Source organism: Lactuca saligna, chromosome 8 (genome assembly GCF_052625555.1).
Source record: "Lactuca saligna cultivar CGN05327 chromosome 8, ASM5262555v1, whole genome shotgun sequence".
Classification (NCBI taxonomy): domain Eukaryota; kingdom Viridiplantae; phylum Streptophyta; class Magnoliopsida; order Asterales; family Asteraceae; genus Lactuca; species Lactuca saligna.
Window position 1 is genome coordinate 141825417 of NC_136424.1, and position 72089 is coordinate 141897505.

Genomic DNA, 72089 nt, shown 5'->3' on the forward strand with positions numbered 1-72089 from the left:
GTCTCCAGTATCTCTTTAATCAGAAGGAGTTGAACATGAGGCAACGACGTTGGCTAGAACTTCTCAAGGACTACGACTGTGAGATACTTTACCACCCAGGTAAAGCAAATGTTGTTGCTGATGCTCTCAGTCGGAAAGTCAATCTTGAAAGAAAAAGGCCAAGAGCGTTAAGAATTGAAGTCGTCTCGACGATTGTGGAAAGTATCAGGAAAGCTCAAGAAGAAGCCTTAGAAAAGAATGACCGAAAGGAAGAACGTTTGGGAAAAACGTTAGTGTTCGGTACGAACAGTCGAGGACTGAAAGTATTCCAAGATCGAATTTGGGTACCTAAGACGGGAGGAATAAGAGATCTTCTAATGGAAGAAGCACACAAGACCATGTACTCGATTCATCCCGGTAGCACTAAAATGTATAGGGACCTAAAACCCTACTACTGGTGGCCGACGATGAAGCTCGATGTTGCGAAGTATGTGGCTGAGTGCGTAACATGTGCAAGGGTTAAGGCACAACATCAGAAACCGTATGGGAGTTTAGAACCTTTACCTGTACCCATGGGTAAATGGGAAGACATCACCATGGATTTTGTGACTAAACTGCCCAAAACGAAGAACGGACACGACATGATTTGGGTAGTCGTGGATCGTTTCACCAAGAGTGCACACTTCATAGCCGCCAACGAGAAGTGGTCTATGGATAAGCTCGCAAATGCTTACGTGAAGGAAATTGTAAGACTTCACGGTGTCCCTCTTACGATTGTGTCAGATCGTGATAGTCGTTTCACGTCGAGGTTTTGGAGGAGTCTACAAGAGGAGTTGGGTACAAAGTTGTGTTTGAGTACTGCTTACCATCCGCAAACCGATGGTCAGAGCGAAAGAACGATTCAGACGTTGGAAGATATGCTGAGAGCATGTACCCTCGAATTCCAAGGGAATTGGGACAAACACTTACCTCTAGTAGAATTTTCCTACAATAATAGCTTTCACTCGAGCATCAAGATGGCACCTTACCAAGCCTTGTATGGACAAAAGTGTCGTACGCCGTCTTGTTGGCTTGAAGCCGGAGAGAAGCAGTTTATGGGCCCCGAGATAGTCCATGAGACTGCTAAGAAATTGAAGGTGATTAGGGAAAGAATGTTAGCAGCTCAGGATCGTCAGAAGAGCTATGCTGACAAGAAAAGACGACCGATAACCTTCGAAGTTGGGGATTCCGTTTTACTTAAAGTCTCACCGTGGAAGGGACTTATACGATTTGGGAAATGAGGAAAGTTGAATCCAAGGTTTATTGGACCGTTCAAAGTTCTTCAGAGGATTGGGAACCAAGCTTACAAGCTGGAATTGCCCGAAGAACTCAATGGTATTCATAACACCTTCCATGTGTGTTATTTGAGGAAATTCGTGGGAGATATTCCCGACATAATTCCAATCTCAGAGTTAAGGATGGATGAAAATAAAAGGCTGATCGAAGAGCCCGAGGCAATTGTTGACCGTAAGACTAAGAAGTTACGACGCAAGATGGTCGACTTAGTGCTAGTCCAATGGAAACATTCAAATGGGCCAAATCTCACTTGGGAAACAGAGGATGACATGATGAGTCGTTATCCACATCTGTTTGTTGATGCATGATTCCGGGACGGAATCATCCTAAGGGGGAGAGAATTGTAACGCCCGGGTTTTCAGGGCTAAGCATTTTGTCAATATAACAGTCTAGGTCAACTATTGTAACTCTTTTTGAAGTAATAAATATGAAATATTTGAGTATTATGTGAATTCTGTGTATTTATGTGTTTATTATTAAATTATAAATGTATAATTAATAAAGAATAAAAATGAGCGTCAAAATTAAAGTGTGAGATAATCCCGATATCTCTACATAAAGTTGTAGAATATGTCTCAAGGTTTTCGTACATATAAAGAATGCCGAAATTCGAGCTATAACGAAGAAGTTATGACCCGCCGAAGTTTTACGGCAAAACCGGCACGGCACCGGGAGACGTAAATAGTGAATTTACAATAGAAGACTTTTTAGCCTTATCAATCTAAACAAAAGTCGTAGAATATGTTAAACTAAGAACATCGATAAAAAGAACGCCCAAATCTGACATCGTATGAAGAAGTTATGATTTTTCTAAGATTCGGCTTAGCAGTGCACGGCCCGAAACTCGAATTTTAGTTCGAGCGGTTTTTGGCTTACGTGACCTAAATGAGAGTTGAAGATCTCATTAATAGGAACTTAACGGTAAAAAGACAGACGAAAACGGAGTCCGTATGAAGGAGTTATGAACTCTTCGCGGTCATTTAACAGTCTAAACGCCTCCTACTGTTAAATTTGAGATCGGTAGAGAATTAGCCGACGGAGTCTAAACGAAAGTTGTAGATATTGATTTTACCTACACGTGGATATAAAGAACGTTGAAAACGGAGCTTGTATGCGAAAGTTATGATTTTTCTAAGTTTGAGGGCTGACACGCGATAGGGGTGACGTGGCACCACCAGAATTGGACACGTGGCACCACCAGAAGGCCACCACATGGACCAACTTGACGAGTCATGACTCAGACTCGACGAGTCCAGCAGAATCCTCCCCTATAAATAGAGGTGCTGGGTTCCCTCATTTCCTCACCCCTCACCCCTCTTCTTTCTCTCTCTAAACTCTCTCTCTAAGCTCCCTAACCCCCCTAAAAGCCTAGGTAAACCCCCTAGCACCCGAAGGAAGCCCCGAGGCTCTTGGAATCCCGAGAAAAGAGCCTTTCGTCTTGGAAACGCTGCTCCAGCGAAGCCCGGTTTTGTGAAAAACCCGCTGTAAGTGAGCTATGCCTACGCTATCTTTAGTATAGCTTATGTTTTAATATAGTAACATTATTAGGAACTTATAATGAGTATTTGGGCTGTTATTATGAGTTATATTGAGTGTTATTTAACGCTTATATAATAATAATAATAGTCAGACTATTAATTAGTCACAGTTATCGTTAGACTAAACCCTAGTGGTATCAATACTAGGTTTTATCGAAGGAATATCATTTTGAGAGTATCGAAGCGCTGTCCGAGTGCTGAGTCACCACCTAATCAAGTGAGTGCATAGTTACCTTCAACTTACACATAGATATGAAGTATTTTACGTGCTATGTGTGCATATTATCTGAATACTTGCTATCTATGCTAGATGAACGTTGTTATACATGTTTTCAATGATTTAAACTGTATATGTATTTTATATCTACGAAAATGTTGGGGTAAAACATGGGTAGATGTAATAGGTGATGTGAGATAAAATGATGAGAGGCCTCGATGTTGTTGTTGTTGATCCACTCATCTAGCGGAGTATAGATGACGACCACAGACTCTTCTAGACAGTCCAGTGGAACACTAGCAGGCTCGCAACCTGTAGGTGTTGTGAACGATGTGTTCACCGGTGTACTCCATCCCCCACATGGTTGCCTATTAGGATATTTATTGCTGAGGAATCCCCTTAGCAGTAGTGTCCGTCCCGATGATGATCCTTAGGCTAGGTCCCTTATGATAGGTGTTTAGGGACGTAAAGTGAGGATAACGGGAACGGGTAATCGGGTTATTGTTGATTGATGAAATTAATAAACTTATTTATTGTGGGTTGAAAACCCTATGTGCTCACCAGGCTCCCAAGCCTGACCCACTCAGTTTTATGTATTACAGGAAGTGGCGCATGAGCATAGGTGTGATGTTTTGGACGAGGGATTACGGATATAGGCCTGTAGATATGAAATAATGTAGTAAGGCTTATATTGTACTGTTTATACTTTTGATCTGTACGAACATGACATCCCGAGTCTTTTAATGAAATACATTTCTATGGAAATGCTTTTGATAAATCTTTATCATATTATTATTTTGGGACAAATTCCGCAATTCTTTTATTAAAAGATAACTCTGATTTTGAAATAAAGTATAAACAAAACCGGTCTTTTCTGGCCGTGATTTTGGGGATGTCACAAACACTTAACCCCGATTGTCAGTTCAAGTGAAAACCCTAATTACACTTGGACGTTGAGTTGGGCCTTCCTATTGGGCCTTGGTGATTGGACTATGGATGGGCTATCCAAGAACAAGTAAATGGACCAAAATAATTGGATGAACTTTAGGATAAGGCCCATGTGAAGGACTTGGCCCCAATTTTACATGGATGAGCCATAATTGGGCCTTTATGATTATGTGATATTGGGCCATGGGAATACTAAGAGTTTGGACTAGAGTAATTGAATGGGCCTTAAGGAAAGGCCATGTAGAGGTTTGGGCCGAATTTGCAAAATTGGGCCATATGTTGGGCTTTAGCCTATTACTTGACTTTTGGGCCTTTGGAGTGTGAGTTGGACCTTGGGCTTAGAACCCAATTATTAATTGGGTATTGTTTGATGTTGGCAGTTCGGGAATCTTTCAACTAGAAGCTGGAGTTTTATCGGTGGGACTTCAGCGGTGTGAGGTGAGTTATTCTCATTATACTCAAGGGTCTAAGGCACCAAGGCCGACCCTTTGGATTGTTATCTGGATATGCTATGCTACTATGATCTGTTAGATCGGTATCCTGGTAGATAGAATGGTATTGTGTGTTATGTGATATGATTCTTTAGATCGATTTGTTTTTCTATAGACTGTTACATAATTATCTATTATATGTGCACATGTCTGTTTGGCGGTTGAGGCTTATTTGCTTTGTGTGAAAGCCAATAGACCTGGGCATTCCAACCTATTGGTTGTGGGCCCTGAGTATTCCATCCCAAGGATGATTGGACTCATATTATGTGGGCATTCCAACCTATTGGTTGTGGGCCTGGGGTATTCCATCCTGAGGATGATTGGACCCGTAGTATGTTGGCATTCCAACCGAATCGTTGAGGACCTGGGGTATTCCAACCCGAGGGTTTAATGGAACCATAGTATGTTGTTTATGATTATATGTGTATTTTTGTGTGTATGGGCATTTTGGGGGAACTCACTAAGATTTGTGCTTACGGTTTCAGTTTATTGTTACAGGTGATTCAGATGTCTCGGCAAGGCGAAGTCGTAACCGTACACATCCTCATGTTTTGGACGTATGGTTTCTAGGATACTCTGATATTAAACTATTTTGAAAACATTTTGTACTAATTAATGGCTTTTGGATGTTTGAAAAAGTTTTAAATTGGCTTGATTTGATGGGTGTTACAAGATGGTATCAAAGCCTTGGTTTGAGTGAATTGGAGGAACACTCATGTGAATACAATATCAAATCAAGGAAAGGATTTTTAAAATGGTTTTTAAATGGTTTTCAAAATACTAAGGGAGGATGCAGAGTGTACAATCAGTCGTGGCCAGTAAGTAGACTCCAAAATACCATATAGTTATTTGATTTTGTGATATGTTAGAATAGCATGCAATTACTATGATAAAGGTTTTGAGTATATTGATTACGATATGAACGCGGGATATCAAGAACAATCAAGAATCAATCACCATAATATGAAAGTAATATGGTAAAGGTTTTGTGTATATTGATTATGATATGAACGTACAAAGAAACCCTAATCAGGAAAAAGCTTCCATCAAAAGCTAACCTAATGATTATTTATAGGGAACATAAAATATTTACTAAAAAGATAAAAAAAAATGCCTTAGAAGAGCTCGATGAAGAACTTCTACTGTAAAGGTGTCGTAGGAAATCACAAAACGATTAACCCTAAAAAGGTTTCCCTAAATAACCAAGCATGCCAAATTAGTTTCAATATCTCAAATACTCAATAGTATGCAACTGCTGCTTGATATGTAGAATCATATCCATGGTCTACAGAACCACCTCGGTCCGACCCATGACCCTATGACCAACCTCGCCCCAACAGACTAGGGTATGACACCTCCGCCCGTACAAAAACTCAAAAGGAGGCGCACCAATACTATAGTGAAAATTTTTGTTATAGGAGAACTCCGCAAGAGGTAAGTGGGAGTGCCAGCTCCTAAAAAAATCAATAACACAAGCACACAACATATCCTCGAGAGTCTGAATGGTCCGCTCACTCTGGCCGTCGGTCTGCGGATGATATGTTGTGCTAAAATAAAGCCTCGTGCCGAGTTCCTCATGGAACTTCTGCCATAAATGGGAGGTGAACCGAACATCACTCTCTAAAACAATATATATCGGAACCCCATGGCGAGCAACGATCTCGTGGATATACACATCGGCCAACTTCTCGGCCGACGAACTCTCCTGAATTACCAGAAAATGGGCACTCTTGTTAAATCGACCCACGATGACCCAAATAGCATTAAAACCCCTTGCTGTCTTTAGCAACTTGGTGATAAAATCCATGGAAATCTGCTCCCATTTCCACATGGGAACCTCTAGGGGCTGCAGCTTGCCATGCGGCGTCTGATGCTCGACCATGACCATCCTATTGGTCAACCACCTCTCAACATACCAAGCAATATCTCTCTTCATGCATAACCACCAATAACTCAATCTCAGATCCCGCTATACCTTGGTAGTTCCCAGATGGATAGAAAAGCAAGACATATGAGCCTCCTCAAACATGATCTGTCTGACCCCACTAGATATAGGAATGCATACCCGACGACAATAGGTTAATGATGCACGTCTGTCTGGCACAAATCTAGTGATCTCACCTCTGATCCTCTTAATCTTCCAGTTCTCCTCTCGGACACCCTCAGTCTAGCCTCCCTAATCAGACCCACAAGTGGATAATCCATGGATATCCTCATACACATCACCTCAATAGAATATCCAACCGACTTACGGCTCAGAGCATTCACCACCACGTTCGCTTTACTCAGATGGTAAAGGATATCGCAATCATAATCCTTGACTATGTCCAGCCACCTGCATTGTGTTATGTTCAGGGTCGACTGATCGATAATATGCCTTAAACTCTTGTGATTCGTCTAGATGGTGCAATGGACCCCTTAAAGGTAATGCCTCCAAATCTTGAGAGTGAAAACCACCTCTCCCAACTCAAGATCGTGAGTGCGATATCTCACCTCATGCTGCTTCAGCTTCTGCAAAGCAGAAGCTATCACTTGTCCCCTCTACATGAGGACTTCTCCCAAACCGGTGATGCATGCATCACAGAAAACCACAAAATCATCAATTCCCTCCGGGAGGGTCAAGACTGGGGCCTTGCAAAGTCTCTATCGAAGGGTCTCGAATGCTGACTGTTGCTCGGGGCCCCACCATAAATCCACCCCCTTCCTCGTCATACGAATGAGGGGTACTACAATCTTGGAGAAATCCTGAATGAATCTCCGGTAGTACCCTGCCAAACCCAGAAAACTCCTGATATCCAAGGGATACTTCAGAACCTCCCAATGCATCACCGCCTCGATTTTGGCCGGATCGATCAAAATCCCATCTTGGTTAATGAGGTGCCCAAGGAATTGAACCTCTCGTAACCAAAACTCGCACTTCGAGAACTTAGCATAAAGGCGTTCTCGGCTCAAAACCCCCAGGAGCTCGTGAAGATGCTCCTCATGCTACTCTCTCGTCTTGGAATACACCAAGATATCATCAATAAACACATTAACCAATTGATCGAGCATCGGCTTGCATACATGATTCATCAAATCCATAAATACTACAGGCATATTGGTGAGCCCGAATGACATCACCACAAACTCTTAATGCCCATAACGAGTCCAAAACATGGACTTCTCCATGTATTCCTCTCTCACCCTGACCTGATGGTACCTAGACCTCAGATCTATCTTGGAAAACCAAGATGCTCCTTGCAACTGATTAGAAAGATCATCAATCTGCTGTAGGCGATACCGGTTCTTCACCATCAACTTGTTCAGCTCCCTAGAATTGATGCACATCCAGTGTGAACCATCCTTATTTTTAATGAAGAGAATCGGCGCTCCCTATGGAGAATTGCTCGGATGGATGAACTGCTTGCCTAGAAGCTCATGTAGCTGAGATGATAACTCCTACATCTCAGGCGGTGCCAATCGGTACGACACCTTGGCAATAGGGGGTGCACCTCACACAAGGTCGATCCTGAACTCGACCTGCCTCTCAGGAGGCACACCGGATAACTACTCCGGGAATACCTCGGAGAACTCCCTGACAACCAGAACATCAGCCACTGACACCTGACCCCCAACTCTTATATCAACCACATAAGCCAAATAACCAGCACACCTGTGCTGAATATACTATCGAGCCCTGGCTGCCGAACAAAATCTTGAGCCCAACCTGGTGTTCTCTCCATAAATAACTAGTTATCCCCCACTCGGGGTTCGAACCACCACATACTGACCCTCGCAGTCGATCATGGCACCGAAATGGATCATGTTGTCGATACCTACGATCACACAAACATCCCCCCATAGGAATCAGAATCAAATGATCAGAAAGGACACCCCGAAAATCTCTAGAACACATCCTTGGTAAACCGATGAAGCAGAAACTTCGTGTTCGTTGGCGATGGAAACTCGCAACGAACACTCCAACTCTCCTATGGGTAAAACAAACTCTCTACTGAAGGATCGAGAAGCGAAATACTGACTCACACCTGAGTCAAACAACACTAGAGTAGGCAAAGAGTTCACTAGAAACATACCTAACATAGGTACAAACATATGAGTACAAAACAATCATAATCAGTAGATAAGAGATATAGACATACCGGTCACAACATCAGGTGCTACTCTGGCCTCCTCGACAGTGAGCTAGAAAGCGCGACCTCAAGCCCTTGGGGGTTCTGCCCTACCCTGACTCCCGTCGGTGATCCTCAAAGTAGTTGGCGTAGAAGCCTGCACTAGCTTAGCGGATAACAAGGGATATTGGGCCTTAATACGGTCCACCTGATCATAGTGATAACAAACTCTGATGCCAGAAGTCAGCGGCCCTAAACCGCTTCAGTGCAGGTTGCGACTGCACTGGGGCCGGTCTCGACTCTCGAGTATGTTACTCAATCTCAATATCCCGCCGCCTGGTGGCCTCATGCATCTCCAATAATGAACCATAGCGTTGTGCGGAAACAAACTTCCTGATCTCCGTCTTGAGCATGCTCAAGTAACGGGTCATCTGAGCCTGCTCAGATGCAACAAACTCAGGGCAAAACATAGCTCTCTCCGTGAACATCTTGGTGATCTCCGTCATCGTCTCAGAACCCTATCTCAAATCCAAATAATCCTGTGCTAACCACTCACACTCAAATAGCGGAACATATCGGGAGTGGAACATCTCAGAAAACTACTCCCATGATATTGTAGCTCTCTGCTCCACAGAAAGAGAAATAATAGCAAGCCGACACCAATCCTTCGCTCCAGATCTCAGAAGGTTCAGGGAGCACTTGACCTTCTAGTCACCAGGGCATGAACTGGTGAAGAAACATACTTCCACATCAGATAGCCACCTCATGGATACGATCAGGTCCTAAACTCCATCGAAAGTTAGGGGCTTCGTATTGTCGAAGTCTTGACACTAGGAAACCCGCCCTGTCCCAACAGTTGCAGCAGCTACGGCTATAGAAGCTGCACCAGCAGTCATCTCAGCTAGGGTTGCATAACGATCATCAAAGAACTCCATCATCGCGATCTTGATAGATCTGAACATCTCCAAAATCTAACCTCGAAAGATAGCAACCACCTCCTCACGGATGATCTCCCTCACATGGTCCCTTGACAAGGCTGGCTCATCTTGACTGCCAGCTCCCGATCCTGACCTGGATCCAATCTCGAATCATCTCGTAACCACCATAATGAAAATACACCAGAAAGATATCAGATAATCCATATAAATGATGGGGAACCAACTCTCCAATGAAGCCGAAGGGGTTGTGACTTCCATGATACGCATACAAGTCCTGTGCTTTTAGTAGTACGACCCCATACTACCTTCCACACCTATCTGTTTTGTCTCAAGGATCATCACAATGCCCTAACAACACCCAAGCATAAATGAACAAACAACCCTCACTCCTAGAAGAAAACTAGATATCTCACTACTTCGACTGACCCCTCACAACTCATCCATGAAACTTCCACTAACCCCGAAGCACTCGTATATGCTAGCCATACATCACACTGGACCCTATAAAAATTTGAATATCTGGTCCTACCCTAAGCCTTTCATCAAACAAGAACAGGAAATAAGGACAAACCAAACATTCTCATGCTATAAAATCTTAGTTATATATTACTATGGTGCTTATACTAAGTAACTACAGTAATGATGTCAATTCCATAAAAGAAAAGATCCTAGTCTATCAGGAATCATATAGTCAAGAAATTCTATCATGCAATTCCTGAAGACCCCTAGCCTATCACTAGCATGTTGTTTTAACTTATCACAATAACAAACAATAGTATGGTATTTCGGGGTCTACTTACTGGCTCTGACTGTTTGTACACATCGCATCCTCCTTTAGTATTTTGAAAATCGTTTGAAAAATTATTTTGAAAATATTTTCCATAGTTTGAGACTAGATTCGCACGAGTGTTCCTCCAATTCACTCAACACATGGCTCTGATACCAACTTGTAACACTCATAAAATTTTTGAAAATTTTTAACATTTAAAATAAACACAAAACCATTCCTCATTACAATTTATTTTCAAAATAAGTTCCACATCAGAGTTTTCCTAGGGATCATGACACAAAACATAACGAGGTGCACGATCAAGCCTTCACCTTCCCGCAATCATCTGAAGTACCTAAAACATAACAAAAAACTGTAAGCCAAATCTTAGTGAGTCTTCCTCAAAGTACCAATGCAAACAACAATATGAATATAATAACAACATACTATAGGCCCAATCAACCATCGGGTTGGAATACCAACATACTATGGGTCCAGTCAACCTTCAGGTTGTAATACCCCAGGCCCTAAACCATCGGGTCGGAATGCCACCATACTATAGATCCAATCATCCTCAGGATGGAATACCCTCGGCCCTCAACCATCAGGTTGGAATGCCCCGGCCTGTTGGCTTACGCACAAGGTAGAAAACCTCAGCCACGATTCAAATATGTGCACATATAACAGATAATCACATAATAGCCTACAGCTAGACAAACAGATCTAACATACCATTAAGAATTGCAACATACTATCTACTAGGGTACCAATCTAACAGATCATAACATCATAGCAACATCCATAACATAATATCAATTCACTGGGCCGACATTGGTGCCTTCGACCTGCAAGTTATACTGAGGAAAAGTCACCTCACATTGACGTATCAAACAGAACCTCTGGTCTCTAGCCTCTAGCTCACGAAAATCTAGAACTTTTGGAGCTTCTAAACGACAAGATGATCCCAAATCTACAAGCTTGCTTCACTCTCCAAACACCTTGATGCAAGTTCCTCTTCTTCAATCACACAAGAACACACTCTTAGCTCATACACACACAATAGACAAGCTAGGGTTTGCCAAAAACGTTCTCACGACTTGGAGGATGAAAGAATGGGTGTAAAACGACCATAATAGGGTTTAAATACCCTACAAACCATAAAAGTTAGGGTTGCACCGGCGTACGTATGCACTGCGTACATATGTGTACGCTTAGCATACTAAGGCACACCCTAGTACGCCTAGCGTACTCATATGTACACCTAGCGTACTCCCCCTCCATCTAAAATTACCAATGTACCCCTCAGGCCACTTAGGGTTAAATTCAACCAAATTCAAACACCAACATGACATATTAATTACCGAAGGAAGGATTTGAAAATACCTGGAATCATGGGATGTTACACATAAAACAAGAATCATAGTATCCCAAAAATCATAATATCATTAAAATCTTGGATGATATGCACGATCAAGCCGTCGCCTTGTCCATGTCCTCTAAAGTACTTGAAACCATAAAATTAACATATAATAACACGCAAACAGGAGTCTTCTTCCTGACGGGACAGCCTCATAAGGCCTACGACCTATTTGTATCACTCTTCGGGACTTTGGCCTAACTGGACCGCCTTGTAGGGTGTATAGCATATCTGGACCACCCTGGGTATCTTGGCCTTCAACACAATGTAAGACTGACTCAACCGAACAAACCATAACATGTCGACATATACAATAATAATCAATAACAAGCAAATACAGGTAATCATACAAATCTACCATTCTAACATATAACTAAGAAATACAAGAAATCATACATATCTACCAGTCTAACATATATCCAACATAACATCATCCTATATACTGGGATACATAACCTAGTGGGTCGACATTGGTGCCTTCGACCCACAATTACAATGAGGAAAACTCACCTCAATGTCAAGAAGCTAGTAGAACAAATCACTGCTCCGACACTGGCTCTACTGATCACCTAAACATTAAACATGGACCAAACCTTAATTCCCTACTCAAAATACCCTATATGACGTAAAGTCACACTTGGTCAATGTCAAAGTTAATGGTCAAAGGTCAAATGGTCAGTATTTCCCAACACAGACAGAGTACGCCCTGCGTACTAACACTATACGCCCCACGTAGAGGGTTGCTTGAATTTTATGTGACAAACATGAGATACGCGCTATGTACCCACCTGGACGCCCCACGTACTCGTCTGAATCCATATCTTTTTATTATGTCCTTAATGCAAAAAAGCCAAGTCATCAAACTTTATATCTAGACAAAAAAAAAAGGAACGTCTCAATGGATAAAGTCTTTGACTTTATCCATTTACATGCATACAAGGGGGTGTAAAGTCAAACTATAGGTCCAAAAGTTATCCAAGACTCCAAACCTCATTCATGGCTTAATAAGAGTGACCAGGATCTCATTTTTATGACTCTATAAGCTCAATACTATAGAAAACTACACCTCAAGCGCTGGAGTAGCTCATACTTTACTAGACCAAGACTATAGGACCAAAAATTTACAAAAACTACTAAACATAACAAAGTTTCTATTAAATTTGATGATTTTGGTTTTTCTGTGAAAGACTTTCTGACCAAACAGGTGCTCATCCGCTTTGATAGCACTGATGATCTCTAACCTGCATTTACGAAGTCACCTAATTTTGTTGCCCTCCTTTCCAGCAACCTCACTCTGGGGCACCCTTTGCTAGTTCTATCATGGCATAAGAGCTTTAGGTTAAAACCCTACAATTGACCCCAATTCGCAGCTGCCACCATCTACCTCCAACGGCCTTCTCTAATAGTCGTCAGAAGTTCCCTTTCTATCTAATTTCCCCCCCCCCCCCCCTTTTCAATCTAATTTGCTCTTACTCCCCCTACAAAACCATCTCTCACATAAATACCTATAACACTTAAAAATAACAATAATTTAAAATTTTCATAAATCAACCATTCATCATTGGTGTTTACAAAAATAGTCATTGTTTCAAAAGTACTATTTCAAATAAGAGTTTTTCCCCAGGATCTAGTGACAAAACAAGAAGCTGTGTACGATCACGCCTTCGCCTGTCCACGGTCCTCTGAATTACCTGAAGCCATAAACTAAAATTTGTAAGCTAAAGATTAGTGAGTTCCCCCAAAGTACCACCACATAAGCAAATAATCAAACAAATAAAGGGTCTACAACTAGTTGGTTGGATTACCCCCGACCCATAACCTTATGGTTGGAATGCCCCGGCCTACAACCTTACAGTTGGAATTCCTAATAGGTAACGAGTCCACAACGTCCTGGTTGGATACCCTCGACCAACACCCTTCCCGTTGGAATGCCCTGGCCGACAACTTGACAGTTGGAATGCCCCGATCTGTTGAATTACAACAAAAAGCAGTACAGTCTCAATCCTACCATACCATGTCGACATACACATAACATATAACATATATCTAACAACAGATAGTCATATAACTGGTTAACCGACTAGCAGGCAGATCCACATATCACTACTGTATAGCAACATCCTATACATAAGGATACATAACAAAAGCAGCCAACATTGGTCCCTTTGACCCACAAGAACAGTGAGGAAACTCACCTCATAGTCTGACGAATAGCTGAACAACACACTGCTCCAAATACTCGCTCTACACGTCACCTATTCAACAGATAGAGACCAAGGCTTAACTATAAATCAAAATACCCAAAATACCCATGATTCAAACTTAGTCAACCCTGGTCAAAGACAAAGTCAAAGTCAACGGGTCAATGAGTTAATTTGGTCCACTCAGCCGAGTATACATGGCGTACTCAACTCCTATGATGGGTATACCCGATCCTTAACCGGAGTCGAGAGTTTTACCACTTGGAGGTTGCTAGAAATGAGATAATCTCATATCCTAGTTGCATCCAAGCTCCAAGCTCTTTTCACCACCCTTTTCTTCTTCTTCTTCAAGAATACCACAAAACACAAAGATAAGCTCAATATGCACTCTTCTCAACTAGGGTTAGATAGAGGGTTGTTTTTCTCAGATGGAGGGTGATGAAGGAATGAGAAATGAGAGATAATGATATTTATATATGGACAAAACCCTAAAAATTAGAGTTTGAGGATTTACCACGTACGACGTACGTACGCGGTGTACGCCCAACGTAGAAGGGTCCGCCCCAGTACACCTAGCATACACAACGTACGCTCAACTTACTAATCTTCTAGCCATAATTACCAAAATGCCACAACGGGCCATTCTTGCAATCTTTCTCAAACCCAAGGTTCAAAATGGAACTCTTCCATACATAGGGTTAAAGTTGAAAATATCTCATCATCGGGATGTTACACTACAGTTATAGCCTCTGATGCCTTCTCTGACGTCTTTTAGCACCGACTTCATCGGACATTAGTTCGCTCCCGCTGCTGCACCTAGTCTTCTAAAGTTGCCACAATTGGCAATCTGTTACCCCGTAGTGACTTACGTTGGACTCTAGGTGAGCAGCTGAACATGATACCCACTTTTGGAACAATAACCTCATTAAAACCATAAGTGCATCTAATTCTTCTTAAGCGGTTCCGGTTCCTAAAATTATGGATCTGCATTAAGCACCTCCAGTTCCGATTTTTTATTTTTTTTGGAATTGTTTAAAACATATTCACATGTTAAATCTTCATAACATATAAAAAGTTACTGATTGATTGCACTGGAAATTTGGATATTTAATATCATGTACGTGTATATGTATATTCTTTGGTCGTAAATTAAATTACCTAATACTCTTGCTTATCTCTGATCATAAAATATATTTTCAATATTCGTGTCTATAATATTTAACAGTATGTTTATTTACGTCGTAATGATAAATTTATCTATCTTTCCATGAGGGAATTATAAAAAATAAAAAACCAACCGGGTACCCGGTACCGGAACAGGTCCCGGTGGTTCTGAGACGGGTTCCAAAATCAGAAGAACCGTTGTAACTAGTTTCGGATCCGGTTCCTACGTTCTGCCAATCACCTATATATGTGTTGTGGATTTATAGCTAAACACCTAATGGCAAGAAGATATGTCCGTCGTCCGCCTGACAAAGTCAAGTGATTCAAATACTCATTATAAGGCTAAACTTTAGTATTTGGAGGATATTCTTGACAAAGTCAAGTGATTCAAATACTCATTATAAGGCTAAACTTTAGTATTTGGAGGATATTCTTGAGGACCAACTCGCCATATGATACTAAATGGAAGCAAAACTTAGATTTATAAAAAAAATGTTTGACAAAGTCAAGTGATTCAAATGCTCATTATTAGGCTAAACTTTAGTATTGGGTGATTAATATTTCTTGTTAGATATACAATTTTCAAAAATGTTATAGAAGAAGCCTTTTAGGAAAAAAAATTAAAGCTTAGATTATTTTTAATTTGATTTTATTGTAACACTATGATAATTAATATATATATATATATATATATATATATATATATATATATATATATATATATATATATATATATATATATATATATATATAAATTAAGTTCTATGAAAAATAAAAAACTAAAGCATCATGTTTAGAACTAATGAACAATTGCTCGTATTACTTTATTCTTTAATGGATAGCTCCTCTAGATTAAAGTAATTTATGTGTATGGTCCCAAATTATTATATTTTAAATTATGGATAAATTGTAACCATCACACATTTTTGGATCATGTGTATTTTAAGATTTGCAAAATTCAATCTTAGTTAGAAACGATTAATAGTCATCTATTCAATTAACGAATTAATTTGCGAATTAAGAATACAAGAATATGACATAATCTTCTTTCTTGTTTGTGGAGCCTCGAATATTTTTCAGAATAATAGAAATATATGAATACTATATTTGATATTGTAACCGTTGTTAATATAAACAATTTTAGAATTTCTCCTTTAATGTTCAAGTATTTTTAATTTATTCATATAAAATGATTATTAAACCGAGATCCTCTTAAAAATTTTATTCTATTAACTATGTGATTTTTTTTGATGAATAAAGCCGCTAATATTTAAATGACCGCCTAATTTTTAATTTACACATCTTATAATTTATAACGGTTTTTAGAATGAAGGATAATATAACTTTCATTAATGCTTGATATTATTAATTAAGCAGTTTGAATTAAAACGGAAGTCATAAATTACAAATTCTTGAGATTTGTATTTATTCTTAAATATGACAATCGTTATATATATATATATATATATATATATATATATATATATATATATATATATATATATATATATATATATATATATATATATATATATATATATATAGAGGATTAGGTTCATTTGAGACCACCTATATTTTGTGAGACCGTAAGACGTATTTTTTTATTTTTTTTTTATTTTTTTTAGTTAATTCATATTCCGAAAATAATATTTAAAAAAAGAATTTTTTCATTTTTCCATTTATTTTGCATTTTAAAATTATTTTTATAATATATACAGTGTAATATTCTATTTAGAATATTTCACGTATTTTTCAAAAAAAATAGATTTTTTTTTAATTTTTATTTTTATTTTTTTTAGTTAATTCAAGTTCCGAAAATAATATTAAAAAAAATTTTTTTTAGATTTTTCCATTTATTTTGCATTTTAAAATTATTTTTTACAATATGTCAGTGTAATATTCTATTTAGAATATTTCACGTATTTTAAAAAAAACAAACGGATTTTTTTTATTTTTTTTATATTTTTTTTAGTTAATTCAAGTTCCGAAAATAATATTTAAAAAAAGAATTTTTGGATTTTTCTATTTATTTTGCATTTTAAAATTATTTTTAGATTTGATCTCACGGTCTCACAAAATTAGAATGGTCTCAAATGAACCTGAACACACACACACACATATATATATATATATATATATATATATATATATATATATATATATATATATATATATATATATATATATATATATATATATATATATATATATATATATATATATATATATATATATATATATATATGGAATAGTTATATGGAAAATAAGGCAACAACTACTTAACCATTGAAAACATGAATTACACAAATGGTTTGTATGGTTTTGTATAATTTGTGTAGATGATCCTTAACTTCTATTCTAAAGAATAAGGTTGTTTCAGTTGTAATTGTGTTTTAAACCGACGATCAAATAAATTACAGTTACCTTTGAAGATTAAAAACTAACGTCAAGAATATGTAATTTCCAACTTCCGTTCGCATGAATGTTACATAATTGTTAATTTAAAGAATTAATGGAAGTTAACATAGACTTTTGTTTAAACCCATGAATTATATAAGGGTGACATCGGTTGATACCAATCTGATACCAATCTGTCACACCCCCGAACCAGATGGCGGAAACGTCCGAGGGCTTGCGCGTGACTTCATCTTGAAATATCATTACAGTGAATATAATTGAAACACAACATCAGCATCATCACACATGTAATATTACAACATTCATTGTTTACATCGAGTAATGTATTTGAATATTACATGCCAAAATAGTAAGAGTAGGATGAAACAAAATATCACACAATATCCATTAGTTTGTTTCGTTCATCCTGCTTCAACAGTATCCTGAGAATACAAGTTATTTTGAAAACGGTCAACATAAAAATGTTGGTGAGTTCATAAGCATGTTTGTGAAAATGATTTGTATAACTTTGAAAACCACCAGAAAATCCGATATTTTTTGAAAAATTGTTTAGTGTGTTTGTGTTAGATCTTGTATTAATGCATGTATGTTATTGTTTATTTGACTAAAAAGGTAAAGAGAATGTAAAGAATGTAAGAGCACGTAAAGAGAATGTTTCCAGACAACCCGACGTTGCCAAAAAAAAAGATGTCTTCCGTAAACTTCATAACGTTAATTCCTCTAAGCGAGCCGTCATAACCATACTAAATAATGACAATTTCGCATGTCTTGGCGTCGTTGGACGCCGACGGATAAATAGAATAAGGTTTTTGTCACCCTAGACTGACCTAGTCTAACTGTAGCGAACAGCTCAGGTGTGGGGTGTCATCCCCGTATAGATCTATACACAAATCCCCGTTCTCCCTCCAGGAGACTTTGGTTATAACTACAGGCTACGATCGTACACTTAATAGGTGCCAACCGATAAAAACTCACTAGATCCTTAATCGAATTTACGCGAAGAAAAATTATAAACTCATTCTAGGACCAATGATCCACGTAAGTGAACCACGAAGGCGTCGCTAAACATGTAAATCATTTCAAGGCCCAAATGGAATGAGATTATATAACATGGGCCCGAAATATATATGGAACGACAACTAAGGATCAATTCACATATAAAGTATTTACAGGCCCAAATAGCACACAAATAGTATCCAAGGTCCGTCGCACATGTTAATGGGTCAATAAGGCCCAATAAACATGCAAATAGTATACAGGACCTATCACACATAGAAATGGGTCACTAAGGCCCAATAACCTAGAAAATGATCAAATTAAATCCATTTGTTGGTTTATCATTGATTTTAGTTCAAGTATTCACTAAAATAGCATAAAACGAAGAACGCGTATAAAATCCATTCTCAGGCCCAATAAACATGTAAGTGGGCCACTAAGACTCACTATACGTGTCTATTATTTCCAGGCCCAATAAGGATATGAATATCATTTTTAACCCGTTTATTATTGTTTTGTTTATTTTAGCTTGATTATTTACAAAGTTGATATAAAAAGCCCTCCTTTTTGTAAAAATGACATTCTTGTCCCGATAAGCATAAAATTTACAATTATGCCCAATTTTTGTAAGAATAACACTTTGATCTCCAAGTTTGTTAAAAACTTGTGTTGGTGACTACTTTGTGGTAAAAATAACATTTATAAACTCATTTTTGTCAAAAATATCATTTTTGCTTGATTTTTGTGAAAATGCACATTTTTCTGGTTTTTGGCTTTTCCGACCTAGTTTTTAGAAAATTTGTAGAAAATTCATCGTAAGTTGAAATTTGGATCCGTAAATTCTGGAAGTTTGGAAATCTTGTCTACTTTGTTAAAACAATTTTCTCATAATTTTTGATGGCCTCAAACTAGTGTGAAATTACTCATCTTCACAGGTTGGTCCGAAATTATTTCAAATATGATAGGCAGTTTTGTAAAATTCGCCAAAAATTGAAGAAAAATCGTATGAAAACGTGCGAGTAGTCATTTTAAAGGTATAAACCTGAAATTTATCCATGTAAAACAGTTTTGAAAAATACTTCCATTTGAATGGTCAAAAAAGCCCGAGATTGGACCAAAACTTTTCTGTCAAATGCTGTTTTGTGAGTTTAGTTTATAGATCTCTAACCACAACACTCATTTTTGCTATATCAAGTGTATAAATCCAGTATATACTAGTTTACATGTATTATGTTTGATAAAACATACTTCTCTCAAGATTCATATAAAGATCCAAGTGATACACTTCAAGTTTCTTAACATATTTGTAGATTAGTGAAGAAATCACACATAATCACCAAATGTTTCAAGGAAATCACACATAATCATGCATATACACATAGATCTACACAAATCAACTTGTATTCTCCCCCAAAAACAAGTAAAAACCAAAAACAAGGGGGTATGAACTCACCTTGGGGTTTGGAAGTCGGTTATGATGAAGAAGTGAAGAGATCTCGGCCCTAGATGTGTTATGGAGATGATTTTCGAGCTCTAGGGTGCTATAAGAGTATGATTCACGAACACATGGGTGTAAGAGGAGTAAATGAGCTTAAAGATGAAGTATGACACTTGGATTTGCAAGATCTTACCACAAAATGAAGCTTGGAGTGATTCTCTTGAAGATCTTCCTTATACTCACGGTTTTCTTGAGGAAGGTGGATGGAGGAGTGTTTGAAGAATGTGAAGATGGTGAGAGGAGTTGTGATTCTCGGCCATAATCAAAAGAGAGGGAAGAGAGAGGATCAAGAGGTTAATATATAATGGTTAAGGGTGTAGATGCTTGGTTATATGTGAGTTTCTTTGCCTATATTACCATTAGATAAAACTTAGGTGGCAAGCTTACAATAATCTTGTTTTCTTCATTTTTTTTTGTTTTAATTGATGTTGGACCGAGAATGGGCTAAGAGAAATGAAAATGAAATGGTTTTAAGCCCAACCTTGGCCTTGCTCGGTTTTATGAAGTCTAATTATAAATTTTCGGCCCATTGGGCCCTTGGAAGTACTTACGGCCCAACATAAGATAAAGGGATGGGTTTTAGGTCCATTAGGGTTAATTGGAGTTGCTTTGGTCCAATAAGGCCCATTATAAATAAGATGGATCATTCTAGGCCCATTAAAGCCCAAAATACTATATCTTAATGAATGTGAGTTCAAATAGGGCCCAACTTAAGACTCTTAGCTTAAAGAATTAAGTTAAGGGTTTATTGGCCCATTAGGTCCAATAAAGAACTCATAGTCCATAACAAACTTGAATCGGGATTTTTAGAGTTTCAAACTCTTTGTTGAACATGAGAGATGTATTTGAATGAGTATAAAGTATGATATTTACTTAGAGTACCAATCATTATACTGGTTGAATGATTGCATGAGAGTAGAATTTCCTAGCAAAAATACTAGTTGTGACATCATCCCCCCGTTAGAGGGAATTTCGTCCCGAAATTCTTTTGAAGGATAGGTTCATGAATGAGAGAATAGGGGAGGGAACTTCTGCTTCATCTGGTCTTCACATTCCCATGTGAATTTCGATCCACACTTGGCGTCACATCGAACCTTGACAATCGGAATGCGACTTTGTTTTGTACACTTTACTTCCTTATCCAATACATTGACTAGTTCTTTGACGAACAGGAGATTCTTGTTTATTTCGATCCCTTATAAAGGAATCATAAGAGTTTTGCCTGATAGGCACTTTTTCAGATTCGAGACGCAGAACACAGGGTGTACGTTGCTAAGCTCTACTAGTAGCTGCAGCCTATAAGTCTTTGGACCAATTCGAGAAAGGATCTCAAACAGTCCGATGGATCGTGGGTTTGGTTTTCTTGGCTCCTGAAGTGAATCATTCCTTTCCAAGGAGATTCCTTTAATAACACGCGATCCCCGACTCGACATCCTAATGGCTTACGCCGCTTGTCAGAATAGCTCTTATGTCGGTCTCGCGATGTTTGAAGCCAAGCTTTGATTTGGATTATTTTCTCTGTTGTTTCGCAAATGGTTTCTGGTCTCATAAGAACACTGGCGAGTGATCTGCATTTATGACTATAAAGAGTTTCGAAAGGAGCAATCTTGATGCTCGTGCGATAGTTGTTATTGTATGAGAATTCAATCAAGGGCAACTGGGTATCCCCTGACTTACTGAATTCAGACACCCAGACTTGTAGCATAACTTCGAATGGTTGAATGGTTCATTCACTTTGACTATTGGTTTGAGGGTGGTAAGCAACGCTAATACTTAGTTATGTTCCTATAGTCTTCTGAAATGACTATCAAAGTCTTGAAGTAATCCTGTTATCTCAAGCCAAGATTGTAGATACTGATACTTCATGGAGTCTCACGATCTGTATTAGCAGAAAATGGGCAGATTCGGTTAACCTATCGACGATCACCCGGGTAGCGCCCAACTCAACTCTTATAATAATAAGCTTTGTCTTTTGACTTCGGGGGTTTTATCCATCCATGTAGTGCTTTCTTCGCGATATTCTCCGGCTTGATGCTTTCAAGGCTGGTTGCAGATGTTGACAGTGTTTTGTTCTTGCTTCGTGAGCAGACGAGTATGTTATTGATGAAAATAATGAAAAGGCTGACTAGGAGTGGTTGAGAAAACTTGGTTCATAAGGTCCATGAATAGCATGGGAGCATTCGTTAGACCGAAGGGTGTCACAATGAATTTGAAATGGTCGGGACGAGTTCGGAAGGCAGTTTTTGGAATGTCGTATTTTCGGACTAGAAGTTGGTGATAACCGGTTCTTAGATCTATTTTAGAGAAGTAACTAGCTCCTTGGCGCTGGCCAAATAGATCGTCAGTCTGAGGGAGTGGGTATCGATTTTTGATAGTGAACTTATTCAATTTCCTAAAATTGATGCACATTTTGGAGGATTCGTCTTCTTGAAGAGCAAGACCGGAGCTTTCCATGGTGAGAAGCTCGGTCCGATGAATCCTTTGCACAACAATTCTTCTCAATTGACTGGATAACTCACGAATTTTGGCGGAAACTAACCTATAGGGTGAATTGGCAATTGATGTGGGTCCTAGTATTAGGTCGATTTGAAATTCGACCTGTCTTTCTGGAGGTATTCCCGGATGTTCTTCGGAAAATACATTCGGAAAATCGCATGCTACCGGAATACATTGTATGCTTACTTCTTCCTCGGTCTTGTCCACAATATGAGCAAGGAAAACGTAGTTCTTCTGGTGCAAGCACTTCTGTGCCTTGATGCACGAGATAGGATGAGGATTGATGTTAGGTTTATCACCATGGGTTTTTAGAGTTTTGTGATTGGGAAAGTGAAGGAAAACGGCCTTCTCGCGACACATAATATCATCACGATGGGGGCTTAACCCAACCATGCCGATTATCACATCAAAAAGTCCTAATATTTACTGGCATCAAATCTATTTAAAATGAATGGTTGTTTAGTGTTAAGGTGTTCCCTACATAATTTTCTTTGGTTGATGCGGTTTTCCCCTTAGTTATCTCCACCGTTAAGGCTTAGTTTAGCCTCCGGGGTTGTTGTTTTAGTAAGTGTTTGAATATGTTACTAACGAAGCTTCACTCAACTTTACTATTGAATAAGAGGGGTAAGTGAAAGAGTTGTTAAGTGGGAACGTACCAATAACAACCGCTGGGTCTTGGACTGCTTCGCCTTGTCCCCAGGTCAGGACCATTTCTGATCCTTCTGCTCCTTGATGGTTATCCTTAGGGCAATTGAGCCTGAAGTGTCCGGTTCCTCCACACCTATAGTAGGTGTAACTGGTCTCATCATTGGTGTTGTTGTTAGGGATGTTGCGATTGTTGTCGTTTTCATTTGGCTGACGATTATGACATGGATAAGTTCTAAAGAATTTGGCGGTGTGATTCTTTCGGTTGCATTTGTTACAATACATCTCTCGGCAGGCTCCATTATGATGGAGTTTGCACTGGTTGCATTTTGGAAGGCTTCCAGCATATGGTCTTGTTGGTGCTGGTATAATAGGGGTCATGGTCGCATGAACAGCATCAACATGTTTCTTCCTTGAGAACCCTTGAGTGTGTTGCCCCTTTCTCTTACTTCCAGACCTCAGCTTCCTGATCTTAAGCTTGGGGTTTGGAGTTCCTTGATAGGTTGTCACTTGTTGGTTTCCATGTTCGTTCCTTTGGCTGGAGTTGTCAATGTTGTTCCCGCCTCCATTGGGGTTGTTTGCATTGATTTGCGCCATCGCAACGGTTACTGCCACTGTTACAGCAGCTTGGAATGTAGCAGAGTCCATCTGCAGGAGCGGTGTCTCGCGGGTGCACTTGTTATTCTTGCGGGATGGCATTTTCCTGCTTCATGTTGATAATCCAGATCGTAAGTAATGATCATCATTCCTGGTTTTACTCTATAAATTTTGCATCATGTCGCATAATTCTCACTGCTTCCATCTACATCCCTATGATGTATTTGCAGTAGTAGGTAATCACGGATTTGGCACGATCGTCACGTCTATCCTTAGAGTATATAAGTTGTTTTGGTTTCGAGACCCTTATGTACCTAGTGGTTTTGAGGGTTCGCTTGTGCATATAATTGAGTCTATGTAGTAATATGAAATAAAGTTAGCACATAATTGTTCAAGTGGTAAGTACCATCTTAGTACACGAAAGAGATTCATGTCGGATAGTAGGGGGAAGTGGAAAAGGCTGATCCTAATTGTGGCGGAGAGTGTCTGGTGGTGGTGCTGATGAAGTGGATGCGCCTCGGAGACGAGCTACTTGTTGCTCGGTATCTCGTAGGTGTACCTCTCAGACTAACTGACTCGCTTGGGAGTCTCCGTTCACTTCCTTTGTTTGTATCTTGTCTCTATCAATAGCAAACCGCATATGTTTCGTTCGATTTGGGGTGTCCTGAGCTCGGTTATCAATACCTTGGGTGCGCCGGACCATGACTGGGAGGGCCCGGTCAGCTGGTCCTCTATGCCTAAGATCGAAGAGACCTCGGTTCCTACCATAGTGTGGTCGTATCCCCTGCTGGTGACTCTATTCCAAATACCGTGTGCCTAAGGGGGCATGGGGCCACCGGGGCCCACACGATATGTCGGTACTCCGGCTTTACATGGAGGATTGATGTCATCGGATTCTGTATCCGAGTCATCATCATCATTTCCCTATGGCTCTTCCTCTTCGAGGTCCACTATTGACTTGACGGGTTCACCTGCAAGTTCTACTTCGTATTCCTCCTCTGGTTCTTCCTCTGAGTCTAGCCACCCTGCTATTCCCTGACTATGGAGATAGGGCTATTCCCTGACTATGGAGATAGGGTTTTCCTGGCTAATGATACACGTCTATAGTGTATTGCACGAAGGGGGTATAAATACTAGAAACAAATAGCATACAAATTACTCCTATAGTAATTTAATTTTGTTTAGGTTTTGTTCTATAAGCTCTTTGGATAATTAAATGGTAAGTTTTTGATTCATTGTCCATCACAATTACTCCCGAACACATGTTGGTCGTATTTTGAATAAATGTAGTTGATCAGGTTACATTCACCCCCAATACGACTACATAACTGCTCGAGTTTAATAGTGATGTTCAAATCCTCCAAAGACTTTTACTATTCTTGTTGTGTTATTATTCTAAAATGCACACAAAGGTATGTATTTTAATTATTATGTTCAGAGTTGTTTAGTCCCATTGTATTTATAGTTGCATATCCTGTATGATTAGATATGCTAGTTCACTATAAACAATGCTCTGATACCAATCTGTCACACCCCCGAACCAGATGGCGGAAACGTCCGAGGGCTTGCGCGTGACTTCATCTTGAAATATCATTACAGTGAATATAATTGAAACACAACATCAGCATCATCACACATGTAATATTACAACATTCATTGTTTACATCGAGTAATGTATTTGAATATTACATGCCAAAATAGTAAGAGTAGGATGAAACAAAATATCACACAATATCCATTAGTTTGTTTCGTTCATCCTGCTTCAACAGTATCCTGAGAATACAAGTTATTTTGAAAACGGTCAACATAAAAATGTTGGTGAGTTCATAAGCATGTTTGTGAAAATGATTTGTATAACTTTGAAAACCACCAGAAAATCCGATATTTTTTGAAAAATTGTTTAGTGTGTTTGTGTTAGATCTTGTATTAATGCATGTATGTTATTGTTTATTTGACTAAAAAGGTAAAGAGAATGTAAAGAATGTAAGAGCACGTAAAGAGAATGTTTCCAGACAACCCGACGTTGCCAAAAAAAAAAGATGTCTTCCGTAAACTTCATAACGTTAATTCCTCTAAGCGAGCCGTCATAACCATACTAAATAATGACAATTTCGCATGTCTTGGCGTCGTTGGACGCCGACGGATAAATAGAATAAGGTTTTTGTCACCCTAGACTGACCTAGTCTAACTGTAGCGAACAGCTCAGGTGTGGGGTGTCATCCCCGTATAGATCTATACACAAATCCCCGTTCTCCCTCCAGGAGACTCTGGTTATAACTACAGGCTACGATCGTACACTTAATAGGTGCCAACCGATAAAAACTCACTAGATCCTTAATCGAATTTACGCGAAGAAAAATTATAAACTCATTCTAGGACCAATGATCCACGTAAGTGAACCACGAAGGCGTCGCTAAACATGTAAATCATTTCAAGGCCCAAATGGAATGAGATTATATAACATGGGCCCGAAATATATATGGAACGACAACTAAGGATCAATTCACATATAAAGTATTTACAGGCCCAAATAGCACACAAATAGTATCCAAGGTCCGTCGCACATGTTAATGGGTCAATAAGGCCCAATAAACATGCAAATAGTATACAGGACCTATCACACATAGAAATGGGTCACTAAGGCCCAATAACCTAGAAAATGATCAAATTAAATCCATTTGTTGGTTTATCATTGATTTTAGTTCAAGTATTCACTAAAATAGCATAAAACGAAGAACGCGTATAAAATCCATTCTCAGGCCCAATAAACATGTAAGTGGGCCACTAAGACTCACTATACGTGTCTATTATTTCCAGGCCCAATAAGGATATGAATATCATTTTTAACCCGTTTATTATTGTTTTGTTTATTTTAGCTTGATTATTTACAAAGTTGATATAAAAAGCCCTCCTTTTTGTAAAAATGACATTCTTGTCCCGATAAGCATAAAATTTACAATTATGCCCAATTTTTGTAAGAATAACACTTTGATCTCCAAGTTTGTTAAAAACTTGTGTTGGTGACTACTTTGTGGTAAAAATAACATTTATAAACTCATTTTTGTCAAAAATATCATTTTTGCTTGATTTTTGTGAAAATGCACATTTTTCTGGTTTTTGGCTTTTCCGACCTAGTTTTTAGAAAATTTGTAGAAAATTCATCGTAAGTTGAAATTTGGATCCGTAAATTCTGGAAGTTTGGAAATCTTGTCTACTTTGTTAAAACAATTTTCTCATAATTTTTGATGGCCTCAAACTAGTGTGAAATTACTCATCTTCACAGGTTGGTCCGAAATTATTTCAAATATGATAGGCAGTTTTGTAAAATTCGCCAAAAATTGAAGAAAAATCGTATGAAAACGTGCGAGTAGTCATTTTAAAGGTATAAACCTGAAATTTATCCATGTAAAACAGTTTTGAAAAATACTTCCATTTGAATGGTCAAAAAAGCCCGAGATTGGACCAAAACTTTTCTGTCAAATGCTGTTTTGTGAGTTTAGTTTATAGATCTCTAACCACAACACTCATTTTTGCTATATCAAGTGTATAAATCCAGTATATACTAGTTTACATGTATTATGTTTGATAAAACATACTTCTCTCAAGATTCATATAAAGATCCAAGTGATACACTTCAAGTTTCTTAACATATTTGTAGATTAGTGAAGAAATCACACATAATCACCAAATGTTTCAAGGAAATCACACATAATCATGCATATACACATAGATCTACACAAATCAACTTGTATTCTCCCCCAAAAACAAGTAAAAACCAAAAACAAGGGGGTATGAACTCACCTTGGGGTTTGGAAGTCGGTTATGATGAAGAAGTGAAGAGATCTCGGCCCTAGATGTGTTATGGAGATGATTTTCGAGCTCTAGGGTGCTATAAGAGTATGATTCACGAACACATGGGTGTAAGAGGAGTAAATGAGCTTAAAGATGAAGTATGACACTTGGATTTGCAAGATCTTACCACAAAATGAAGCTTGGAGTGATTCTCTTGAAGATCTTCCTTATACTCACGGTTTTCTTGAGGAAGGTGGATGGAGGAGTGTTTGAAGAATGTGAAGATGGTGAGAGGAGTTGTGATTCTCGGCCATAATCAAAAGAGAGGGAAGAGAGAGGATCAAGAGGTTAATATATAATGGTTAAGGGTGTAGATGCTTGGTTATATGTGAGTTTCTTTGCCTATATTACCATTAGATAAAACTTAGGTGGCAAGCTTACAATAATCTTGTTTTCTTCATTTTTTTTGTTTTAATTGATGTTGGACCGAGAATGGGCTAAGAGAAATGAAAATGAAATGGTTTTGAGCCCAACCTTGGCCTTGCTCGGTTTTATGAAGTCTAATTATAAATTTTCGGCCCATTGGGCCCTTGGAAGTACTTACGGCCCAACATAAGATAAAGGGATGGGTTTTAGGTCCATTAGGGTTAATTGGAGTTGCTTTGGTCCAATAAGGCCCATTATAAATAAGATGGATCATTCTAGGCCCATTAAAGCCCAAAATACTATATCTTAATGAATGTGAGTTCAAATAGGGCCCAACTTAAGACTCTTAGCTTAAAGAATTAAGTTAAGGGTTTATTGGCCCATTAGGTCCAATAAAGAACTCATAGTCCATAACAAACTTGAATCGGGATTTTTAGAGTTTCAAACTCTTTGTTGAACATGAGAGATGTATTTGAATGAGTATAAAGTATGATATTTACTTAGAGTACCAATCATTATACTGGTTGAATGATTGCATGAGAGTAGAATTTCCTAGCAAAAATACTAGTTGTGACACTATGTGATTCATATGTGAATCACATGTGATTTATATGTGAATCACATGTGATTCATATGTAAATTACGTGTGAATCACATATGAATTTATTTTTGATTTACATGTGAATTAGATGTGAATCACATGTAATTCATATGTGAATCAAGTGTGATCTACTTGTCAATTAAATGTGATTCATATGTAAATTACATGTGATTTACATATGAATCACATGTAATTCATATGTGATTTACATGTGATTCATATGTAAATTACATGTGAATCACATGTAATTCATATGTGATTTACATATGAATTACATGTAATTCATATGTGATTCACTTATAGTTGACATGTGAATTACGTATGATTCATATGTGTTTCGCTTGCGATTTACATGTTAATCACATGTTATTCATATGTGAATTACATATGATTAATATGTGAATTCAATTCATTGCCCATACATACCCTTTCTATAAGCCATTGGCCTAAATCAAACATCAATTGAGCTCTTTTCCTCGACTCTACTTGTTCTTTAGCAACCTATCAAGATAACAAGAAATTATGTGTTATTGGAACACAATAACCAATATATTAAGACAAAAACCAACTTATTTGAAAATCATTGGAAACCATTCAACTTTCTAACTTGGCTGCTAAATTGTCAATGTTTTAGATTACAATTAAATCCAAATATAAGCAGAATGTGCAAAGATCCATTTAGACCACCAAAGTTTTTTTCTTTCATATTATTGGTGATCCTATATATAGTAAAACTGTAAAAGTAATCAATAAAGCTCTATTATTTTGTTGAAACGTTTAAGCAAGTAAAAAGAACTAGGTTTTGATTTCTAAGCATGAATAAGTTGAATTTTTGCTCAAAAGGCAATTATGAATTTGTTAGATCGTCTCTAGCACTAGTCTATACCACATAAACACTAATTTTATAACTATGAACTTAGATTTCAAGGTTTGGGATCAGAAACAGGTCAAAATTTAAACATAATGAAATTCAATTTCTCTGCTTTTGAACAAATAAAGTTAAATCTGAAACAACAAAACACAAATAATGAACACAAACAAAACAAGAACAACTATTGGATGAAATATTATGATCATAGAGTAATAGACGTATAAAAATATAAAAAATGACAAAAGTTGGCATACAACTGTACATAATATTACCTGGTTAATTCATTTGATCCTCCATACACCATGAGTACACAATAAAGTAAGGAGCTTTTCAAACTGTATAAAGAAAGAACCAATATACAACGTAAACTAATATTTCAAAATCAACTTTATTAAGAAAATACCTAACCAAACCAAAATGCCAGAATGTCCTCGAATTTACTATCAGAATTAAAAATTTCCTAAATATTTTTCTATTAGAGTAATTAGACCACGTGGTGGAAGGACTATAAAGTATAAAAGGCTTCAAGGAAAAGTTAAATAGTCTGTAATCGGATGTAATTCCATAAATATCGAAAAATGTATCAACATAATAATAACCAGTTACCATGGAGATTAGTTACATAATTAAGGAGGATAAATTGTTGTGTTTGAAGGGATTACAAAGCAAATCTGTAGCAAAATCTGATTCTGTTACCTTCAATAGGCAAAGCAATGATCAAATCCAATCAAAACTTGCATTCATTTGAAGGATCAAAAGAAATTTTGTACTATTATGTATATTTGAAGCCGAGAAGAGCTAGAGTGTTGTATTGGTGATCATTGATGGAAAGAGTAGATCGAAGCAAAAGCGATTGATTAATTCCAAATCTGGATGGAATTGTGGAAATACGAAGATAGTAAACTCAAAATCGATTGGTGATGAGTGTTTGATTAAGACGATGTCGTTGGATTTCATCAAAATTCAGCGATGAAGAAGGCGATCAATCGATGTGAAAGAAAGAGGCGCTCGAAGGCTTAGAGAGAGAAAGTCTGAATATGGGGGAAGTATCAAGTCAATGATTTTTAGGATCAATTTTTTTATACCCAAATTATCCTCATGATTATTCTTAATAAAACCTAATATGCCACTAATTTTACTAATATTCACAAAGTATACCACTGATCATGTAAGTCATCCAAATAATTGATAAAACGTTCCACTTTTAGTTCTTAGGTTCTCTGGAATATATAAGTTCTCAAATGATCATTTATCTCTCTCTCTCTTTCTCTCTCTCTCTCTCTCTCTCTCTCTCTCTATATATATATATATATATATATATATATATATATATATATATATATGGTAATAAAACTAAATTCAACTGTAAATGTTTTGAATACCTGATGATTCCAACTTCAGCATGGCAATTGGCATTATGATATTATTTATTTATTTATTTTAAATAAGCATGTTTGGAATTTTATGGATATCATTGATTCATCATGAATTTATATTTGCAAAAACTATTGTTATAAAAATAAACACTTTAAGTTAACGTTTCTCATTGTGAAAATTATTTACACAAAAGGATAGATTAAATAAATTTATTAAATGCTACGGATGGTTATGGATGTTTTGCTCCACATATGTAAGCGTGTCGGGGTCTCCGCTAAGAAAGAGACTCATGTGAATTTCCTGACTGATCCGGTAGAAGGAAGGTCAGCCCTTAAACTGGTTGACATTTTTATTTTTGGATGAGTTGGAGGGAAAAACACATGTATGGACTTTATAGGGGTATTCCATCTCGTAAGCTTGAAGGTCGGGGGTTTCACGACGGGACAGACTGTATTAAAAGCTGATACATGCAAGGTTATCAAACATGAGAAACTATGCATGGAAAATCAACACACATTCATACCATTTGCATTTGATATGTTTTGTTTCTTTGCGTCGGATGCGGTGAAGCTTCTTAGTACAATACAACGGATCATGCATAAATATGTTATATCCTCTCGATCTACGGATGTAGTTTCAAAAGAATTGATTTTACCATACAAAATGGCTTAACGGTGCAATTTGTTGCCCGGTTGTCTTCTCATTGGTTGTACGATGATAACTAAAATATTTAGTTTTTATTAAATATACAAGCATTGAATAAATTTTAAAATAATTTAATGTAAAAACATTCATTTCATGACAAATATTACAATTAGGCTTACTTTTGTAAAACAAGTTTTAAGAAACATAAACGAGTTTATCGAAGATGATAATTCTTAAATATGTGAGTGAAGTTAAAATGTAGTTTCTTTCTTAAAACTTATTGTTAAAGGTAATCATATAAATATTCTATCAACAAACATAAAGATAAGCGAATCGAAAATGGTTAATAGTTTATCTTGAATAGTAAATGTAAAATACTCGTTTCAACGTTAATAAATTAAATGCAATATGTTTTTCTACTAAGAACGAAAATTTGATATTTACCTCTCTAAACTTCAATGATGAAAATAGAGACGACGAAAGTAGGAAGATGTTTTAATAAAAAAAAATAGTTATTCATTTATTTTGAATTTTAAACTTATTAAAACATGATTACAAAAATAATTTGCATAAATATTATAGTTTAAGATATAAATGGTATTTTATTATTAAATTGATAAGAAGGATATAATATTCGGATAATAAAAATAGAGATTTAAAACAATGATATAATAATTAAAAAAATTAAAAATAAAGATTTGAATAAATCAAAGATTTTGAAAGTTTACAAAAAAATAAATATAATTTTTAATAATGAAACTTAACAAGTGTTTATTGATTAAACAAACAAAAAAAAAAAAAAAAAAAAAAAAAAAAAAAAAAAAAAAAAAAAAAAGAAGATATATATGTATGCCAATTTTGCAAAACGTTGATATCAATGTAAGATATATGCGGAAAGTGACACACTAAATCGTAATAATGTCGTCATTTTCTGATTTACACTGGTTCTATATATATCAACTCCTCATGTCGTACATTTCCCCATACAACCCCTAAAACCCTACATAATCCTCTCCGTCTTCCCAACGTTAACACCAAATACAGTAATAAGCAATGAATTCTATATGGTTTCTTCTTCTCCTTCTCCTCCTCCCAATCTCCATATATGCAGACTGTTCTTGCGAAGATTCAGGCAACGTAGACGACAACAACAAAATCCAATCTCTCAAATTAAAATTGGTTGCTATCGCTTCAATTCTAGTGGCCGGTGCTTTTGGCGTTTGTGTCCCTTTGTTAGGCAAGAAGTTTGACTCATTACGACCGGAAAGCACGGTGTTCTTGGGTGTCAAATTCTTCGCCTCCGGTGTCATTTTAGCCACCGGTTTTGTTCATGTGTTAGCTGATGCTAATGAGAGTTTGGAAAACCCTTGTTTGGGCGACAAGGCTTGGGGAGATTTTCCGTTGGCTAATTTTGTGGCGATGGTGGCGTGTGTGGTGGTTATGATGGTGGAAACTGCTGCTACCAGTTTGTTTAATAGACATTCTAGTAAGAATGGGGCGGAGGAGCATATCGGAGATGAAGAGAAGCAGAGGGGTCACGTGCATGGCCATACTGGTCATACACATACATCCGATGGCCATGCACATGCCCATATTAAAGATTCTAATTCGTCGGAAGGTTTGCTCCGCCACCGGATTATTTCACAGGTACCACACTAATGCAATCTTTTTCTTTCCTTGGATTTGTCATGTTTTCGTGATATATAATATTTTACTAGTTTTGTAAATGGTTAACTAAAAACTAGTTTTTTTTTTTTTTTAGATTATATTTTTCCTAGCAGATTTTAAGAAACTCAAAAATTTGACTTAAAATTAAACATTGTTGCACGCAGGTGTTGGAAATGGGTATTCTGATACATTCAGTAATAATTGGAATATCATTAGGTGTTTCAGTGAGTCCCAAAACGATAAAACCACTTATTGTTGCCATAAGTTTTCATCAAATGTTCGAAGGCATGGGCCTTGGAAGTTGCATCACTGAGGTAACTGTGATTTTTATATATACACCATTAATTAATTACTCAAGCTCCATGACAAGATTTATTTATAAACTAAGTTCTATATATTTTTGCAGGCAAAGTTCAAGATTCGAACCATAGCAACAATGTCCATATTTTTTTCTGTCACAACTCCAATTGGGATTGCTCTCGGGTTCGGAATCTCTAACACTTATGACGAGAATAGCCACACAGCTCTCATTGTACAAGGTGTTCTCAATGCGGCTTCTGCTGGCATACTAATCTATATGGCACTTGTTGACCTTCTTGCTATGGATTTTCTGAAATTAAAAGTGCAAACAAGTCCAAAGCTGCAAATCTTAGCATTCATGTCTCTTCTATTTGGCTTAGGTTGCATGTCTCTTTTGGCTATTTGGGCATGACTTTCATCTTGAAGATTTTAGTATTAGGTTAGGTAGATTAGATTTTACATAAAGAGGACCTACAAACTACAAAGCATGATTGATATGAAAAAGAAGATACATTCGTACACAATAATTTTTTTTGTTCTACGTAGCAATGACATGTTTTATCTATTTATTTATTTATTTTTGTATATTGTACAACCATTTTGAAACATAAGTTATTATGTATGATGAGAAAGTGTTGTGTATGAATCATCTTAGCATTATTGATGATGATGAGTTTGTGTTTTTTCATTTATGTTGGTGCAAAATCATTAGATTGTGAAGAAAAACAATGTTTTTTGTAAGACAACACAAAGCCCCATATTGATGTTAACGACATCGAATTTCTTGAAGCGGCATCTCGAGATGGATTTGATATCCGTCTAAGTTTTCAACCCCCTAATAGTCCGGATTTGAATGTGTTAGACCTTGGATTCTTTCGAGCAATCCAATCACTTCAAGAGCAAAAGGTTTTGGGTACAATTGATGAGTTGGTTCATGCGGTTGAAACATCTTTTGAAAAAATGGAATCTCAACAACTTAACAATATATTTTTAACTCTACAAACATGTATGCAGGAAATCATAAATGTTCAAGGTGGCAACAATTACCAAATACCGCATATTGGTAAGAATAGGTTGGAACGAGAAGGCAACCTACCACTCCAAATTGAATTTGGCTGCGTAGTTAAAATTTTGATAGACGTTGGTCTTTTGTATTTTGTGTGTTTGTAAGAGTATTGTATTTTGTGATTTGGAAAGTTAAAAAAAAAAATCACAGCAGCCTTAGTCAAGTATCACAACAATTTAAAAAATTGTTTTGGTTTTCTAAAGGAGATACATAGATAATTTTATTGTTTAAAAGTAACTGAGAATTTGATTTTGATAAAAAAAAATTCTAACAAATGTTGCAATAAATTGAAAACGGCAAAAACCAATAACTTGAAAAAGATAATGAAAAGTTAAAAAAATAAATATATAAATAAATAAAAATAACTATTCAGATTGTTTGGAGAAAAACCAACGAATGACAAAAAAAATGTAAAAAGTAAAGAGATTATTTTTTATGCATTTAATATCATTAATAAATGTACTTTTATTAGAAGAGTATTTTGGTAAAGATATTATTTATTTATGGAAATGAACTATCATTTTGGGACATAATAAAAAGGAAAGATGGACTATGAATTTGGAACGAAGGGAGTAAGTAATCTGAAAATATCATTAATAAATGTACTTTTATTAAAAGATGGACTATCGTTTTTGGTCTCTGTCTGATGAACTCGACAAGTTCTAAGATGAACTCGACGATTTGGACCAACTCGACGCGTCCATTCCCTGACTCGACGAGTTCGTTTGTCTGTTGGCAGATTTTTCGGATTTCAACCCTAAATTAGATAAGGATCATTACCTTAAATTGTTCTACTTGTTTAAATTCAAATTTTCTGATGTGGTAATGAATATCCTCATCTAATTGAAAGATAATGGTCAAATTTTAAGATAATGTTCAAAATTATGTTATTAGTTTAATCATTTAAAATTTTATCAAGAAGTTGTGAAAAGTTTCAAATTTTGCCCTCAAGTTTTTGAATTTAAAATTTGATTAAAAGTTTTAATTTTGAAATATTAAATTCTAAAAACCTAGTGTTTTAAAAGTTTAAAATACAACCCTTATACTATTATAATATTAAAAGATTAATATATGTGTGTGTGTGTGTGTATATATATATATATATATATATATATATATATATATGTATGTATGTATAAGATAAATCAGTCTTACCGTTAGTAGGCCTCATTCATGAAGCCGATCAATAAGGGGGTATAAGGAAACTGCCTATAAAATGGCGGTTGAATGGGTGTCCACTCTCACCTACCACTTACTTGATTGGTGGAGGCTCGTTAGCCGAACGGGTAGGATAGAACATTAATTCCTTATTAATAAGTATAACGAATATGATAAAGTAATTAAATATTTTTATAAATTCCCAATCTTAGTTACTTTAGGAAAATGTGAAAATGATGCTAATCCATGAAATTGCACTATGCATAGTGTCAAGTTGTTAGTGGAGCATGTGTGGTTAACCGACACACTAACTTGGACTAACAAGGGTGGCAAAGGGTATCTCGAGAATTACCATAGATCAATGGAGCGTGTGTGGTTATCTGGCACATTGATTAGGTGGTAAACGACATCGAGAGTGCCAAGCTAATTTGAATGGTTATTCACACCGTGTTTGTGATCCTTGGCATCCCAGTCACATACTTGAAGGGCGTAATTGAGATTAAACATGTCATTGAAAAGTTCAATGAATCTCAAAAGAATCTAGGAATTTCATTTCATTTAAAACCTAATTCTTCATTTCTTTTTTCGCGGTGGAATTGGTAAATCATCATTTGCTTACCTTCAAATAATTTGCAATTGGATTACGGCATCCCTCTTCCAAATTGTAAATTATTGTGTTGGGTCCTAGCCTTAATATTTCATTTGGGTGTTATATTAAGGATTCTTTATCTAATCAAAACTTTTGTTCCTTTTTTTTTCAAATGTCTGGCTCCAACAGGGCTTCTAGCCCAAACTCCAACTCCTCAATCTCCTTTTCTCTTTTGAACATTTGTGGGAGGGTCACCTTCGACGGATCCAATTTCAATGATTGGATTCTCAACATTCGAATGGCCCTGCGATACGAGGAGAAATAATACGTCCTCGACAAAGAAATCAAAGAGATAGATGTAACCAAAGCTACTCGTGAACAAATAGCTGAGTATAGGGCTCATGAAAAACACGCGATAAAGGTGTCGTGTAATATGGTAGACACTATCACTCCTGAGTTGCAGTGGTTTTACGAAGACTATTAGCCTTACGACATGTGTCAAGATTTAATGGAAAAGTACCATCAAAGCATGCATCAAGAAAGGTACGAGATTGTCGCCTCACTAATAACAACCAAGATGAAATATGGAGAGTCCATCACAAGCTACTTGCAAAGGATGCAAAGGTATGTGGATCGATTGCTCAAGTTGAATGTCAAATTTGACGAAGAGTTGGTGATTGATATAACCCTACACTATTTACCTCCTTGTTATGATCAGTTCAAGATGACTTATCATATGAACAAGGAGGAAGTCACCTTGAGCAAGATTCAAGGTTCATTGAGAACTATTGAAATTGGACTTAAAGGCAAAGTTGTCGAGTCCACCCATATTGTTGCTGCCCCAGTCCTCACTATAGGACATGGTAAAGGGAAAAAGAGGAAATCTCCCTCTAAGAGTCACAAGGGAGAGTCCCATGATGGATCATATTCAAATGGATCTAAAGCCAAAGTCGGTTCTGCTACTCCCTCATCCGTTCCTAAAGAAGCAACGTGCTTCTAAAGTCACGAGAAGGGGCATTGGAAACGAAGCTACCCGGAATACTTGCAGGACATCAAGGATGGGAAGATAAAGCCCTCCTTCACAGGTATTTATAATATTCAATCTAATAACTCATCACATGCTAGTTCTTGGGTCCTTGATACAGTATGTGGTTTTCACATTTGCTCTGATTTGCAGGGGCTAAGAAGTAGGAATATGGAGCATGGAAGATGAACCTGATAATGGGGAATAGGAAATCGTTGCCTGTCACCAAGATCGAGATTTACTCTTTAGTGCTTAGTAATTGGTTAGGATTAGAGTTTAATGATTGTTGCTACTCGTCAGAAATGATGAGGAATATTATTTCTTCTTATGGTTTGTACAGACAAGGTTTTAGATTTTCATTTAACAATAAAGTTGGTTCTATTAATGATTTTTATAATGGTACTTTATATTTTGAAGCATTTCCTTGTAATGGTGTATATGAAACTGTGATAGTTGTAGATAACTTAGGAAATAATGTGTTGCATATCGATTCGTCTAATCGTTAGACAAGTCATGCTTATGGCATTGTCGTCTTAGACATATTAATAAGAAGCGCATAGCCCAACTCCAAAAGGATGAAGTCTTGGAGTTATTTGACCTAAAGTAAGATGTCACGTGCAAATCTTGTTTACTTAGAAAGATGACTAAATCACCTTTCACTAGTACTTGTGAAAGAGGTGAAGGATTGTTGGATCTCATAAACACAGATGTATATGGGCCCTTCAGATCCACCACAAGGGATGCTAAACGTTTCTATGTAAATTTTACCGACGATTATAGCAGATATAGGTATATCTATTTATCAAGCACAAGTCGGAGACCTTTGAAAAGTTTAAAGAGTTTAAGAAAGAAATGGAGAATCAATTGGGTAGGAAGATAAAGATGTTCAGATATGATAGGGGTGGTGAGTATCTTAGCATCGAGTTTCACGACTATTTTAAGGAATGTGGAATTGTTTCACAACTGATGCCACCTAGAACACCACAGTTCAATGGTGTAACTGAGAGGCGCAATCGAACCTTGTTAGACATGGTTTGTTCCATGATGAGTCCCAACTAAGAAGGTTTCCAAAAACACCTCACGAGATGTGAATATGGAAGGTTCCCTCGTTGGCACATATCAAGGTTTGGGGTTGAGAGGCTTTTGTAAGACGAGAGGCTCACGACAAGCTTGAACCTCGCAGTGAGCTATGTATTTTCATCAGCTACCGACATAAATCTTTTGGATGTCTTTTCTACAAACCTAGTGACAACGTGGTCTTCGTAGCAAGGAGAGGGGTTTTCCGCGAGAGAGAACTCATATGCCAACAAGATAGTGGGAGGCAAATTGATCTTGAAGAGCTTTAAGAGTCAAACGGTGAAGGAACCTCTAACACTAGCACTCAACCTAACGAAGAGATTTATGTTGAACTAGTTGACGATTCCTTACCTATGAGACGTTCTGGTAGAGTTAGTGTTCCACCTGTGTTGTATGGTTTCCATATAACTGCTGAAGGTGATACGTTTATCATTGATAATACATTGATAAATTTGGTTGAACCTAATAACTACAAGGAAGCCATGGCAGGCCCAGAGTCTGCAAAGTGGAAGGATACAATGGACAGCGAAATTTAGTCCATGTATGATAGTCAAGTTTGGAACTTGGTTGACAATGTACTAGGTTGTAAGTTGGTCAGGTATAAGTGGATCTTCAAGAAGAAGACCAACACGGATGGAAAAGTGCACACGTTCAAGGCACGACAGGTTGCGAAGGGATTTACTCAAACCCCAAGGGTTGACTATGATGAGACCTTCTCACTAGTGGCCAAGATCAAGTCTATAAAGGTTATGCTGGCGAAAGCTGCGTTTCATGATTATGAAATATAGCAGATGGATGTCAAAAGTGGTTTCCTTAATGGGAAGTTGGTTGAAGATGTTTACATGTGTCAGCTAGAGGGTTTTGTAGAAGCAAAGTACCCTAATAGAGTGTGCAAGCTTGAGAAATCCATTTATATTAAAGCAAGCATCTCGCAGATGGAATCTTTGTTTCGATGAGAAAGTCAAAGAGTTTGGATTTTTAAGAAGCAGAGATGACTCATGTGTGTATGTCAATGCTAGTGGGAGTATAGTTAGCTTTCTAGTTTTGTATGTTGACGACATATTGATCATAGGAAACGACATCCTAACCTTGCAGGAGGCTAAGTCTTGGCTTGGGAAGTGTTTCGCTTTGAAGGATCTTGGGCAAGCTGCTTACATTCTGGGGACAAGGATTTTGAGAAATAGAAGTAGGAGACTAATAAGACTTAGTCAAAGTACTTACTTGGACAAGGTGTTGAAACGTTTTAGCATGGAGAATTCCAAGAAAGGGGAACTGCCAATCCAAAGCAATACCAAACTGAGTAAGACTTAGAGTTCGAGTACCGATGTCGAGATAGCGGAAATGAGTCGAATGCCATATGCTTCTGCCACTGGCTCGATCATGTATGCTATGACATGTACTCGCCCTGATGTGGCTTTTGTGTTGAGCATGGTTAGATGATATCAAGGGAACTTGGGTAGAGCTCATTGGATAGCAGTTAAGAACATTCTTAAGTACCTACGAAGGACTAAGGATTGGGTTCGTACACTTGGTGGGAGTGATGACTTGAGAGTGATAGGGTATAGTGACACCAACTTTCAGACCGACATAGATAACTTCCGCTCTCAATCGGGCTAGGTATTTACCGTAAATAGAGGAGCAGTTACTTGTAAAAGTTCCAAGTAGGAGACCGTGGCTGATTCAACGTACAAGTTAGAGTACAAAGCAGCTAGCGAAGCGGAGAAGGAGGCAATATGGCTAAAGAACTTCATTGGAGACCTTGTAATTGTACCATCCATAAAGAAGCCTATGGAGATTTTCTGTGATAACGAAGGAGCGGTTGCCTTGACCAAGGAACCAAGGGATCATGGTAGATCTAGAGAGATCGACTGAAAATACCACTTCATCAGACATCGGGTAGAAGGGGGACTCCTCGTAGTCAAGAGGGTATCATTAGAGAAGAATCCAGCAGATCCCCTCACAAAGGGTCTGAGCAAGGTTAAGCACTTACAGTATGTGAGGAACATTGGTCTGAAGAACGATATTAGTTTTAGTGATTAGATAGATGTTTAGAAACTTGTAATAGATAAATGTAATTGACATTTGATGATTAAGTAATGGAGATTTATTTATGAGTAAAAGTTTACTATCTTGTGTCGATTGTTTACAATTGTTTCACTTTTGCATGTTTTACTTCTAGAATAATTGGATTGTTTAAATTATCCACACTCGATCATACTTTGAGAGTAAGTTAAGGTTAGACTGTCATGAATTGGTTTGTAGATTGTCTAAGTGTTTAGACATAGCAAAGTTTTGTTGCAACGTTCATGAGTGCTCTTGAAATAAGATTTGAGTATTGGATTAAACCCACGCTCATATGAATCGCTCATGGAATTTGTCATGAGTGATTGTGGGACGATAATAGCGTATAATCTTTAAACCGAGATATATGAGTTGTTGTTTACGAGTTGGTTGTACATTAATAATGCGTAAACGCATTAGTAACTTGATGTTATAAAACGTGTTGTTTTGTACGATTTGATGAGAAAATAGTACAAGCATATAAATCAAAGTTTATATGTTCCTTATATCCTAGGAGGGTAAAAACGATATCTTGGGCCCCTCGATGATTTTGTGTTGACTTATGTGTCGGGCCCGATCAGGGATGAATTGATGTGTTCAATTAAGTTCTATGTCAAACAAATCAGAAGTCGGGAAACAAACTGTTGGACATTAAGATTTGTCACACCCCCGAACCAGACGGCGGAAACGTCCGAGGGCTGTCCTGACTTAATTGAATACCATAACATTGAATATATATGGAACATAACAACATTCGTCACCATGCATTAATATAGTAAAACCGATAAAGTTTACACGAAGTACATTGTTTAAACATTACATTCCCAAAAATAAATTGTTCGACTCGTTAATAAGTACACTGCAAGCCATCACTGAGTACATTTTTCCTTTGAATCACTGGTTACCTGAGAATACAAGTATTTTGAAAAACGTCAACATGTGAAATGTTGGTGAGTTCATAAGCGGTATTTGAAAAGCAATGTTTTGTATCATTTTGAAAACCACCAGAAAATCTGATATTTTCTGAAAAGTGCTTTTGAAAATGTTTGTGAAGATCCATAGGTATGCTTGTTTGTTTCTATAGCTGTAAGAAAAATATTCATCAAAATTGTGTACATTTTGAAAAACGTGTGTATAGAAAAACCCTAGGATAACCCGATGTTTTCCTAATTCTTTGAATTCCATGAAGTTAAAGATAAAACCGTTGCAGCGCGTGAAGTCATTAATCCCAAGCGACATCGGATTATTTTTGCGCATGATTAATTGCTATAAACACGCGTTACACAAACGACCCGTTTATAACTATACTAACGATCCCGTAGGCGTCGTCCATACTAATCACGTTATCCGACTGCCCTGACTTCGAGTAATCCCACATCCGAAGAGTAAGAGGACACGAAGACCCCGATGACTCCATTAACCGGTTGGGGATAAAAAAAAGGTACGAGGGGCCCTTGACCCGCCTCGCATAAATACCGACTTTACTAGCAATACCATAGGACCCTTGGGGACCAATAGTATAAATGCCATTGAAAGTCCTTTTACGCTGTGTTAGATCATGTAAGACCCAACAACTCGTAAGGTAGAAGTCTTCGGGCCTTAAGATCAGGTCATTGGGCTAGCCAGGCGCAACAAACAAGATTTTACACTTTGGCGCCCAAAGATGGTGCGTAGACGTCTGTGCACTCTCACGTGTGTATTGAATTACCAAATGTTTTCGTGTATGAGTCGAGTTATCATTGTGTTAGTAGTTTCGGATTATTATTGATTCGAGACCGAATCAATTCGTTTAACAACGATTTTTGGTATTGTTGTGTATTGTGTCGGTAGTCGCGGTGCCAATATTTGATCAAGTTGCGTGTATTGAATTAGCCTTGAAAGTTTTCTGTTTTCAGCCCCTCATTGTTTGTAAAATTTACTTTTTCAACCCTCTGATTAAATAACTTTCCGGTTTGGTCCTTAAATCATTTTTCTTGACATTTTAACACCAAAAATTATTGAAATTAATATTTTTCAGCATATTTTTCATTGAAAACAGTTTAAGTTCCTGAAATTGCAGTTTTCTCGGTTATAACCCCTCTTTTTCGCAGTTTTTACAATTTTGGCCCCAATTGGAAATTTTTTGCAACTTTGGTCCTTTTTAAATTTGAAAAGCATTTTAAACCTTTGAAAAGTACTTGTAACACTAGTAGTCCACTGTTTTACAGAAAAACACAATTTTGGCCCTCCAAAATAGAAAATTTCGCATAATGGGCCCTATTGGGCCGAAATTGTCATTATTAGCCCATTAAGCTTGAAATTTATATTTTTAATCCTCCAAATGAGTATATTTCCAGAAAATATTTTATTGAAACTGTTTTGACACTCCTCATCCATCAGAATTCGTGATATGTCATTTTGGGCCCTTTAACCTTATATTTTTAACATGTTATGTCCAAAAATTGAGTTTTTAGCCCAAAGAAGATGTTATTAAGCCATTTAGCTATTTTTCTTGGAACACTTTGTATGTAGAATTATATTTGATGCTAGTATCATTTAACATAAAGTATATCTCGATTTTTAGAGGTTTATGGCTAGATCCAACATCATAAACACACAAAATCACACATATAAGCATAGAAATCATACAAGGCATACAAAACACATATAGATCTACACTTTCACTTGTATTCCCCCCCCCCCCCCCCCCCCCCACAAAACTCATAAAAACAGAAAATAGGGAGTATGAAGCTCACCTTAGGGTGTGATTTCGGTTTTTGAAGAAAAGATGGGAGAAAACTTGGTGGTTTTTGGCCTTAGCACCCTTTTCTTGAAGATCTCGAGTTTGATGTGCTTCTTAGATGAAGAATTTGTGGAAATATCCTCTTAAAAGCTTCCTAAATTTCGAGATTTTGGAGTGGAGAGGGAGGAAGTGTTCTTGAGCGTTCTTGAGAGAGTTGGAGAGATATTTGTGTATGTGTGTATGTGTTTCGGACGAGAGTGAGGGAGGGAAAAGAAGAGAAGTGATCCTTGATGAGATAGGTGCTTGGAAGTATGAGTTCCATGCATGGATATCCAATGAATAAAAATGAGGTGGCAATCCAAAGTCAACTCCTCCTTTATCCTTGGGCTTGGGCCGAAAATAGAGAGGGAAGGAAAGATTTTTGGGCTTTTTGCCTCTAGGCCCAATATTAGAGTTAGTTTGGGTGATCATTGGCCCTTTAAAATCAAATTGTGATTTTTATTTTTTTTATTAAGCTAGATTAGGTTAATTATGGATCAAGACTTTTAATTCATTTCATTCTAGGCCCACAATGGCCCAAAATGTTAAAATAATTGATTGTGGGTCCAATTAGAGCCCAATTAGGGTTCTAAGCCCATGATAGTCCAATTGGAAGCTTATTGGTCCATTTGGGCCCAATAAGGAAGTCCTAGTTCAAAGTGGACCTAAACAAGAACTTCTGGGGTTTCCAATTGTTTGATGACTATTTGTAGTACTTGTATGATGTATTTGATTGAAGTTTTGGATTCACATTAACTTGCATGTATAGATTACATGACACAAAATTTCCAGTGGTGACATCATCCCCCCGTTAGAGGGAATTTCGTCCCGAAATTCTGTTTGAAATCTAGATTTGAGAATGCTAGAATAGGTGAGGGTACTTTTGTTTCATTTGGTCTTCGCGTTCCCACGTGAATTCTGGCCCACGCTTTGCGTTCCACCGTACTTTCACGATCGGGATGCGACTTTGCTTAGTACACTTCACCTCCCTGTCCATGATTTCGATTGGTTCCTCAACGAACAGGAGATTCTCATTGATTTCGATTTCGTCAAGAGGAATGACAAGGGTTTCATCTGATAGGCACTTCTTCAGATTAGAGACATGAAACACGGGGTGTACACCGTTTAGCTCTGCGGGTAGTTGCAGTCTGTAGGCTACCGGACCTATTCGGGCGACGATTTCGAAAGGTCCAATGTATCGTGGGTTCAGTTTTCCCCGTTTTCCAAAACGGATAACTCCTTTCCAGGGTGAGACTTTCAACAGTACTCGATCGCCGACCTGAAATTCTAAGGGCTTTCGCCGTTTGTCGGCGTAGCTCTTTTGTCGGTCACGCGATGCTTGCAATTGAGCTCTGATTTGAATGATCTTTTCTGTGGTTTCACGAATGATCTCCGGTCCCGTTAGTGCCCTGTCCGACGTATGTGTTCTTGCTAGTTGGGTGTCACCTACTTCCGCCCAACATAACGGTGATCTACATTTACGCCCGTACAGTGCTTCGAAAGGAGCCACCTTGATGCTCGAATGATAACTATTGTTATATGAAAACTCGATCAAAGGTAGGTGGGTATCCCAAGACTTCCCAAAGTCTATCACACATGCACGAAGCATGTCTTCAAGCGTTTGAATGGTTCGCTCACTTTGACCGTCCGTTTGTGGGTGATACGCGGTGCTCATGTCGAGATGAGTTCCCATTTCCTTGTGGAGTGATTGCCAAAAGCGCGAAGTGAATCTACTGTCCCTATCTGAGATAATAGACACTGGTACTCCGTGGAGTCTCACGATCTCCCGAATGTACAAATGTGTCAGTCTTTCCATCTTGTAGGTTTCTTTTATAGGCAGGAAATGGGCAGACTTCGTCAGTCGGTCGACTATTACCCATATGGTGTCAAGTCCGTCCGACGTCTTGGGTAGCTTGGTAACGAAATCCATAGAAACCCCCTCCCATTTCTACTCAGGGATTGCCGGTTGCTGTAACAATCTTGAGGGTTTCTGGTATTCCACCTTTACTTTGGCGCACGTAAGGCACTTACTAACGTAGGTCACGATTTCCACCTTCATGTTAGGCTACCAATAGTGTTGTTTAATATCCAAATACATCTTGTTGGAACCGGGATGAATGGAGTATCGTGTCTTGTGGGCTTCCTTCATAACGGCCTCCCTAAATCCTCCGATTTTTGGGACCCAAATACGGTTCATGAAGTAGTATACCCCATTCTCCCTTGTTTCTAGGTTCTTCTCCATCCCGCACAATGCCTCGATAGCTCTATTTTCCGTTTTCATAGCCTCCGATTGGACTGATGCAATTTGAGTGGCCAGATGAGATTGAATGGTTATCGAGAGAGTTTTCGTACGGCGATTAGAGTACTCCTTCCGACTTAATTCATCAGCTACCACGTTGGCCTTGTCTGGGTGGTACTTGATCTCACATTCGTAGTCGTTTAGCAATTCAACCCATCTTCGTTGTCTCATGTTCAACTCCTTCTGGTTCAAGATGTGCTGGAGACTCTTGTGGTCCGTGAAGATGGTGCACTTCGTACCGTACAGGTAGTGCCTCCAAATTTTCAGAGCGAAGACCACGGCTCCCAATTCTAGGTCATGGGTCGTGTAATTTACTTCGTGCATCTTTAGTTGGCGGGACGCGTATGCTACCACTCTTCCACGTTACATGAGAACGCAACCTAAGCCCTGATTCGACGCATCACAGTAGACTACAAAATCTTCTGTTCCTTCAGGTAGAGATAGTACGGGAGCGCTACAGAGAGCTTGCTTCAAGGTTCGAAACGCAATCTCTTGTTTTTCTGTCCATTTGAATGGTACGCCCTTTTGCGTAAGCGAGGTAAGTGGCTTGGCGATCCTAGAGAAGTTTTGAATAAATCTCCTATAGTAGCCTGCTAAACCCAAGAATTGATGAATTTCAGTGGGCGTGGTCGGAGTTGCCCATCCTTCCACGGCTTTGACCTTAGAGGGATCCACATGAATTCCGTCTTGGCTAACGTGGCCTAGGAAGTTCACATTCCGGAGCCAGAACTCACACTTAGAGAGTTTGGCGTAAAGCTTTTCCAATCGCAGAGTTGCTAGGACTTGTCGGAGATGTTGGCCATGCTCTTCTTTTCTTCGAGAATAGACGAGTATGTCATCGATAAACACAATGATGAAGTTGTCAAGGAACGGTCGGCAGATTCGATTCATTAGGTCCATAAATGCGGCAGGTGCATTTGTTAGACCAAAGGGCATTACGAAGAATTCATAATGTCCGTAGCGGGTTCGGAAAGCGGTTTTAGGAATATCCTCTTCCCGGACTTTGAGTTGGTGGTATCCGGACCGTAGATCTATTTTAGAAAAATAACTAGCTCCTTGGAGCTGGTCGAATAGATCATCGATTCGTGGAAGTGGGTAGCGGTTTTTAACAGTGAGTTTATTTAACTCTCTGTAATCGATGCACATTCTAAAAGATCCGTCCTTCTTTTTGACAAAGAGCACTGGAGCTCCCCATGGCGAGTAGCTAGGTCGGATAAATCCCTTGTCCAGAAGCTCACTGAGTTGGCTGGACAATTCCTGCATTTCAACAGGAGCCAACCGATAGGGTGATTTAGCGAGAGGAGTTGCTCCTGGAACGAGGTCCATTCTGAACTCAACCTGTCTCTCTGGGGGTACTCCCGGAAGATCTTCAGGAAATACGTCTGGAAATTCACACGCTACCGGAATATCTTGGATGTTAGTCTCTTCCTTGGTCTTATCCACTATGTGAGCCAAGAATGCCAAGTTGTTCTTTCGTAGATGTTTTTGTGCCTTGATGCACGAGATGAGGCGAAGATTCATGTTGGATTTGTCTCCGTAAATTACCAGGGTTTCGTGATTTGGGAGACGAAGGCGAACGGCCTTCTCGTGGCACATAATCTCAGCATGGTGGGGGCTTAACCAATCCATGCCGATAATCACATCAAAACTCCTAATTGACACTGGCATTAGGTCTATTCGAAAGACGTGTTGGTTAAGGGTTAGGGTACATCCGATGTAGATTTCCCCAGTGGATTCGGTTTTCCCATTGGCCATTTCCACCGTATAGGTTTCATTTAGCTTCTGGGGTTGTTGTTTTATTAAATGTTTAAACTTCTCGCTTACGAAACTTCGCTCTGATCCGGTGTCAAATAAGATGCATGCATAAGTGTGGTTTAGGAGGAACGTACTGGTCACAACTGCGGGGTCCTGAACTGCCTCACCCTGACCCATAGTCAGCATCCTTCCTGCTCCTCTGTTTCCTGAATTGTTGTTGTTAGGGCAATCTCGGCGGAAATGCCCCGTCCTTCCACACCCGAAGCAGGTGTGGCTAGGCCTTGCATTATGGCCGCCGGCATTGGTGTTGTTGTTATTGCGGTGGTTGTTGTTGTTGTTGTTGTGGTTGTTTCCCTGATTTTGATTCTGGGGAGGATAATTCTTGCAGTATCTTGCAGTGTGTCCCCTTCGGTTGCAACTGGTGCAATGGAGTTCCCTGCATTCGCCGTGATGATGGAGACCACACTTATTACATTTGGGAAGATTACCGGAATAGGATCTTGAAGCATTTGAAGCAGCTGAGGCTGGAGCATGTGGTGTGGCTGGAACCGGTGCGGTGACAGTGTTAACTGCCACTATCTGCTGCTTTTTAGAGGTCTCGGGGCCCTAACATCCCTTCCTCTTGTTGGTCTTCCCTTTCTTGCCATCACCCTCCTTTTTCTTCTCAGCCTCCACTGGCTTCTCGCCCTTCTTGTTGTTATGATCATACAGCCTCTTCGCCTATCTCTTCGTGCTGTCAAATGTTTCAGGGTTCGCAGCTATCACATTCCCTTGAATGGGTGATGTTAGTCCCCAGATGAAGCGCTCAATCTTCTTTCCTTCCGATGTGATCATACCTGGGCACAGCAGGGATAGTTCACTAAATCTCGATATGTAGGCATCGATATTCGCATTCTGCACAGTGAGGTTCCATAGCTCTTGCTCTATCTTCTGTATTTCGCCTCGCGGGCAGTACTCAGCCATTAACACCTCTTTCATTTCTGCCCATGGTATAGAGTTGGCTACAGGGAGCGTCATGGCTTCCACGTGTCCGTTCCACCAAGTATGTGCTTGGTCCACAAAAGTGCAGGCTGCGAACTTCACCTTCATCTGTTCAAGGCAATCGCATATCTCGAATACCGATTCCACCTTTTCAATCCATCACTTCAGAGTGATCACCCCTCCAGTGCCGTTGAAAGTTCGTGGTTTAGCGTTTGTGAAGTCCTTGTAGGTACATGTCTTGGTGGGTCCTTGATTCATTCCGTTGTTCGAACTTCCGGCTCCTTGCCCATTGACTCCTCCATTGTTCCCTTGATGAATTTGCGCAATCGCTGCAGTGACTGCTGCAGATACAGCTGCCTGGAACGCGGCTGAGTCAACTTCAGGTGGGGTTGGTCCTGGGTTTCCGCGAGTAGGTCGGAGAGGCATCTTTTTGTCACAAAACGGAAAGATGTTGAGGGTATGTGGTTTCTGTGAGGTCGTGATCCTACTGACTAGGTGCATGGTACGAACTTAAACACTACTACCATTGACCATTCAATCATAATTTCTCAACACATAGCAATTTGTAATATCGTAACAAAACACGTAAAATTTTATTAATATTATCCGCATTTGATACATGAAAATTTTGCTCGTAAGAGCATACATGAGTGACACTAATTCGACAGCATAGCGGCTCTATGAGTAGTGTAGTCACTTAAACATAGAGTCGGAGTACATAGCATAGTTCCTAATGACCTACTATGATAAGTCTATCCCTAACCGTGACGAGCTGCATCCGGAGGTGGTGCCGAGGATGTGGATGCTCCCTGAAGACGAGCCACCAAGCGTTCTGCGTCATGAAGTCGAGACTCCCACCTTACCTGCCTCATGTGAAACTCCCGAAGGACGTCACGCCTCTCCTGTTCCGCACGCTCGACCCTAGTCCACAGCTGGCGTACCTGATCAGCAGTGCCCTGAGCAAGGTCGCCGGTGTCCCGTAATCGTCTCACCATGACCGGTAGGGCTCGGTCGGCCGGTCCTCCATCCCTCAGGTCAAAGAACTCACGTGACATGCCAAACGGGGGTAAGGATTGGGTTCGTACACTTGGTGGGAGTGATGACTTGAGAGTGATAGGGTATAGTGACACCAACTTTCAGACCAACATAGATAACTTCCGCTCTCAATCGGGCTAGGTATTTACCCTAAATAGAGGAGCAGTTACTTGGAAAAGTTCCAAGTAGGAGACCGTGGCTGATTCAACGTACAAGTTAGAGTACAAAGCAGCTAGCGAAGCGGAGAAGGAGGCAATATGGCTGAAGAACTTCATTGGAGACCTTGTAATTGTACCATCCATAAAGAAGCCTATGGAGATTTTCTGTGATAACGAAGGAGCGGTTGCCTTGACCAAGGAACCAAGGGATCATGGTAGATCCAGAGAGATCGACTGAAAATACCACTTCATCAGACATCGGGTAGAAGGGGGACTCCTCGTAGTCAAGAGGGTATCATTAGAGAAGAATCCAGCAGATCCCCTCACAAAGGGTCTGAGCAAGGTTAAGCACTTACAGTATGTGAGGAACATTGGTCTGAAGAACGATATTAGTTTTAATGATTAGATAGATGTTTAGAAACTTGTAATAGATAAATGTAATTGACGTTTGATGATTAAGTAATGGAGATTTATTTATGAGTAAAAGTTTACTATCTTGTGTCGATTGTTTATAATTGTTTCACTTTTGCATGTTTTACTTCCAGAATAATTGGATTGTTCAAATCATCCACACTCGATCATACTTTGAGAGTAAGTTAAGGTTAGACTGTCATGAATTGGTTTGTAGATTGTCTAAGTGTTTAGACATAGCAAAGTTTTGTTGCAACGTTCATGAGTGCTCTTGAAATAAGATTTGAGTATTGGATTAAACCCACGCTCATATGAATCGCTCATGGAATTTGTCACGAGTGATTGTGGGACGATAATAGCGTATAATCTTTAAACCGAGATATATGAGTTGTTGTTTACGAGTTGGTTGTATATTAATAATACGTAAACGCATTAGTAACTTGATGTTATAAAACGTGTTGTTTTGTACGATTTGATGAGAAAATAGTACAAGCATATAAATCAAAGTTTATATGTTTCTTATATCCTAGGAGGGTAAAAACGATATCTTGGGCCCCTCGATGATTTTGTGTTGACTTATGTGTCGGGCCCGATTAGGGATGAATTGATGTGTTCAATTAAGTTCTACGTCAAACAAATCAGAAGTCGGGAAACAAACTGTTGGACATTAAGATTGATTATGTTCCATGTCTTTATCCACACGATATATTGCAGAACGGTGGATTATGTGATCCCTTATCTAAAGGATGCTTCATTAACTAGGTCAAAGTTCGATAATGGCTTTTAAGAGCCACGATTGCTAATCAAATTTTGAAGTCATATTTTCAGTTATAGTTATTAGACTTATCCAAGTGGGAGACGGTTGGATTAGGTGTCTAAGTCCATAACTATAATTGGTATGTACTTGATTTGATAGTACCATGGTCCTTTTGGGTTGCCTTCACCATAGCAACTGGACATAATGAATTTTGGAATAAGAGGTTATTTAATGGTTTATTAATATATTATAATAATAATATATTAATTGAGAAATCATATTATTTAATTAGTATTGATCAGAAATTAATTTAGTGATCAAAAGAAACTAATTAAAAGAATGGGGACTGATTATGTAATCACTGATAGTTATAGTTTGGGTTAATGGATCCTATTGATAAGGAGTGGATGAAAATCTATGGGAAGCCCATAGAGTTTTCGTCCAAGGCCTATCATATGGGGGTCTGTGGATTACTTAGGGCCTAAGCAAGGGAATTAGGGTTTCCAGTTGAAAACCCTAATTCCCTTAACTATAAAAGGAACCCTAATGCTCATGAAATCGGCCACTAGATTCCTTAGAAGAAACCCTAGCCTATTTCATACTCCTTCTCCCTCATTCTTTACTTGTGGTGTTTGTAACTCCATTAGAGGTGGAACGCTTGGGGCACTAGGCTTTTGAAGCTCAAGGAATTGAAGTGAGTATTGCTTGTTACTACTAGCTAACAAGAAAGGTATTCATCTAAACCCTAATATGATTAGATTTCGTTCTATTGTATGCTAGATTAGGGTTTTGCTTTGGAAAGGTAATTTTCATGTATAACTTGAGAAAAACCTAGATCCAAAGCAAATAGGGTTGCATGTGCACCATAGGAATGTCGTATTGCTTAAAACCCATCAACAATGACATCACGCCATATTCCTCTATTATCATTTCTAAACCGCCCCACCACTTAGCAAGTAAAGCATAGTTGAACGCTCTGAGACTACTAGTGCCTAAGCCAGCATTGGCTCTCGAGTTAAGAACTTTCTTCTAGGCAGTCTAAGGAATTTTATTTTTATCTGAAGAACCACCCCAAAAAACATACACATGATACTCTTAAGGCGGTTAATAACACCACTTGGAGCGTTAAAAAGTGAGAACAAGTATGAACGCATGGCACTGAAAACCGCCTTGCAAAGAACAAGCCTACCCCCAAAGGAAAGATTTCGAGCTTTCCAATTTGAGGGCTTATTGTTAAATTTATCGTTTAAGGACACCCATTTTGATTTTTGGCTCATATATATTAGATCCAACGGTGTACCAAGGTATATGAAAGGAAACTCAACAACACTACAATTTAACCAATTCTCCATATCACCAATTTGAGTGTTACTAACACCAGTCCCATAAACCTTGCTTTTTGAAAGATTAACTTTGAGGTCAGAGGCAAGATAAAAACACCTCAGGATCCTCAAAAGATTAAAAGCATTCTCCTTTGACCACTCTCCCAAAAAATAACATCATCCACATATTGAAAAAGAGAGATGGTGAGTCCACTGTTCGCAAGAGTTTCCCCTTTATATATTCCTTTTTCCATGGCATTTGATAGAGCAATCTTTAAATCTTCGACAACAATGATAAATAAGAAAGAGGGGGGAGGATATCTTTGTCTAACTCCCCTTTGAAGCTTGAACTTCTTAGTGGGATTTCTATAAACAAGGACAAAAACTTTAGCCGGGTTTAAATAAGAAAATAACCATTTAATCCACTAATTATCAAACCCCATGAGATGAATAATGTTGTCTAAAAACTTCCAACTAATGCTGTCAGAAGACTTATCGAAATCAACTTTGAAGATGAACATTTGTTTTTTCCTCTTTCTAGCCCAAGTGATGACTTCATTAACGACAAGTGGTCCATCAAGAGTGTTCATATCATGAACGTAAGTCGATTGTTCTTAACTAATGACCGTGCTTATTACATTCTTAAGCCGATCAGCAAGAACTTTTGAAATAATTTTATAAATAGAACTGATGAAGTTTATCAGCCGATGATCCCCAATACTAAAGGGGTCTTTAACTTTCAGAACCAATGTGATGAATGAGGCGTTGCTTCCAGGATTGATAATCGCATACTCCTGAATATTTCATGGCTTCAAAAATGTGCGGACTATGTTTAATACTTAGTCTCTGAAATGGTTTGTGATAACCCTCTTAGAATTTTTGACAACTTATTTGATTGTTAAAAACTTTTGGATTCTTTCCACTTTGTTTAAAATGGTTTTGAAAACCTATTGAAGTCGTTCAGAATCACTATTTCAAACTAGTCAATATAAATAAGTACACGTAGTGTTTTAGCTTTCCATTCCATAATTGTTTACTTGTACAATTAGGATTCATATTATTATAAAGAGAAGTAAGATTATTGCTTTGATAACATTAGCTGATCATTAAACCAGTTTTAATGAATTACAGGTTAATTAATTACTTTTTTTTTTGGAACGGCATATACCAAGCGGAAACCCTTCCGCCTTTTACAACGGAAGTCCGGGTTCGAACTCCTTTACATTGCAAACTCTTACCCTTTTTAATGAGATTCCAAAGGAAAATTCCCCATTAGTGACCACCAATAGGAGTCGAACTCCCCACCTTGCCCTTCAATGGTTATAAACATAAAATATTTGTGTGTTTATATTTGTTGGGGCTATTTGAATTATGGATGAGTGAGTGACGGAGGGGGGAGAGTGAGAGACTTGGTTTAATAGGATAACTTAAAAGACACTTAAATTATTATGTTTTCTATTAATAAGTTCCCTCGAAGAGAAACATGATTACAAATACAAGTATATGTACATATATGACCTTTTTCTTATTTTTGAAATAAAAATTTAACCGACCTCCAATATAACAATGCAACATGAACTTCTAAAACACCAACAAAGAATTCTTGATATCATAACCCATCTTTTCTAAATTAGGATTGATTGCGAACTGAATCATGGGTGGTGGTCCACAAGCCAAAGCCAATGTATCTTCAGAAACCTCCGGAATATGTTCTCTCATGATATCCTCAGTGATGAACCCTTCACTATATTTCCACCCTTCTCTTATCGACTTAGCAACAACATACCACACCTTCACCCTATCTCCGTACTTATCTGCCCATGCATCAAGTTCTTCCCTCAACAATATATCATCTTCTGTACGATTTGCATACACCACATACATCTCTGTATCATCCTCCGGATCCTTCAAGATCGCTTGCATCACTTGATATATTGGTGTGATCCCCGTTCCTCCTGCAAACATGGCCAATTTCCTAGCAAACTTTTGTTTGCCATGAACTGAAAACGTCCCCCTTCCCATGTACTCAATGTGACCCAATGGACCTTTGATTTCCAATGAAGAACCTATTTCCATTGACTCTAGATATTGCGACATGATTCCTCCATTAGGAAACTTAGGTTCCACACCTTTGAAGTAGATTTTAACTAGCAACTCGAAGTAGCCAACTTCATCAATGGTGCTTGTTGGTGTGTATGCCCTCATACAAAGCTTATCATCAACGGTGGCGCATACAAAGATGTGTTTCCCTACCGGTAACCCAAGAACTTGTTCCGGTGATGGGAGAGCAAACCGGAATAGCCTCACGTCATGAGAAACAGATGTTTTTGAAACAAGTTTGCATGGGATCTTTTCACGAGGGACTAAGGCTACGTTTCTTGTGGGCGTAATTTCTTTGATTGTGGCTAAATGTGACGTGATGTAATTAGTGGCACCATGGACGGAGTTATTTGGTGATGATGCAGCAGAATCCGAACTGTAACCCATCGTTATGAGCTCACCGATTCTGTACTCTTCCAACAGTTTCTTGGCTTTGTCTGAATGGATTGCATCAAACTCTTCGGTGCAATCAGTTCCGGCATTGATGAGTATGCTGTCACTGCCACCTGGATGATCTTTAAGGAATGAAGTGCAGTCGTAGATGTGGCCATGGACGACGATCCATGCAGAGTCAGCGGAGTTGTGTTTCTTGACTTCGGACATGGTGAAGGTTAAAGATGTGGTGTTCATGAATGGAGATGATACACTCTTCTTGAGAGTTGGGTGTGCTAATTCTGTTGAAATTTCAAGGTGTTTCTCACGCGCCATCCATCCACCGGACTGGTTTCCTGGTTGCGTTGGGTGCTCGAAGACAATGCCGATCTCGCCTTTATGTGGTTTGCACATGTTGGTTTTCACTCGGAACCAACAGTTGTTCATCATACCCTGCATAAATTTAATGTAATTATTAGCTATTTTGCGTGATGAATGAAATATGTTGTTAACTTAATTTTGATATTTGTTTGGCTTCAAACATGGATTTAAGTATAAACCGACAAAATCCAGAATAATATGTATATTTCATTAATTTATGATATATATTTCATCATTTTTTATTTAAATATCTAAGTATTTTTTTTCTTGATTGAGCTATTAAGACTTGTTAATATTATAATAAAAATATATTGACAGTTTGGTTACGAAATTGACATAATAATGAAAATACCTTTATCTTCTGTATTTTACTTTTATGTAAACCTTATACAATGGAAAAATAATTTTAGCGTATTAAAAGAATCTAATGCTTTAATAAGTGTAGTAGAATACATTATGATTTTCTTGTTTTTCTTTTAATGATGAGATTGTAAGTGTGTTTATTTAATTGTTTGATGATTATTAAAAGATAATACCGTAGTTAATGCTCTACACGTATATATAATTCGGATTTGGCACAAAACAATTTATGGGGTGTACAATGAAGATGCTATTATGCTAAAGAACCAAGTCAAAAAGGAAACCTTTAAAAGAGGAAAACGAAAAGGTCATCCTAAGACCAACCACAAATATCTCGTGACGACATACAATTCCAATGATGTAATAATATAACGAATCCTATCTATTTATTTACTATTTTTAGTGTAAAAAAAGATAATGGTCGACAAGTACATCCTATGTCCTATGTATGCATATATAAACAACAAAAAAATATATATTAATCAAGATGTGAACTCCACATTTAAAAAACAATTAGAGAGCCTTAACTATAAAAAAATAGTAAAGTATCTTCATTATCTTGCTACTTTAATTTGTTTCAAACACAATATTATGTTTTGTAGTGTATAATCTTTAATATTTTTTATTCATTTTGTATATATTAATTAAACTCAAAAAGAAATATAAATATATGATGAAAAAGTAGAGTAAGTAGGTTACCATTAGATTCCAAATAAGCTTGTCTGGTTGGGTGTTGAGGGTCTCATCCCATGCTCGTACCGCTATCTCTTTGGCACCAAGAAGGTCCAAAACTTCAACTTCTAGCGACCAAAAACACCAACACCAATATTTGGCGTATCTTGTTGGCTTTTCTTTATGATCCAATGTACAAACGTTCCAAGTCTCTCCTCCATCCATTGTTACTTCGACACGTGTCACTTTCTTTCCACCTCCTGTGAAACAACCAATTTAATTTACTTACTTAATTAATTAAAGTCAATCCTATATATCCTAAACCCTTGGAGGCTGGAGACTAATATATTGTTTGACTTTTCAAATTAATATATTAAGTCATCTTGTCTACGATGTTTTAACTTAAAGCGTGTTTTGTTTTTGCTTATGAAAAAAAAGGGAAAAAATCTATATAGAGGTGCTACTTAATTTAGTAGTCTACCACTTGGTGCTCTTAAAAATAGAATTAGTTATTAGTGCTATAAGTACCCAAATTAGAATAATCAACTAGTTAATAGATTAACTAAGTCAAAATATTCCTTTTATCACGAAAAGTAGTATTTGAAACTTGCAAGTTGTCATCCCCATGTGAAGTGTGCTTTTTACTGTAGAAACAGTATTTATAAATTCAGTGTCCATTAAACAAAGTTTTATTATTTAATTATTTCTTAAAATATCTTTTAATTAATTTAAAAAACATAAAAATTAGAATAAACTAAAGTTAACAAACTAAAATCAAGATTACTAAATACAAAGTATATGGTGGCCCGAGGCTATAAAAAACAATTGATGTCTTATTATTTGTATAAAACGTAATATAAAACTAAAGTAGATGTGATTCTTTTGTGAACGTAACAAGTGGTAATTATTGAATAATTCAAACACGGAATCTCATTGAATATATTTTAATGCGACATTAGAAATTTCGTATATTTTACTTGAGTGTATTTTTAAAGGGAAAAGTAATATCGAAATGTCAAGTGAGAGATTAAAAAACAAAACAATAATTTAAATTTATTACCTGAATATGCATAGCCTCTCAAGGTGTAAGGTCTTTGAGTAGTCCATGAATTTATAGGCAAAATCTCTTCGTGACAAGGTGTTGTAATCACCGAGTTTATGTTGAGCTCGTTGATGATGTATTCTGGCTTATACCACCAACCTAATTCATATCAAAATCATAATCAAATTAATAATCAAAATCATAAAATAAATGATTTATTGATATTGATATGCATGAATTTATGACAAACTCATCAGAAACTGATTCTATATGGATCATTAATTTTAGAGCCAGAAATGTACGTCATCTTACTGACGTGACAGACTCATATGATATTCACATTCATATTCACAAACATCATCATCATCTTTTTCAAGATGTGATACAAAGATGGGTATTAAGATACGTATAAAAATACTGTATATATGAATTACCTTCGGAGTTGGCTAACTCCGCATCCACATGCGACGGCAGCACACGGTTGTCTTTGAAGTGGTAATAATTCTCCGACTCCGGCGTCGTTACTATGATCCGCTTCAACCACTTCACCATCCTTCCACCGATGCATCCCGGAATAATCATCCTCACCGGGAATCCATGATCAGGCAACAACTTTTCCCCGTTTTGCATGTAAGCCAATATGATATCCCTCGCCGGATCCATTGCAACCTCAATCTTTATGCTGGTCCCGTATTTAGAACCACCGCCGCCGGGGAGATCCTCCGCCCCCTCGAAGCACACATTGAGCGCGCCTTTCTTCCGACTGTAAATCCCACATCTTTTCAAGATGCTCACCAATGGCACCCCTTTCCAAACTGAAGTCGATATCCCGGCAGCACCCCAGTTGAACCCTATGGTTTGTTTTGTCAGATTCTGCTCTTTCCGGCGGTTTCCGGCGCAGACTAACGACACCGGAAACTCCCTGCTGGGAAACTCGTTTACAAGCTGAGCCATACTGAAACGCGCAGGTCGTTTAACCAAACCGCATATCTCCACCGTCCAATCCTCCCAAGTGGCGTTCGGAACCGGACCATGGTTGCGGACGTAATGAAGAGGAGCAGGGGTGATGAACCCATGTTGCATGAGCTTAGTCAAAGGTGGCTCGGAGTTGAACGGGTGTTTTCCGGTGAGTCGAACCATCGATGGGTTGCGCTCGATCCATTGATCCGCAGTGCCCTGATCTCTTGAATCAAAAACGGAGCTTTCCAACTCGGAGTTGGACTTTTTAATGGCATCACGATAGTGTCCTTCATCTTCCTCATCCTCACTAGAATCGTAAGTCTCAGGGGGGAGCTTCTTAGGCGTCATAAACTCTCTAGCAGCAGCGGGATAGTTGTATCCACGGATGGGTGAATCAGAACGCCGGTGGTTAGGACTGAAGGAACGAACAACACCAGCGGCAGAACCACCAAGTTCGTGGCGGAACTGGCGGTTTTCGACGGAGGCCGCCATAGTTTTTGTTGGGAAAAGCTTGGATTTAGTTGTTCAGCTTCCCAGTTGCTGGTGTATCCAATGTGCTGAGGAAAGTGAGACACAAGGTTGCCTTAATCAACACTCATACGTGTGTGTATATATATACAATGGAGGAAACCATGTACTAGTAATATAAAATCCGGGGGATTTATTTATTGTAAATAAATAGTGACGTAAAAATGAGAGACATTTATTTAAATGAAAAACAAATAATATTTACAGATCCACATCTTGTGAAAGAGGGAGACGTGTGGACGTTGGGAGTTTAAAGCAGCCTTTGGGAGAAAAAGGAGGTAAATAAATGAGCGAGCCACAGCTAGAATTGGGGATGCAACCACTTGAAGTTGAGAAAAACAAAAAACAAATATTAGGGGGGAAAAGATTGACGGAGACCACATATGGTGTAACAGTACTAGATTGCATTTCCAACCTTTCTGCCACCTTTTGACTCTAAATACAAAAGGGTTACACTGATTAAAACAATATTGAGAAAGTTACAAATATGTCAATTTTTTTTTTTTTTTTTTTGAAAAATTACTAATCTAATCAATTTTAATGACTTTTTATTTTGACAAAACTTTAAAAATGATTCCTATGGTTTCCAAAAATATCAAATTTAGTCCCTAAGTTCAAAAAACCACACAGATGGTATCTGTGGTTTCAAAACTTTTAACAAATGGTTCTTTTCGCTAACTCCGTTAGTTTTTAGCCGTTAAGTGAAGGATATTTTTATCATTTCACTACCACAGGAACCATTTATAAAGTTTTTGCCTTTTTAAAAAAAATATATTTAATATTAAAGTGTCCCACCCTCTCTCTCTCTCTCTCTCTCTCTCTCTCTCTCTCTCTCTCTCTCTCTCTCTCTCTCCTGATCGGTCTTCCTTCCTTGAAATCGCAACCCTCATTCCCGATTCTCAACCCTGAGAGAACACAAATCAATAATCAACAAACTAAAACCCAAATCTATCACCAATAAATCGCTTATCCCCCTGAAATCTACTCAGAAATCTGCAAGCATACGAAGACTTCTCCTTCTTATTGTAAAATTGGTTCTCAATCAAACTACCACATACTTGAGTTGGAAATTTGGTAAGCTTGATAGTCAGAACTCTTTGTATGGTTGTCTTTGCATCAGCTCAGCTAGCGTCAGTACCAATGAAGCCTCATACTCGTTTTATGTAACATGTTTATTCCTTAATCTGAATCCACCAATTGAAAAGGGTATTTTACCCGATTAGAAAAGAGGAAAGAAGAAGAAACCTTATAATGTTGCAGTAATATAATTGATTGCGGAATTAAAAATCAGGTTTTTCGTTTGCGTATGCTTATCTAATTTCTAGGGTTTATTGTTTCTATAAGTATTGTAATGGGTTTATGCATGATGGCAATATATATTAGGTGATGTTGAGGGTCAAGCGGGTGGGTGGGGCAAGAGAAAAGCAGCGATTTCCGGCGATTGTATTCTCACATGGGTTACTGAGAGGTTGCAACATGTTTGATTTTGAAATTCTTTTGGACTGATTTCTTTGAACTTGTCGGAGAAGACATATCAGATGCATGAAAGGGAGGGTAGCTGTTGGTCGGAAATAACATATAAATGGTGGTGGCAATTGTTCGTGGAAGAAGAGAAAGGGAAAAGGGTGAATCGGAAAAGTTGGAGCTCGAATTGGAATAATGGGAGTCTTCTTTGTCCGATAAAGATGCAAATTAGGCTCAATTGGAGCAGAGAAAAGAAATAGAGAGATTTTGATTCAACTAAAACACGAAACAGAGCTTTGAATCCTTATCTGATTTGGAATTTGAGGTTTGATTGATAACGAGATTCAAAACCCAGATGAAATCAAGCATGTGGAAATTTGATTTGGAATTTGAATCTTGATTTGTTTAGGAAGAAAACGTACAAGAGAGAGAGAGAGAGAGGGTTGGTGGGACCCTTTAATATTAAATAAATATATTTTTTTTCTTTTTTTTCTAAATAAGGCAAAAACTTCATAAATGGTCCCTATGGTAGTGAAATGACAGACATATCCTTCACTTAACGGCAAAAAGCTAACGGAGTTAGTGAAAATGACCATTTGTTAAAAGTTTTGAAACTACAGGGACCATCTGTGAGGTTTTTTGAATTTGGGGACTAAACTTGATATTTTTGGAAACCACAAGGACCATTTTTGAAGTTTTGTCTTTTATTTTTTAGCCAAAATTTAGGACTTATTTCAAAATAATCATCGAAACCGTAGGGGGTTAAAATGGTCTGCACTTTTGCACATTTATCTACGGTTTTAATTTTAGTATATTGTAACGCCCTGTTCCAAAATATTCGTTTATGGAATTTTAGAGGCCAAGGCCAGGGGTGTTTTAGTCCTTTATTAAATTTGGAGTTATTATTTGAGAAGTTTTCGGGTCGGGTTGTGTTGTTAGAAACGTAGGGTTTCTCGTCAGCTTTCCGTGGATATAAAGCTCATCAGAATCGGATCTAGAATGAAGGAGTTATGACACTTTGAAGATTTGGCAAGAATGACCCTAGGGATGTCAAAAAGTCTCGTGGGGGCCCCGTCCCGTTTGGGAGATTTTTTTTTTAAAAAAATCGGGGGCGGGGGCAAGGTTAACCCCCGTTGTAATTTCGGGGGCGGGGGCGGGGGTAGACAATCCCATCCCGAAATCCCCATGGGGACCCTGTTAATAAATTACATATATATTTACATATATTAATTATATAAATATAATAAACAATAACATGATTTTGAGCTTCCAAAATTCATCAAAAAACATGTTTTTAAGTTGTTAATATAATTTTTTAAAATGCCATAACTTTTTTTATTTTTAACATATAAAATTCTGCTATAAATAATTATTTGTTACCTAAAAAATAACTTATTTTAGCCAAAATAACAACTTCTTTTTAGCCCAAAAAAAAGTAACCCAAAATCAATCGGGGGCGGGGGTAATAAAGGGGATTCGGGAGCGGGGGCGGGGGTAGGAACATTGAACATTCCGGGGGCGGGGGCGGGGGCGGGGGAACAGGGAAATTTCGGGGGCGGGGCGGGAGATGCACTCCCCGCCCCGTTTGCCTCCGTTTACATCCCTAAATGACCCTTATAGAGAAAAGTTTGCATAGAAGACCATACATGCATGTTGGGGTGCGCGTGCTTAGCTGAGTACGCCCAACGTAAGGCTGGTGTACGCCCAGCGTAAAGGGGCAAAAGATCGCGGGTCCTATAGGCGTACGCCCGACATGCGGGAGTTACGTCCAGCATACGCTAACAGCTTAAAAACCCTAATTCTTTGACAAGCACTATATAAAGGACATTATAGCTCCAACCCTAGCCCCCATATCAGCCTCCCCAACCTCAGAAGGAACCCTAGAATGACCCTACCTTCATATTGTGAGATCTTGATCTTGGAAGGCTTATCTTGGTGGTCTTAGCTTGGAAAAGAGAAGAGGAAGATTAGCAAGGAAGAACCTTGGAGGCCAGCGCTTACAGATCTGAGACAACACCATCCTCTGGGACACCTGGAAGGTAAAAAGCTCATAACTTTGTCTATGGATGCTTAGATCTAGTATGGGTAGTTATGGTAGTTTTTGGTCCAAAGGTGAAAGCTTTATAGCTTAAATCCGATTTGCAGGTCAAGGGTTTCCACCCTTGGTGCTAAATGACTCCCTAGATCAAAAAGTTGATATCTTGGAAGTCCAAATGAGTTCATGCATGAGTTAAGACCTTCTTTCATGGAATTAGAACATGGGTTTTGGAGTTGGGACTTATGTAAGTCATGGAAGCCATAAAGCAAACAACTTTATGGATTAGGGAATGGAATAAGACCTAGATCTAAGTTTATGGCTCTTGAGTCGGAGTATTAAGTGCTTAATGGAAAGTGTCTTAACAGAATAAGTACGTCGAGCGTAATTGCAGGTACGCCCCGCGTACTCTCTAGCAGGCCAGTTCGCTAAGCATACATTAGAGTACGCCCTGCGTAACGCAGTCAGTTGGGCTTATTGCATTTTGGGCCTTGGTGTGGGCTGAGTTAAGACTTAGGGTCCTTGGGCCTTATTGGGCCATAAGAATTCAGTTGCTAAGGACCAAGGATTTAGCATTGGGCTTGAGTAAGGTCCAATAAAGGGCTTTGGGCCCAATGGAGCAAATTGGGCCATTAGTGGGCCTTTAGTGGGGCCATGGATGGGCTTAGAAGGAATTGAGGGTTTTTGGCCATGTTGTGACCATGCCATAACAGGGGTAAAATGGTCATTTTACCCATAGGAGAATCCCTATTCTGATTTAGTATTTTATTTCATGTGATAGCTGGGAAGCAGCCGGAGCAGCAGTCGGGGATTTCTCATTCAGGGGTTCAGCAGTCAGCATCGCAAGGTGAGTTTCCTTCCAGTAGGAACGTGTCTAAGGCCATAATGTCGGCCCGTTTAGTTAGCAGTAGTTTCCGGACTTCGGTCCGATGCAGTAGTTAGTATGTTTGATGCCTTCGTGGCTCAGACAGGATTTATGTGTTATGTGTTCCGGGCTACGGCCCGATGCAGTATGCAGTATATGTATGTTCATGATAGTTGATATGTTTATGTTATGCATTGTTCAATTAGTTCCGGACTTCGGTCCGATGCAGTTAGTCCGGACTTCGGTCCGATGCAGGGGACAAGGTCCCAGTCAGTTTCTGGACTTCGGTCCGATGCAGGGGGCAAGACCCGAGTTAGTCCGGACTTCGGTCCGATGCAGGGGACAAGGTCCCAGTCAGTTTTCGGACTTTGGTCCGATGCAGGGGGCAAGGCCCCCAGTTAGTCCGAACCTCGGTCCGATGCAGTGGGCAAGGCCCAGTATGTGCTTTATATATTATTGTATGGTATGTGGTAGATTGGGGGAGCTCACTAAGCTTTTGTCACACCCCCAAACCAAGGATGGCGGAAACGTCCGGGGGTGGAGGACTTCATGTATAGCATCATAACCACAATTTTAATAGTAATTTAAGCAAGCACAACCAACATATATATAATTGAAAAAGTTACATCACTTGTATGAATTACATGTTTCAAAATCAATTACAATATGTTGTCAAAATGTGAAAAGTTTGACGCCTTAACGTCCCATCCTCAAAAGCACTTGATAACCTGATTAGTGTTTTCCTGTGAATACAAGTTGTTTGAAAAGTGTCAACACAAAGGTTGGTGAGTTCATAAGCTTTTATTAATAAACTTAGTAGAAGTATTTCACATGTAAATGTCACGTTTGTTTCAGAAAAATCCGATATTTCCCTTGAAATCCGAGAAATGTAGCCTTATAACCAAAGACTAGAGTGTATGAGAAATCATCGTTTCTTAGTAAAGATGTTGTGAGTTTAAAATGTTATGGAAAGTAAATTTCTTTTATCAACCTAAAACCTACTTCGGTTTTATGAAACCCCGTAAACTTCATGAATTGTTATCCCCCTAAGTGAGTCGCTATAATCATACTGTGACTATGTGAACCTGCCACAACGTTTCTCAGGCGTCGCGAAAATGAAATGACATTTGTCACCCGTAGACCTGCAGGTCCCACTGTAGCTAGCAGCAAGGTGTGGGGTGTCAAACCCAATATAGATCTATATACAAGTATCATGTTCTCCCTCAAGGAGATTCTGATTATAACTACCAGGAATTATATCCCGCACTCGGACGTACGGGGAGAGAGAGAGTCTCACAACATAGGTTAACAAGTTTACGTGAAATGTGTGTGAATATAAATCTTTCTTGTATGGATGTACCCTTTTTGTACGAGTGCGTTGAGTGATGTATCATAAACTATACCTATTATAGTTTATCTAAAATGTATGTAATATGTATGAATTCTTTTATGGGAATGTATTAGTATTGTGAATTTATCAAACTATACTTTTTATAGTCTAATAATACGTGTTCCAAAATGAATGAATAATATTTAATATTTAATATGAATGTCTTAGTTTCAGTTCATAATGATAAACTAACAAGTAAACACATACAAATACTAAAACTTATGATTATACACTTTGCTCAACATATTACAAAGTGTTATGATATTTACATGTTGTTGACAAAATTTAGCAATTCTGCCCTGTTTTGGAAAAATCATAGAGAAATCATACGAAGTCGAAAACTAGATCCGTAAATTCTGAGAGTTCACAAAATGTGTCTAGTTTGCTCATAATTTTTATCACAAATTAATATGACCTCTAACTTGGGTGAAAAAGTCCAAAATCACAGACTGGTCCGGATTGTTGTTTGAAATGATAGGCAGTTTTGTAAAAATCACCATAAATTGTAGAAAAATCGTATGGAGATGTGCAAGTAGCCATTTTAAAGCTAAAAACTTGAACTATTTGCACCTTGTACAGTTTTGAAAACAAAAATATTTAAGATGCCCAAAACAGTCCGTGAATGGAGTTGAACTTTTCTGATGAAGGCTGTTAGAAAAATTTAGATATGTTCTTAGTGTTTTAACTTGTATTCCCCCCCTGAAAACTTGAGAAAACATGAAAATGTAGGGGTATGAACTCACCTTGAGTGATTTTAGTAGATGATTGTTGAAGAATGGAAGTGTTTAATTCAAGAACACTTGGAGATGCCTTGAAGGTTTTCGAGAATCTAACATCATAGTTAGGGAGTTTGTGTAAGCAACCAAAGATTTGAGTAGAATGAAGTGAAATAGTAATAGGGAGGATGAATTTTTACTTACTAAGTGTGGAAGAACACTTGAAATCAGCCTTGGATCTCGAAAATTTGTGTAGAAGAGTTTGAGAGAAAAAGTGGTGTTTGTTACTTAGTGGAATGAGAGAAATGAGAGAAAATGAGGAGTGTGGTTGTTTGTTCCAGCTCAAAAACGTGGGAGTGAGTGAAATTTGAGTGTAAGGGAACATTGAAGTGACATAGGTAAGGTGGGGAGGTATGGCTGGTCATAGAGTGGGTGTGGGGTGGTTGCTTGTGTCATAAGTTAAGGCAAAGTCAACACTCTACCTTAAATAAATCCCCCATTAGATCTTTATTATTTAATTAATGATTTTTATAAAAATATGTTTAAATTATGAATATTTAGGGTTTATTACGTTAAAATAAAATTTCTGGAGAAAATCCCGCTTTAAAATCACGAAAAACGGGCTTAAAATGTTAAAAATATCAAAAATGGGCTGAAAATGACAATAATGCGAAATCTGGCCGAGGTTCGGCCCTCTTATGCTGAACCGAGAGAGAGAGGGAGGCGGAACCGAGAGGAGAGGAGAAGGAGGGAAGAACCGAGAACACGAAGAGATAGAGAGGAGAGAAAGGAACAGAGCGCACGAGAGACAGAGGGGAGAGAAGGAACAGAGCGCGCGAGAGACAAAGGGGAGAGAAGGAACAGAGCGCGCGAGAGACAGAGGGGAGAGAAAGGAACAGAGCGCGCGAATAGAGACCGAGCGAGAAGAAAGAACAGAAGGTGACGGAGCGGCGGGGTAGCGAACAAAGAGTGGGGGTGGACCGAGAGGCACCGAGAGGGACCGACCGCTCGGTTGGTGAACAGTAGATTCGGTTCTTACTCTAGGGTTCGGTTCCTCCTGCTCGGGTTCGGTCTTCTTACTTTCGGTCCCTAAGAAGACCTTTCGGTTCTAAGGGTTTCGGTTCCTAAGGTCCATTTTTCTCGTTTTCGCCCCGTTTTAAGCCGTTTTTGACCCGGTTAAGGGCCGGAATGACCCGAATGATTCCAAAAAGTCACGGGAAACTTTTGAGAGAGATTTGGGAGAGATTTCTCACACTTGGAGAGATTTGGGAGAGATTTCACATTCTTGAAGAGATTTCTCATACAAAGAGATATTTGAGAGAGGTTTCACATACTTGGAGAGATTTGGGAGAGATTTGACATTCTTGGAGAGATTTCTCATACAGAGAGATATTTGAGAGAGATTTCACATACTTAGAGAGATTTAGGAGAGATTTGACATTCTTGGAGAGATTTCTCATACAGAGAGATATTTGAGAGAGATTTCACATACTTAGAGAGATTTAGGAGAGATTTGACATTCTTGGAGAGATTTCTCATACAGAGAGATATTTGAGAGGGATTTCACATACTTGGAGAGATTTAGGAGAGATTTGACATTCTTGGAGAGATTTCTCATACAGAGAGATATTTGAGAGAGATTTCAAATGTGGCATTTGTGAGTGTTTGGTTCCGTAATGCGAGTCTCTTGAGCCCGTTAAGTCATGATTAAGGATCCCACACACTCCTAATGAGTATGCAACATGGTTTTCATCAGTTTAATTCATTGATTAGTACTAAGGCTTAGGAAATTTTTAACACAAAACTTTTCTCCTGTGATTTTTTCCCATTAATATAGCAAGTCATACAGTACGAACATAACACAAACCCTAATACACAAGGTTTAATAGAGTTGACCGGCTTGACTTGATGACTTGACTTGACTCAAGATTGACGATTGTCACAACTTTGTGCTTACGATTTCAGTTTTTGGTTTCAGGTTCTCAGTTTTCAAAAGAGGAGATCGGCGAGGTTGCAATGCACACACCATAGTCAGTTAGCCTGGGACTGATTTACTCCGATAATGAGATTATGTTTTGAATCAAAACTCGATAATTATGTTATGACTTATGATACGGTTTTTATAAATATGATTTTAGTAATGTTTTAAAAGGAGTTTTCAGTCGTGATTTTTGGGTCGTTACAAGTTGATATCAAAGTCTTGGTTTGAGGGATTCGGACACATTTGAGAGTGTTTCTGGACTCAAACTAAGGGAGCGGTAAAAAGGTTTTCAAAAGAAGAACATTTTTGAAAAGAATTTTGGTAAAAGGAGTTGAGAAAAGAAAAGAGTTTTAGAAAAAGGGAAAGGAATATTTAGAAAGAAAATAACTTGAAAAGAGAAAAAGGGTGTGGTGCATGCAATCAGTCGAGCTCAAGTAAGTACTCCGAATTTACCCATACAAGTTTATGATCATTAGTTTCAGTTTCAGTTTTAGTTCCAGTTCCAATTTCAGTTTCAGTTGAACATCATGCTAGTATAGGACTAAGGATCTAGGAGGATGCCTTATGTGCCTGCTTTATGTATTTCAGCTTGATAAGAATTGCATGCTAGTATTAAGTAGATAGTAGTAGGATAGCCTGTGTAGGGTATGCCTGATAGTATGAGTTTAGCATTGTATGCTAGTACAGTTTCTTGTTATGAGAATAGTTTTGCATGAGTATGTTTCCTTTATCCGAATGCTGCTTGCTTTGTGCTTTGTGGGACTCTGAGTGATGGGAGTTAGCCATTAGTTGAATACGTCACATCACATGTGATCAGGGTTGAATAATCTCAGAGTGTTGGATTTGGCCCTACTGCGCAGCTCTCATTTGAGTCTAACCGTTGTAGGGACGAGTCATTTACTCGAACGATTATCCGAGCCTCATTGCATGTGATGGTATTCAGGTGGTGGCTACTTGGCATTACAAGGAGACCTTTAGCAACTGAGGACTGGTTTGGGTGGAGTCAGAGGTTCCCTAGGAGAAGCCTAGGATGAGAGTAGCAAAGATTAGCAATAGAGAAAAGAGACTTGGTGGAGTTAAAGTAACTCTTGAGGAAAGTACGGATAGATGTGGAAGGTAGTATGGGCCCGTACTACTGAAAGCAAAGGATCCGTACTCGATTCAAGAGGGGCTGAGGAAAAACCAGGGAACTAGTAGAGGGTGTGAGAAGTCCCTCAGCAACAGTGTGTATTGATCAGTAGTGTGTTATGTTTTCAGCATGGTGATGTTGCACGAGATATCAGTTGGCAGTTCAGGTGCCAGGGAGGGATCTGGCGCAGGTTCTAGAGTCGGGCAGCTTGATGATCAGATGAGGGATTTCATTTCCGCAAAGATCATGCGCAACATCATTGATCAGACTCCAGTGATTTTTGGTTCGGTTAGGGAGGCCATTATGGAGCTTTTGGACAGTCGTCTTGAGGCCTTTAGGGTCGGGATAGTTTCAGAGAAGTTTGGGGCTCGTCTAGAGCTCGATTCTTATGGAGTTTAGGGATCCATCAAAGAGGGACCTCTACATGATTGGATAGTCAGGGAGGTTTCGCAAGCCATTTGCGAGGAGCTGCCTGACGTTGTCGTGAGGGTCACTAATAGGTTGACCGTGAAGCTCCAGGATCAGACAGCGGTTATTCAGACGATGGATGGGGTCGACGAGGTAACGCATGAGCGAGAGTCGAACAGGAAGTCGGAAAGGAAGAGGAAAACAGATGAGACTCAGGTAGCCATAGGTCGAGCAAGAGGCCCAAGGGGTCGGATTCGAGATCGAGGGACTATCAGAGCCGCAGTCGATGCGGGAAGTGTGGTAGGATTCACGAGGGTGCGTGCAGGCGTAGAAGTGGTGGTGATGCTTGATGTTTCAAGTGCGGCCGGAGTGGCCATTTTAGCAAAGATTGTACTGTTACCATTGCCCAGGGACTTGATTCAATATGTTTCCATTGCAGTCAGAAGGCCCACTGTCCGAGTTTGTATACAGCAGGGCAGGTGCCAGCTCCTGCCCCTGGGACTTCGAGAGCCACCAGCAGACATCAGGTTCGGGTAAGAGCACCTACGGCTCAGAGCCGAGTATTCCGGTTGATTTCAGCAAGGATTCGAGCAACACTAAATGATAAGGGTGCGTATCTTTTACCTTCGTGTCAATTATTATTCATGATATTATTGTATGTTGTTGCATTGATATCAATAAGGATATGTGTTGGGGTATTATATTACCTGCCTATGGTTAAGTTATATGCCATTTTCATACCTTGGAATTAGAATGGTGAATTGGAGTTCGTCCCCTCTAGATCAGGTTACTTCGGATATGGTAACTGTAGCATGTGTGTGTAAGATTAGGTAGTGCCTCACTACTTGCGGAAAGTGTTAGTCGGGTAATGATCAGTTATATTCTCAGTAGTGATAATCGAGAGCTTCTAGTGGAGTAGCTAGCGGTCGGTAAGGAAGTGGGTTAGGGATGTTCACCCTGAAAGCAGGTTCTCGGGATGTAGTCATTAAAACAAGTACAGTTAAGGATTGAAGGGTGCTCGGTTAGATAGCAAGAATGGTTCAGATCTGGTAAGGTTAGTTGGAGCGCCATCAGAGGTAAATGTGGGCGGGCAGCGGATTGCCCCTTTCATGGAAAGAAGGTTGGGGAATCCTTTTGACCAGTGAGCAGTAAGGAATTAGCCGGATTCAAGTGGGGGAGACCCCTCCGGGTATACAAGGATTAGAGCACGAAGACCCAGAATGAGTACGCGGCCTCTGAGAAGAAAAGATAGTAGCTCAGCGAGGGATGGATTGAGGAGTTCAGTACTGGGAGTTTGAGGAACTTCCCAATAGTTAGTTCATGTAATCGAGATGGTTAGTAGCTGGTTTGGAATCCAGGATTAGAGTACTGCCTATAGGACTCTAGTAAGTCGAGATGAGGATCTTGTGAACGGTTAGCAAGAGATGCTTCCGTGTTAGTAGTTAGTAGCAGAGACAGCATGCAGAGCATAGTAGAGCGGTGGGAAAGCCGCAACATTTTTCTAGCAGTCAGATAGCAGTAGTGTTGTAAGTCTGCGGGGGTAGCCGTAGCAGTCACTAGCAGCCAGATAGTATTAGGGAGTTGTAAGCCTAAGGATGTAGCCATAGCATTCATCAGGTTAATAGTCAACATGAGCATGTTGTTTGGACGTGGGGGAAGTAGTAGTACCCACCAGTTCAGGTGCAACAGTGAGGATATGGCTCAACTTCCTCATATATGATAGCCAAATCTTCGATTCAGAATGAGAATTGATAATTTGATCAATGTTTGGAACAATAATATAACACCCTATATCGATAAGTTTCTTATTATAGGATTGTGGACAAGAAATGGATCAAGTAGAGATCTTAGGCTTCAAGTGAATGGCATTTAAACCTTATTGGATGATGACAATGTTGGATAAATGATTAAAGCCTTGGTTTTGCCAAGGGAAAATTGTTTTGAGATAACGAAGTGCTATCCGAGTATCGACTCACCGCCTTTTCAAGTGAGTGCATAGTTACTTTCATCTTACACATAGATATGAAGTATTTTATATAAACTACGTGCTATGTGTACATATTACTTGAATACTTGCTCTTTATGATGGATGAACGATTGTATATATGTTTTAAATGATTTAAACTGTATACGTATTTTATATTTATAAAATATGTTGGGTAGAACATAGGTAGATTAAAGATGAGATAAATGATAAGCGATGAGAGATGAGATGAATGATGAGCGATGATATATAAGTGGTAAAGTATGGTGAGAAGCGATGAGCCAAAGCGATCAGGCAAAACGATGACCTAAGTGATGACCCCACCGATGGCCCCGTCATCTAGCAGAGTATGGATGACAACCCTAGACTATTATAGACAGTCCAGTGCAACACTAGCAGGCTCGCAACCTGTAGGTGTTGTGAAGGATGTGTTCACCGGTGTACTCTAAAAACCCATTGACATGTACTGCGAGTGGAATCTCGAAAACGATACTGTCAATAAACGATATAACCCTAGCAGCTGTGCTCGAAGGACAATACTGGCAGTTGCGCCTCATATAGAATATCACAATTATGGCAGCTGAGCCTAAGTGATAGAACTAGCAGCTATGCTTAACAGCTGTGTCATTGGCAACGATGGACTTCATATATATTCCTTAGGATAATCCTTAGGCATGAATGAATGAGAAATAGCTGATTCTTAGGGTAAACCCTTAAGACTAAAGAAAATAATGGGAATGGGTAATTGGGTTAACCGTTTGATGATTTAACATAATAATTATATTATTGTGGGTTGAAAACCCTATGTACTCACCAGGTTTTCTAACCTGACCCACTCAGTTTATTTATGCCACAGGTGTTGATATGAAGTCACATTATACTGAGAGATTAAAGGAGATATAAATCACTAGTGATAACGAATGTAAGTTCTATTTATGCTTATGTTTCTGTATTGACGATGACATCCTAAATGTTTTAAAATGAATACAACTACTTTTCTTCGGAAATGCTTTGATAATGTATTTATCATATTTTACTGGGAAAAAATTTTGAAACATTTTTATTAAAAGATGTACTCTAATTTTTATAAAGCATAAACAAAATCGGTCTTTTTGGCTGTAAAAATGGGGATGTCACAGAAAACTATATTGAAGATTGAAACTATTCATTAAAAACCCAATAAACTTCTTCCCACAACACATAAAAATAACCATGCAAGTGTACATATTGTAGGTGTCAAAGAAAGTTATGAAACATTCTAAAGGTCTAAGATAAACAACACATTAGAAACACATAGATGTTGGGGATAATTATAAACAACACATTAAAAATACATAGATGTTGGGGATAAATTAAATTAGAAATAATATGAGCTCGAAGGCAATATGAAGAAGCTAACAATGAAAAAAAATTATTTTTTAATCAAAATGAAGTCAATTTTGATGGTTGTATACCTAATATTACATACATGATAGTCACATATTCACTTTTCCCATATATATATATATATATATATATATATATATATATATATATATATATATATATATATATATATATATATATATATATATATATATATATATATATATATATAAAGGGGTAAATTTAAAACTCTTTAAATTCAGTTGTCTAATATTAATTCTAATTAATTGCAAGGACACGGTGTAAAAATTAATAAATCACAAGGTGTTAATATTCAAATTCATAAATCTCTAGTATAAACAATATTAAACATTTAAATCCACTATTTAGTAAAAAATAAATATTCAAATTCAAATAATCATATTTAAATAATATTTATCAAATTTT

The 72089-nt window shown here is 38.3% G+C and overlaps 2 protein-coding genes across 2 annotated transcripts; one reads left to right on the forward strand and one right to left on the reverse strand.

Moving 5' to 3' along the window:
* Positions 1–32467: 32467 nt before the first annotated feature.
* LOC145012166 (zinc transporter 3-like) lies at positions 32468–33963 on the forward strand. The gene is made up of 3 exons (XM_078970945.1): positions 32468–33115; positions 33301–33450; positions 33543–33963. Exons 1-3 carry the CDS (start codon positions 32522–32524, stop codon positions 33846–33848), a joined length of 1050 nt encoding a protein of 349 aa, XP_078827071.1. The 5' UTR covers positions 32468–32521; the 3' UTR covers positions 33849–33963.
* A 19360-nt stretch (positions 33964–53323) lies between these two features.
* On the reverse strand, positions 53324–58379 carry LOC145009000 (nitrate reductase [NADH]). The gene is made up of 4 exons (XM_078967649.1): positions 57252–58379; positions 56836–56976; positions 55803–56035; positions 53324–54815 (listed from the first exon to the last, which is right to left on the reverse strand). The coding sequence occupies exons 1-4, from the start codon at positions 58267–58269 to the stop codon at positions 53472–53474; spliced, it is 2736 nt and encodes a 911-aa protein (XP_078823775.1). The 5' UTR covers positions 58270–58379; the 3' UTR covers positions 53324–53471.
* Between the last annotated feature and the right edge of the window lie 13710 nt (positions 58380–72089).

Bases quoted from the DNA above. Each gene is read 5' to 3' on its own strand.
- LOC145009000 (XM_078967649.1), bottom strand. From the start codon at position 58,269: ATGGCGGCCTCCGTCGAAAACCGCCAGTTCCGCCACGAACTTGGTGGT. The intron at 56,977-57,251 runs GTAATTCATATA...GATATGAATTAG, and splicing joins GGAGTTAGCCAACTCCGAAG to GTTGGTGGTATAAGCCAGAA. The intron at 54,816-55,802 runs GTAACCTACTTA...AAATTTATGCAG, and splicing joins AGCTTATTTGGAATCTAATG to GGTATGATGAACAACTGTTG.
- LOC145012166 (XM_078970945.1), top strand. From the start codon at position 32,522: ATGAATTCTATATGGTTTCTTCTTCTCCTTCTCCTCCTCCCAATCTCC. The intron at 33,116-33,300 runs GTACCACACTAA...TGTTGCACGCAG, and splicing joins GCCACCGGATTATTTCACAG to GTGTTGGAAATGGGTATTCT. The intron at 33,451-33,542 runs GTAACTGTGATT...ATATTTTTGCAG, and splicing joins TTGGAAGTTGCATCACTGAG to GCAAAGTTCAAGATTCGAAC.